The sequence below is a fragment of the Mesoplodon bidens genome (genome assembly GCF_964165515.1).
Source record: "Mesoplodon bidens genome assembly, chromosome: X".
In the NCBI taxonomy this organism is placed as follows: Eukaryota; Metazoa; Chordata; class Mammalia; order Artiodactyla; family Ziphiidae; genus Mesoplodon; species Mesoplodon bidens.
Window position 1 is genome coordinate 51234416 of NC_138163.1, and position 71019 is coordinate 51305434.

General features: G+C 41.9%; 4 protein-coding genes and 1 long non-coding RNA gene across 13 annotated transcripts in view; 4 read left to right on the plus strand and 1 right to left on the minus strand.

The window, feature by feature from the left end:
• The window catches only part of LOC308608464, a 20248-nt gene extending 12053 nt beyond the window's left edge, over positions 1-8195 (plus strand). For all 4 annotated transcript variants that reach the window (XR_014014167.1, XR_014014168.1, XR_014014169.1 and 1 more), the window contains 3 exons: positions 2195-2421; positions 6062-6111; positions 7885-8195. This is a non-coding gene — a long non-coding RNA (uncharacterized lncRNA). The remainder of the gene's footprint in view (positions 1-2194; positions 2422-6061; positions 6112-7884) is intronic.
• Positions 8196-14606: 6411 nt separating this feature from the next.
• On the minus strand, positions 14607-17817 carry ZCCHC18 (zinc finger CCHC-type containing 18). 4 transcript variants are annotated; one of them, XM_081221858.1, is made up of 3 exons: positions 17550-17817; positions 17153-17204; positions 14607-16418 (listed from the first exon to the last, which is right to left on the minus strand). In XM_081221858.1, the coding sequence occupies exon 3, from the start codon at positions 16292-16294 to the stop codon at positions 15086-15088; it is 1209 nt and encodes a 402-aa protein (XP_081077984.1). In that variant the 5' UTR covers positions 16295-16418; positions 17153-17204; positions 17550-17817; the 3' UTR covers positions 14607-15085. The 4 variants fall into 4 exon arrangements, with proteins under 4 accessions (XP_081077984.1, XP_081077983.1, XP_081077981.1 ...); XM_081221857.1 differs by having other exon boundaries at positions 14607-16945; XM_081221855.1 differs by having other exon boundaries at positions 14607-16974.
• A 94-nt stretch (positions 17818-17911) lies between these two features.
• SLC25A53 (solute carrier family 25 member 53) lies at positions 17912-27498 on the plus strand. Of its 2 annotated transcripts, none has more exons than XM_081222662.1 (2): positions 17912-18007; positions 24969-27498. In XM_081222662.1, the coding sequence occupies exon 2, from the start codon at positions 24980-24982 to the stop codon at positions 25898-25900; it is 921 nt and encodes a 306-aa protein (XP_081078788.1). In that variant the 5' UTR covers positions 17912-18007; positions 24969-24979; the 3' UTR covers positions 25901-27498. The 2 variants fall into 2 exon arrangements, with proteins under 2 accessions (XP_081078788.1, XP_081078787.1); XM_081222661.1 differs by lacking the exon at positions 17912-18007 and adding an exon at positions 21621-21657.
• Positions 17930-47368, plus strand: TMSB15B (thymosin beta 15B). Of its 2 annotated transcripts, none has more exons than XM_081222664.1 (3): positions 17930-18007; positions 45941-46045; positions 46972-47368. In XM_081222664.1, the coding sequence occupies exons 2-3, from the start codon at positions 45946-45948 to the stop codon at positions 47007-47009; spliced, it is 138 nt and encodes a 45-aa protein (XP_081078790.1). In that variant the 5' UTR covers positions 17930-18007; positions 45941-45945; the 3' UTR covers positions 47010-47368. The 2 variants fall into 2 exon arrangements, with proteins under 2 accessions (XP_081078790.1, XP_081078789.1); XM_081222663.1 differs by lacking the exon at positions 17930-18007 and adding an exon at positions 44421-44502.
• Positions 47369-70881: 23513 nt separating this feature from the next.
• The window catches only part of LOC308609138 (late histone H2B.L4-like), a 1258-nt gene continuing 1120 nt past the window's right edge, over positions 70882-71019 (plus strand). Inside the window, exon 1 of the mRNA XM_081222684.1 lies at positions 70882-71019. This exon is cut by the window's right edge and continues 1120 nt beyond it. Coding sequence (XP_081078810.1) covers positions 71010-71019 — 10 coding nt within the window. The 5' untranslated portion in view covers positions 70882-71009.

A 71019-nucleotide genomic window follows, 5' to 3' on the forward strand; every position in this document is an offset into this window, starting at 1 on the left:
AGTAGGACAGTGGATGAAAACTATGGGCAGCCAGTGAGATAATGTTGTTTTTTCCCCAACTAGGTTGTTTCTTTCTGTGCTCATAGGCATCTGAAAACCTGGAGATATGTTTGAGCCAAACTTCTGCAGAGATGGGCCACCAGTTCCCCTTTACTGTTCACCATATTCCCCAGAAAGTTTATTTGACTTGGACCTTTCCTTGAGAAGGAATTTGGGAGAGAATGATATTAAAAAGGGGGAAACAAACACTTACTGAATGAACCAATGAGTAGTGGGCTGGAGAGATCAGGGAAGGCTTCCTGCAGGAGGCACGGGCTTGATCTGATCCTGCAAGAATGGGTACGTGTTGGTTAGTTGAAGAAAATGTGTGGTGAGTAGGAAAGCAGTTAAATTTAATGCAACCAATTGAGATATCTGTAATTAATTCCCCTCACTGAGCCACTGTAAGAATATATCCCAGGCTTATCCCTGGGAGAAAGCCAGAGACTAGGCAATGATAAAAAAAAAAAATGGGGGAGGCAGTATATCATAATGGTCAAGAATTCAGGTTCTGATGTCAGACTGCTTAAGTTCAAATCCCAGACTTTCTGCTTATATGCTTATTAGCTGTATGATCCTGGGCAATTTAACCTCTCTGACCCTATTTATCTGTGAAATAGGGGTACCTTCCTGCCTCACAGGTTTGGTGAGAAGATTAAATGGGATAATGCATCAATAGTGCAAAATACAATGCCTTGCACAGAGTAAGTGCTCACCAATATTTTTTTTCTTCCAGTTTTGAGGCATAATTGACATACACCGCTGTATAAGTTTAAGGTATACAGTATAATGATTTGATTTACGTATATCATGAAGTGATTATCACAATAAGTTTAGTGAACATCCGTCATCTCATATAGGTACAGAATTAAAGAAATAGAAAAAACAGTGTTCTTTGTGATAAGAAGGCTTAGGATTTACTCTCTTAACAACTTTCATATATAACATACAGCAGTGTTAATTGTATTTATCATGTTGTACATTATATCCCTAAGGCAGCCAGATTTTTAATCTGAGTCCAGCCACGAATCCAGGTACCAAATGCACAAAGCTGGAAACCATGTCGGTATGGTCAGAATTGAAATTGTTTTTGAATGCTTCCTGCAATTGCTTTGTTTATTTCTGTTCAGTTCACCTTTAGAATTTGGTAGCATATTATTGAAAATGCCAGCATGTTTCCATATGTTAGGAAGAATTGTATGGAGTGTTTTTTGTTTATGTTTGAGGGACAGAACATTAAACAGGGCACTGCAATAGAGGCAGGGATCCCACAGAGAGAACCCCCAGGGCCTAGGTGAGATTCAGAGGGATGGAATCAAGTCCTTGATCAGCTTAACCTCCTGGGAGTAGATTCTACTACCTGAGCTTTTCTCTCCTTGGGTTTCAGAGGTCCAAGGTTTTTATTTATTCACTCATCAAACAGGCACTGGGGAGGGTGGAGGCACAGTGGTATTTTTTTTTTTAACTAGAGCAGGGGCTCTGGACCCAGGTCAGGCTTGAATCTGAGCCCTAACATTTCCTAGCTCTGTGACCTTGGGCAATTTGCCTAACCTTTCTGTGCCTCTGCAGGATAATATCTGTCTCATAGAATTACTGTAAGAGTTAAATGAGTTAATACATGTGTACATAAAGGACTTAGACAAGTTCCTGGCATATAGTAAATGTTCAACAAATGTTAAATGTAACTAATTTTATACTGGGTGGGAAGGTGATTATTTTAATTTTCTGTTTACATGTTTAACTCTGTTTATATGCTCAATTAAACAGAATTCAACTGTTCACTCTTGTGTCTCCCATGCCTAGTAATTTTGTTAGGTGAATGAATGTTCACTGGTAAACAATCCTTATGTAGTGAGAGGTGCTATAACAGAGCTTGAGTACAAGGCACTTTGCAGGACATGAGGGATATGATGTGTTATCCTCAACTTTGAGCAATTCAGGGAACATTTGGTTGAGAGGGGCTGTTCCCTTCTAGAATTTTCAGTGCAGTCAGATCTATGAGAGCCAACTGCATCCAGGAACTAGGTAAAGCGATGCTAGAGAGCCACCAGGTGGCAGTACTGCACAGGGATTCAAGTAGCAGAGGAAAAGAGGAGCCCTTTCCAGCCAAGAGTTCATGTTTATGTCTGACGCAGTTTTTCTCTCCTCTCCACAGAAATTCAAGCCATGATTTCTTCCCCTTTGTTCTGCTGGTTTTGGAGCACTGCTATTCCTACCCAAGGCTGCTTGGGAGTCATCTAGCGCTCAAGCTACTCTATCTTTACCAGGCAGAGGAGAGAAATGATGCTGAGTATATTTCCAGTTCTTTGCATGTTGGGCTTCTAACTCCACACCACCGACTTGTTTCTCCTGCTGTGCCCTGGATGGAATTAAAAGAGTGAAGTGAGAAGCAAAACTAACATTTTTTGAGGCAGCAGGCACTGTGTCAGAAACTTTATATAATCACGTTGTTGAATTGCCACAGAACCCTGAGAGATTAATTTTGTCATTTATTTTGTCCATCATCTTGCTTCAGCAATTATTAACATAGGCGTGGCCAGGCTTGTTTCAGCTATACCCCCCATCCAACACCACTGGATTATTTTCAGGCAAATCCCAGATAATTTTTCACTGCATAATTTTGTTTTTAAATACTTTCTTACATTCTTCTAAAAGGTAAGGACTTTTAAACACACCACAGTATCATTATAACACTTAAAAAAACCCAAGCCATAATATCCTAACATTATCAAATATATACCAAGTATTCAAATTTACCTAGTTGTCTCATTTTTAAAATTGCATTTGGTTCATTCACATCTGGATTCAAACAAAGTTCAAAGATTTAATTCATTTGATATATGAGCTGTGAGCCATTTTACATAGAGGGAAACTGAGGATCAGAGAGGATCATCAGTTCAGTATTCAAAAACAATTCTCTATTGAATCAGACCTGGTACCAGATGTTGGGGATACAAAGATTAGGAAGACCCAAGTCTCTGCTTCAAGGAACTCAGTCTTATGCTCCTGTAATGCTCTGTGAATATATCTATCACAAGACTTAATACACTATGTTATTAGTATGTGGTTGTGTATCTGTCTTCCCAGATAGGTGGCAAATTCCTTAGAAGGCAGGGGCCAGTTCATAGTCAACGTTGTAATCTGTAACACCTTACGGAGAAACCCGAACAAACTTTTTGGCCAACCCAATACTTAACGTAGTCCCTGGTACATAGTAGGTATTTAACAACTATGGGGAAAGGAATAATTTTGTCTGACTGGGCAGTGGGAACCAGTGAAGAGTTTCAGGCAGGGCAGTGGCATGATAAGGTTATCACTGTAGGTAGGTGACACATGTCATCATTTGGATTGGAGGCAGAGAAGGGGCTATTGCTGAGTTCATACTACAGAGGAGGAGTGCCAGACTAAAGCAGTGGTGGTGAGTATGGAGAGGAGAAGACAGACTGGAGAGTTACTGAGGATGTGAATTTGGCAGTGTTTGGTAATTTCTTAGATGTAGAGAATGAACGTTTCTGGCTTGGGTAATGGTAGTGCCACCAGTAGATTGAGTGCAAAGAGGAGAAGCAAGTTTGGGGTGGAAGATGAGTTCCACTTTGGACATGCGAAGGTTGTGTCCATGTGATCTTCAGGAGGATGTGTGAGACCAGAGCCCAGGTCGGAGGTCAGGAGTGAAGATCAAGGGATCACAGCGTGTAGGTGGAGCTTGAAAGCCTGAGGGTAGATGCCATCACTCGGGAGAGGACATGCAGTGAAACAGGGAGCGGACTAAGGAGGAAGCCCTGACACTTACCAAGGGAGTGGAAAATGAGAAGCCCATGAGAAAGATGAAAAAGGAACAGCCGGGGAGACTGGAAAAAAATCAGGACAGTGTGGTGCCACAGAAGCCAAAAGAGGAAAGAGTTCAGGAGAGAGGGAGTGGGAGTGGTTGACACTCTTGAGGCAGGTAAGGAAGTGGTGGTAGAGGATAGCTCAGTGCTACAGCCAGGGTGTGCTGGGTGGTGGAGGAGTGGCAGGTGGTGAGCCTAGAAAGGCCAGTTGGTCCCTCATCCAAAAAGGCCTTGGTCACCCAGCTGTGGAGTTAAGACTTCATTCTGTAGATAATGGGGAGTCATCAAGAGGTTTCAAAAAGGAGTGACCTGGTCAGATCGGGGTGCTCTAGAAAAGTCAGGCTGAGGCAGTGTGGAGAATGCTGTGGAGGAATAGGACTGGAGGCAGGGCTCCTTGGAGTGGAATAAAGTGGCACTTGGGCAGTGGAGGTATGGACTGTCTTCCAGGACTTTTAGTAGGTAAAATTGGCAGGCATTGAAAATGGTAGCTAACACTCACTGAGCTTTTATTATGTGCCAGGCGCTACTCTCAGTGCTTATGTGAATTATCTCACGTAATTCTCACAACCGATCTATGGGGTAGATAACATTATTGACCTCATTTTATGCCTGAGGAAACTGAGGTACAGAGAGATAAAGCAATTTGCAGAGGATCACAGAGCGGGTAAACGACAGAGCCTAGATTTAAGTCCAGGTGGTTGGTTCTAACCCACTCTAACCTGTTTCACTGCATGCCACTCTTAACTTCTAGATTGCTTTGCCTTGATTAGATGTGGGGAGTGAGGGTGTTAGGATTAGGTTCAGCTGTGAGCTATCAGACATCCAAAATAACAGTGGATTAAACAGGATAGAAATTCATTTCTCTTTCATTAAAGAAAGAAATTCATTAAACCCTAGAAGGCTTAATGGCCTGTCATCTCCACAGTGTGACACTTGTCCCCATGGTAGAAGACAGAGCTTTAGTCATCACGTTCATGTTCTAAGCAGCAAAATGCCATGTGGAGAGAAGGAAAGAACAGATACTGGGGACAACTGGCAGTCTCTGCTATAAGAGAAGTTCCAGAACTTTGCCATGGGTGATTGCAAGGAGGATGGGGTTACCAGGAGTTGAGGTGGAGAACACAAGAAACCTGTTAGACCTTTATTATTTTTGTTTGTTTACCCAGGGTCTTTCCCTTCCCTTGGAAACAAAACCCTATTTTTTCAGGGAGAGTGCTGCTCCTCTCCTGTCCAGCCATGGAGTTCTAGTTGGTGTTTCCAGTCCAAGTACCCTGTCATCTCCCCAGTCTCAGTTGATTTGATTGGTTGGCATATGGGCGTGTGATCTAGATCAGAACAATCAGAATCCTTCTCTTCAATTTTTTTAAACCAACTTAAATGGGGGAAAGTATTGTGTCCCACTTTCATGGCACAGCTTAGAGATGTGTGGCCAGGACCTATTGGTGGCCCTTTTACAACTACAAGGAGGAAGCTTGTCTGAGAAAATGCAGTCAGCATGCAGGATGAGCTGTAAATTCCTATTAGTGTTCAAGTCTCTGGTCTTGTCCTTGAGGCCCATCCACATCCTTGCCCTTTGTATGATTATGTGAGACTTCCAATAAATTCCCTCTTGTGTTCAAGTCAAAGTTGTGTTTCTGTCACTTGCAACCAATAAAGTCCTGATTAAAGCTGTATTCTAAAAGTTAATTCTGGAATCAATGTAGGTGTGCTTAGGGTTTGTGTGTGTGTGGGGGGGTCATAGTAAATAGTAACCAGAAGCAGAAAGATAACTTATGAGACTGTTTTAATAGTCTACATGAGAAACAATGAGAATCTGAACTAAGGGGATGTCAGTGGGTACTGTAGCTCCTGGCCAGTCTTGCCATGTCTCTTCTACACCTTGAATCAGTTGCCCATATCTACATATTGATCATCTCTACCTGGATGGAATGCAACAGGTTGCTGTTCATTTTGAGCATGTTTTCCTCTGTATCCTTGGACATAGGTATAATAGCTGCTTAAAAACTCCTCTCTGTTAATTCCAACATCTACATCATCTTGGGGGCTAGTCTTCATTGATTACCTTTTTTCTTCAGTATGGGGCACATTTTTCTGTTTCCGATATGCCCAGTCATTTGGATTTGTCAGAGGACATGTTGTAGAGAATCTGGATTCCATTGTGTCCCTCTGAAGAGTATTGATTTTTTTTGTTTTAGCAGGTAGTCAACTTGACAGAACTCAAGCTCCATACTCCATTTTCCCTGCAGTAAGTACCACCTGAAATTTCTATTCAGTTCTTTCAGTTTTATCTGAGCTATTTGGAGACTGCCCTGTGTGTGCATGGTTCAGAGGTTGGCCAGAGAGTTGGACAGAGTTTATACACAGAATCTAGGGCTCCACCTGTCAAGATCTCTCCATTCCAGTATTTTACCTCCATAGGCTCCAGCTGCTGAAATCCTGAATTCTGTCTTCCGGTAAAGACTCAGTTTTGCAACCTATCCGGTGACTGATTGGGGCCTGCTCTGTGGCTAAAAGCCTTAAAAATTGGGAATCTCACCTAGTTCTAATCCTGTCCTTTAACTGTAGTTTCTTTTCCAGTTTCTTCATGCTTCAGGTTGTTTGTCAGTACTTTCAGGTAGTTGTTTTTTAATATTTTGTCCAGAGTATATTGTTATATCTGAAGGAAAGGTGGCTTGATAGAAGCTACTCGGTCATTTATTGGAAGCCAGAACCTGCCTGGTCACTATTGTATAACCTGTGGCCAATATAGCAAGACTCTTCTAGTCAGGTAATAAGAAATTATACCCAGATTATATCCAGATGTTAGCTCTCAATGATGTGACTTGAAAAAGGCAGTTTTATAACCAGATAAGCTAAATGTGATGAAGTTTCAGGATGACAGGTTTGGAGGTATGAGAAGCTTGATAAGCCCCCACCTGGGCTTTTCCATGAGCTAAAATGAGTTCACTCTGGACAGGCAGGGTCCTGCTTCCACAAACCTGAGTGCCTTTTTCCATAAGGAGATTCACTTTTTAAATATCCCCTGTCCTGCTATCTCTTAGTCACCTCCTCTTTAAAAAAATTATCTGAGTTTATTGTAGTAAATGTAACCTCTGTATAATTCACAGATCAGAATGAGAGGCCAAGGCCCCTACCCAGTCCTCTGCCAGATCTAGTATCTGGGATGGAGAAGAGTGGATAAATTGCAAAACTTTTTAGCAGGTTGAATGGTTGGGGATTGGTGACAAAGTATATGAGGTGGAATTAGAGGGTAGAGTTAAGGATGACTTCCAGATTTCTGCCTTGGACATCTGGAAGGATGGTCAATACAAAATAGAGGATGTAAGAGAGAGAGCAAGTTTAAGGGGGAAGATGAATTCAGCTTTGGCCATGTTTGAGGTACCTGTGGGACATCCAGTCAGAGTACATCTGAGTCTGAGGACTGGAGAGAGATCTTGGATGAAGATGTATAATGGAGAATCTCCAGTGGATAAGTGATAGATGAGGCCATAGTTCTAGATGATGTAACCAAAGAGCATGTACAGGGTAAGAAGAGAACTGATAATGAAGCCCAGTAGTTAAGGGCATAAGAAATGAGTCACTTTAGGAAACTGAGAAACAGAAAAATTAAAGACAAACAAGGAAAGGTGGTATACAAAAGTCAGGGGAGGAGAATTTCATGAAGGAGTTAATGGTCAGTAGGGTCCAGTTCAGCAGAAAAAGCAAGCAAAGCAAGTACTGAAAAACAGGCATTGGATTTAACAACTAAGAGTCTTTACCTCAGAAATGGCAGTTTCGGTGGAGTGGCAAGGAGTTTTGCCACATTGCAGTTTGAGGAGTGCACGGGTGTGGTAGACTTTAACATGTGTTTTCTGTTAACCATTCCTTCCAGTAATCATACTCCTGTATAGTCCCCTAGTCTTGAATCTGGTAAAGGCTCTAAATAAGTTTAACTGATAGAATGCAGGGAAGTGATGGTGCTTGACTTATGAGAGTAGGTCATAAGAAGCCTTATAACTTTTGCCTTGGTCTTTTGGAGCTCCGAGCAATCATTTAAGAAGTCTGATCACCCTACTAGAGAGACCACATGGAGAAATTGTGCGACGACATGGAGAGAGAGAGAGAAGCCCGGCTGCACCCATGGTTCCAGAAATCCCCACCAAGACGCCAAGCATAAAGGAAACCAGAACCATCCTGGCTCCACCAGATCAACCTAGCCGCCAGCCGGATGCTGCCGAGTGGCTCCAGTAGATGCCACGTGGGGCAGAAAAACTGTCCAGTAAGCCTTGCCCAAATTTCTCACCCACCCATTCATTGCAATAATAAAATGATTATTGTTTTCAGTCCCAAGTTTGCGGGTGGTTTATTACACAGCAATGTATAACTGGAACATTGGGCATTGAAGTAATAGAGATTGTAAATGCATGTTATACTTCCAATAAGCTTGGAAAGGGAAAGATCAGATGGCAGCTGGAAGGTCTCATAAGATTGTGGTAGGATTTTTTTAAAGATAGTAGGGACTTGAGAATGTTCACAGCTAATGGGGCAGGAGCTAGGAGACAGAGAAGGTTGAAGATACAGAAGAGAGAGGTGATGAGTGAGGCATGAGATTTCTGAGAAGGGAAGGGATGAGATCCAAAACTCCAATAGAGGAGCTGATGTTAGACATAAGGGTAGTGGGGCACTATAATCTCTAAAATAGGAGACGTCTTCCCTCCTCTGGATCTTTAAAAATCTCAGGCTTTCCCATGTACTGGACATAAGAGAGTATATGAAGGTTGGTTGGACAGTAATGGATCTCCCAAGAATTGGTTGACTGTGGTACTTTCTTTCACTTACTCACTTTACCTAGACCAGGAAGTGACTAGAATTCACATCCTTAGTTCTATTTTTCCTGTTAACAAAGAGTTTATTCTGTGTACTGAGAATTTTGGGAACAGGAATAGGCATTGGGCTTGAGGATAGTGATGAAGATTTGGAAGAGCTATTGTGAGAAGTGAGAGCAGGAACTGACTAAAGTGTTGTGGGAGGATTTCCAGGTGGCATTAGATTGAAAAACCACCAAAATGAGAGTGTACTGATCACTATACTCATGATATTTTCATTATCAGTTCTTAGAACACATAGCATAAGATAGAAAAGACAATCCTTGTGTGGATTCAGAGCTGATATCTTGGGGGCAAGGTTTGATGAGAATATTGGTCAGAGAGGTAGAAGCAATTGATTATAAGATATAGAGTAAAAAACAAGTAAAATGGGAAGCCATGCTGGGAGGAAAATGGATGGATCAAGGAGGTCTTGATAAGGTTGAAGAGTTACTGCAGTGGGGATAAGAGAGAGAATGAGCTGGAGAGACAGGAGTAAACTAAAGTTCACTGTTCAAAGAATTCTAGGTGATCACAAAGTTCAGGATATGACCATGAAAGAAGGTCATTGGAGACAAGATGATCAAGGGAGTGACAGGCCAGGGTGTTGGATGAGTAAAAACATGGAACTTGAAATTACTTTAGGTAATGGAAGAACTTAGGGATGGAAAAGAAGAAATTAATTGGGATGCCATAACCCTCAATGAATATAAGGGAGTGAACAGAGTTCAGAAGCTGACACAGCAAGAAGGCTGTGATGTACCTTACAGAGAAAATGCATGCATTGGATAAGCTTCCTTCAGGCATGAGTCAGTGATGTTGACTGTGAGTTCAATTTATTGATTTAACAATATGGTACATCCAGAAAAGGGAAGAGGAAATTTGATAACCTATATGTGACGCCACTCCAGAAATCACTAAAATACCATTTGTGTGCGATGAAGCTATGGCAAAGATGGAAAAGCAGCTAAATTTGTAGGTTCATAAGATGGCAACCAAACTTTACAAAGCATATAGTAAACAACATTTTTGTGAGGCTGAGAGCCAAAGAAATTTAAGGTCATGATACCCGGGTCAGGAAAATGTTAGACCCTTCTTGGTATTATAAAGAAACAGTGCAGGGACTTCCCTGGTGACACAGTGGTTAGGAACCCACCTGCCAATGCAGGGTACACGGGCTCAAGACCTGGTCTAGGAAGATCCCACAAGCTGCGGAGCAGCTAAGCCCCTGTGCCCCAACTACTGAGCCTGTGCTGTAGAGCCCGTGAGCCACAAATACTAAGCCCATGTGCCACAACTACCGAAGCCCACGTGCCTAGAGCCCGTGCGCCACCACAAGAGAAGCCACTGCAATGAGAAGCCCGTGCACTGCGATGAAGAGTAGACCCTGCTCATCGCAACTAGAGAAAGCCCACGTGCAGCAACGAAGACCCAATGCAGCCAAAAATAAATAAATAAATTTATTTATTTAAAAAAAACAGTGCATATAATTCATTATTTTAAGAAATATAAAATAAGGTGTCTTTAAACAGAAACACAAGTGAAACAAGGTTATATGTTGATTGGTTGATGAGAATGTGACCAGGGGCTTGCAGGAACCTTACCCTGTCTGTCTGCTAGGAGCAGTGACTCAGCATTTGCTAGTTCACTGCTCAAGGTAATTTTATTGAACATGACTACCATGTACAATGAGAATTGACGTGTATATGTGTATGTGTGTGTGTTGGAGTATTTTAAGGCAAATTTCAGACATCCTAACATTTCCTTTGTAAATATTTCAGTATGTATCTCCAGCACAGTGGTTCTTCAAGTGTGGTCTAGGGACCCTGGAGACACCTGACACCTGAGATGCATTCAGAGTTCTGGGAAATCCTCCTTTTTCCCACTACATATCTCCATAAGGTTGGATTTTCTTCATACACATCAACCAAAATAACCACAATCGTATCACAATGATGAAGCAAATACGAGAGTCTAGCTGTCTTGTATTACAGGGATTTTCAAAAATATAAAATATTTCTAAATTAGTTTTTGTTTTGGAAAATAGTTATTTTAATAAGATATGTTGTTTATGTTAACATGTGGGTTTATTGTTATTTAATGAATTAATAAATGTTTTTAGATATTTTCAGTTTTGAATTTGAATATAGTAAATATTGGTAGATCTATAACCTATATAAGCAAAAGTCTTTAGGGTCTAAAAACATAGTACTGATCTTTTTTTTTTTAGTAGGATCTTTTTTTACCATGTGCATGTAATTTTATTTTAAACTGTATTATAAAACACCTGTCAGAATTTTAAAAAGAAGCACTAGTGCACTTCCTTTGAGCACATGTTTGCAAAACTTGCCAAAAGGAAAAGGAATTTTTAAACTACTCCAGCAATGCATGAAAAGGAACTAGCACAGAATGATTCTAATAATTAAAGTCACCAAGGCTACTTTTTGAAACTCTGGAAATCCCACAGTAGCTTTTTTAAAAAAAACTTTTTGTTTTTATTTATTTATTTATTTTTTAAATTTTTTTGCGGTACATGGGCCTCTCAGTGTTGTGGCCTCTCCCATCGTGGAGCACAGGCTCCGGACGCGCAGGCTCAGCAGCCATGGCCCACGGGCCCAGCCGCTCCGCGGCATGTGGGATTCTCCCAGACCGGGGCACGAACCCGTGTCCCCTATATCGGCAGGCGGACTCTCAACCACTGCGCCACCAGGGAAGCCCTGTTATTATTTGTTTTTAGAAAACATTTTAATGCTACATTTTATATACTTTTATTTATTATTATTACTTCTTGGCTGCGAGGCATGTGGGATCTTAGTTCCCTGACCAGGGATTGAATCCACACCCTCTGCATTGGAAGCCTGGAGTCTTAACCACTGGACCACCAGCGAAGTCCCCCTTTTGTTTTCAAATAATTATGGCCTCACAGGAAGTTGCAGAAGCAGTGCTGAGAGGCTCAGGTGCCTGTCACCAAGCTTCCCCCAATGACAGTATCTTATGTAATTACCATAAAATATCAAGTCCAGGAAATTGATATTGGTACAGTATTGTTAACTGGACTACAGACCATATTCAGTTGTCATCACTTTTTACACACATTCATTTTCATGAGTGTACGTAGCTCTATACAGTTTTACCCCATGTATAGATTTGTGTAACAACCACCACAGTCAAGATATAAAACTGTTCAGGGCTTCCCTGGTGGCGCAGCGGTTGAGAGTTCGCCTGCCGATGCAGGGGACACAGGTTCGTGCCCCGGTCCGGGAAGATCCCACATGCCGCGGAGCAGCTGGGCCTGTGAGCCATGGCCTCTGAGGCTGTGCTCGACAACGGGAGAGGCCACAACAGTGAAAGGCCCGCATACTACACACACACAAAAAAAGATCTTAGGGTGGGAACTGTGAGACAGGTGTCATGGAAACCAAGGGAAAATAGTATCTGGAAGGAGGGAGATAATGCAAAAGAAGGTCATTCAAAGGCTATTTTCTCGTGACAAAAGACTCATTTCATCTCTTAGCGTCTAATGAGACTGAAGGGAAAAAGGAAGGGAGAAAACCCATAATCTTAAATGAAGGCTATCAGAAACAAAATTATTTAAAAGCTTTCTTTTGGCTATAACCCTCAGACTGATCTGAATGCCCAGGTCTCCCATCTCTTCCAAATAGGGAGAACACATACTTCCCAAATAAGGAAAAGCCAGTGTCACACAAAGTGAAATAAAATATCGGGTATGCATCATTTTGGTGAAATAGAAATTGAGACAACTTCAAGTTTATATGACAGAGAAGGACTAGGGGCGGGAAGAAAAAGGAATGAATTAGAGGATTTCAAAGCAGTGGTCTATACCGAACCCCCGAGCTAACTCCAGTGAAAAGGAAGGCCCTGGTAGGTGTAGCATTTATTTATTTTTCTTTTTACTCTACCTGGTCCCAGAAAGAAATTATGACAGTATAAACTTTATTTGGGTAAATCATTCAAGAAGTGTTTATAGGGTAAAATTGAGCAAAGGTGAGCAGAAAGAGTAATATTTTAATCTAGGATAAATGAGTGGGCAGATTCCCTCCAAGGGTAGATTTAGAGAAGGATACAAAAGAGGCTACAAACCTACAAGAGTCAGAGGATGTTGGGTGCCCCTGTGGCTTTGGGGGCCTGACTGGAGCTACCTCCTGCCCAGGCGTGCGGGAGGGGTCCCCTTTGGCTCCAGAGAGATGGAGGTGGCTGCCAGGGGCCCAGAAGTGCCCCAGAGGGATGCAAGGAGTGGGCCTCTTGAGCCTTTGCTCCTGGCCAGTTCTCAGCTAAAGGGTCCAAGGCAGAGGAGCTCTCCCAGCGTCCTTCTGGCCATGAGGGTAAAGGAGCTGAGGTTTAAGGCACACCTGGACTGCTGGGGGTGGAGGAGGGGTGGAGGCAGAGCACAGGAGACTGTGCTCCACCCGCTCCACCTAGAGAGGCTGTGGCTGAGGTGGATTGTAAGGTCAGTTGTGGAGTCATGGACAGAGCAGGAGCAAGAACCAGGGAGGAGCTTAAGGGGGGCGATTCTGGAAGGAGAAGCACTTCAAGGCAGGTTCTGAGTGCGGCAGCCCAGGGAAGGCTGCAGTGGGCTTCTTGCAGTGCCTGGCTCCTAGCCCTCCCTCAGTGCCTCAGCCTGGGGGACCCCCCTTTGTTTCTATTGAACAGGCTAGCATAATTAGAGCCTCAACACCCCTCTCCTCTTGGGACCACACAGCCCAGGGTTCTGTGTGAAACCTCTGGGTCTGCAGTTCCTACCAGGCTTCCTGTCAATCTAGATGTGAGTCCCCTGCCCGACCATCATGCCCTGTCCCCCTCTCCCCGCCTCCCCTACCCACACAGCTTCCTGTTCCTCTCCTCCACACACCATCCCCCCCGCATAGCACACCCTGTCCTCTCACCCCTAGTTCCTTCCTGACAGACTCCCTCAGGTCTGCATTCATTTCACTACACACCTTGACTTAAATGAAATCATCCCCCTACCAACCTTGTCCTGTTCACAAGGATGGGAACTAATGATATATCTACAAAGAACATGGGACCCTCAAGGACTGAGGTCATTTCAGTCATTTTTAAAAATCATCTCCAATCTGAAGCCATGAGATGGGGCAGGATCAGGTGTCCAGGAAGGTGTCTCCCATATTAATGCCCTCAGTTCTGAAAGGCTATGTGGGCTTTCTGGCTTTCTAATTCCCGTGTTTTCACATGCCCTGGCATCCAGATTGCTTTTCATCTTTCCCTGGTGATTCCCATTTCTTAGGTCAGGGGGAGGTTAGCTGGGAGTCCTTGGGCTTCTGGTGTCCCCTAGCATGTAGCTAGGGTAAGGCTTGGGCCGTGCCAAGCCTCCTGGTACTGAACTCTCATAAGTAGCTGCTTTCTCTGTAACTGGGGAGGAGCCAGAGGGTAGTGTCAACCCAAAGGACAGTCTTGTTGTTGCCGCCAGGTGGCGTCCAGAAGCAGTAGTAGCAGCAATCTAGGGAATCTGCACAGGGAAGGGAGAGCCACCCCTTTCCAAAGCGAACGGGAATGGAGCCCCTGAAATACCCGCTTCTCATTTTTGCTGCCACCCCTGTCCTGTCATCAGATTTCTCAAGATGCATTAGCTAAGAAAGCATTGGGACTTTATTAACTAGTGGGTGCAAATTTGACTCTGTGATATAGGAGAAAGGTCAGTTGTGATAAGGGACTCTTTGGGAGATAGCTCCTTTCAGCTTCTCTTTTCCTCATCTTAAATGAGGTTGATAAACGACCACTTCACAGTATGAGCTCCCCTCATTTATAGTTTCTATATCTAGTTTTCTTATTATTTTCCTTCTATGTTCCTAAAAGTAACATCACACACGGAGACAGTAAACTTGATGATTATATATATTAATTGACATAAAAATCCACAACATACATTGTTTGGTGAAAAAATACACAGAATAGAAGAGCACTTACATTTGATCACATTTACCTATTATCTATCTCGGTACGCAGGAATAGGGAAATATCTAGAAGGACATTTATCCAAGGACTGACAATGGTTATACAAGGATGGAGAGTTTCAGGTAATTTTTACTTTAGTTTTGTATTTTCCTTCATTTTTTGAAGGTTTAACAATGACTTATACCCCTTTCACAAAAAGAATAAAGTCATCAAGGAAATAGACACACACACAGAATAGATCCTTAGGCAGATGGAGGGGGGAGCAGGGACAGAGGTCAGGCTGTCTCTCCATTTTGCTGGTATTCACAACCTCTTCTTCCCCAATGAAAGTCACTTTGTGGATTAATTCATGCACATAGAAGCCTCCCCCACCCCCTCCCCTGTTTTCCCCATCACCAGTTTCTGAATACAGTTAAGGGTTCACTTGGGGCAGGGTCTAGCTCCTTACTGTGGCTCAGAGAGGTCACTGTGTTCACCAGGGACCTCTTTTGACTTCTTCTCCTCTGTATGTGTCAGCTCCTGCAGGGTGATGATTACATTCTCAAACACCTGGGCCTTGTTGCTCTCATTGTCACAGGTTTCCTTTGAGTGGCCCTCCTCACCACAGTGTGAACAGCGGACTGTATATTTTCTCTTCCTGCCTCTACGTATATCTCCAGGACCATCATTCTTATATGCAGAACAACCACTGGTAGAAGGAGATTGAGCCTGGGAACTGTTTAGGGAATTGATGATCAGTAGTTGAGCCTGAAGTCTGGCCCTGACTCTGAGGGGAGGGGCACCTATGGATGTAAGTGGAGGGTTCTGAGACTCCACCAGGATCACATCCTTATCTGAGTCACTGAGGGTATCACCTACCTCTATCACGTTGCAATCAGCAGTGCTGATGGCTATTGGCTGGGGGCCCTGAAATGCCACAGGGCTTGCTGCCCTCTCCACGATTAGCTCAGATCTTTTGGGCCGCTTCCGTTTCATAAAAGTGTCATCCCAATCCTCTTCCTCCCTTATCATCTTGATTAACTCCAGGAAATTGGGAAGCTGCTCCTGCTCATTTGCATACATCCTGAGAAGATTCTTCAGCCTGAAGTGCAGGTCCCCATTCAGCTCAGCACCTAAAAGGAGCTGGTGCAGGCGAGTCTGGTTTGTACCTTTCTCAGCTATGATCCCTGCCCGAATAGCATTCTGGAGCTGCATCTCTAAACGGATCACATAAAGGGAGGTTTTCTCCCCTTGTGCCTGCAAAGTGTTAAAAAATTTACCATGGGCAGTGACACTGCTTTCAGAATCCCCAAACACCAATTTCATGGCGCGCAAGAAATCTGCCACACTTAGGTTGGGGTTGGCCGCCTGTAGCAAACGCATGACCTCCCGCGCGGGGCCCCTAAGGGTTTTCATCAAGCGCTTGAGCTTTTCCTCCTCAGACATATTCCAATCTGGCAGGGCCCCATTGACTTGGATCAGCCAGTTTTCAAAGGTTTCTTCCCCTTGGGCTGGCACCACCCTCCCCGAGAACAACTTCATGTTTCTTTCTGCCATATTGACCCTTAAAGGACCAAGACTCCTCCCTAGGGACCTCAACATGGAATGGGCCCAAGGTGGCAAGGGTGTGTTCTGCCACCGGCTATTACCCACACGTGCAATGATGCTAGCCATGACGGACGATGATCGTCTATCTGAATATAACAAAATGCTCAGGCTTTTTAGAAAAGCCTAATCCGCAGGAGAAATCCCCAAAGCAAAGTTTCTGGGCTCTGCCTTCCTTGTATCTCAGTAGGGACTGTAAAGAAAAGGGGAGGGGGAAAGGTCGGTAAGGTAGTAGACTGCAGGAAAGCAGTCTGTGGTCGCTTTCTTTACCTTCCTGAGCACCCTGAGGTACATTTTCCATTTGTCCACTGCCTTGAAAATATCCTGCGGGAAACTGGCAATTACAACCTTCAGGAGCTAATGGGTGTCCCCGTGCTAGCAGGGTGCTTTTCAGAGCTACAACCATCCCCTCCTGCCAGGCCTCCAGGTGGGAGAGCAACTGTTGCTTAGAATTCTAGGTGAAATAGTCAGTGTGTGGAGCCGATATTGGGCTCTCAAAATAGAGTGCAATGGTCTAAGTCTCACAGATTTGTGGTAGCAAGTAAGATCTCCATTAAACTCATGGTCTCACGTCTCAACCACACCCCCTTCTCAAAGTTTGCCCTGTTATTTCTCAAGATTCTTATATGAGCTCAGAAACAAGTGCGCGCCTTTATTTCACGTTCAGTCTCTGCAACAGGTGCCTCCGTGAGAGAGCTCGATTCCGAGGTAGGTCTACTTCTGTCCATATGAGGTTGCAGATCCCAGTCCTCAGGACCATCGCGGAGGGCAGGGCAGGGAAGGGAAAGGTCAGAAGCAGTCTCATCTCTCATCCTGCTCCCTCGACCCCTCCTCCGCTGTAGCCAGACGGAAAATTCCCTCTCCCACCTTGTGAATACAAGCCAAGGCGATTTCCCCACACCCCACCCCAGGAAATCGTTGGCCTACCAGCTCCACAATCAGCCGCACAGAATTCAAGTTCGGATTCGGCTTTGATGGCCTGCCACGGAGAAAGGGAATGGGAGTTGGACACGCACACCCACATATCCCTCACCAGGAAGAGACCAGGAGATGCAAAGGGGATTCAAGGCAGACAGCTTGCGATTCCCCCCACCCTTCCCGCCCCATTACTACCCCCTGAAAACGCCCTCCCGCCAATCCTGGCAAATCCTACCCATTCGGCAGCATCCAGTGGAACCCACCTCCCTCCTCAGCGCAGCGGGGCCGCGGGAGTGCTCCTTCCCCTGCCTCACAGTCCCCGATTCCCCAAATGGGGAGCCGCCTAGTCCTGATGGGGCTTTTCCCTCCTCTCTCCGGGCCTGGCAATCGCGCCCCCTTTCTTTACCTGTGTTGGGCTGGTGGATAGCCCATGCTCCGGCGTGGACAGCTATGGATGCTGCCTTCCGGTCACCGTGGCCCTGCAGGGGAAAAAGATGACGCCTCCTCAGCCGCTAAGCGACCCGGAGCCGCCAGACGGAGCCGCTTCACCCAGCTAAGGGTAGCCGAGTCTAGGCAGCGCGGTTCCCAAGGCAGCAGCGGCCGCCCCCGCCCACCCGCTGGGCCCTCCCAGCAGCCGCCGCTTCTTTTAGCCTCTGCCCATTGTGACAAAAGAGCAAGATGAGTCGGGCGGAGCGGCCAATCAACGGGGCGAGGGGGCGGCCTCCCCGCGCAGCCTCCTGCCCGAGACCATTGCTAGCAAAAGGGGGGAGACGGCCGGCTGGGGCTGCGGCACACAGGCGCGGGAGCCGGTGCGGTGTCAAGTCCAGCTCGGACTCTCGGACTGGGCCGATTTGCATTTTACCCGTGAGTTTGCTGCTTCCCCCTCGCTTCCTTTCTCCTTCTCCCCTTACACCTCTGTGGTCCTCCGCGCTTTGAGACCGGATGCCTTAAACACGAGGTGGGACAGAAACCAAGTGAACAATAAGAGTTCCTCACCTTTGTATAGGGGGAAGGGAGGAAAATCATTTACTGAGCGCTTTCTGCGTGCAAACGCGCTTGCACGGACATCTCATTTATTCATCTCAGCAGCCTTGTGAAGGAGTAGCAGTATGCCCATTTAACAGAGAGGGGACTTAAGCATCCAGTCACTATGGTTAGGAAGTGCAGAGCTACGAGCTCACACCCAAGTCGACTTGACTGATTTCAAAGGCTGCCCCTTGTAAACACTCCTCTCTACTCTCAGATTGAGGGTTAGTTGAGAAAAGCCAAAGTGGAGATGGGAAGGCCCACTTGGAACTACTGTATAGAACTGGTGAGCAAGGACTATTATCTCCATTTTTCAGATGAGGAAACAGTCATAGAAAGGTTAGGCGTCTTGCCTGACATCATACAGCAAATAAGTATCAGCATCCGGTTTTACACCCAAGTCTGTTCTCCAGATGCCAACAATTTGCCCCGCTGAGGTGCCTTGGGGACATTTTTTAAGCGGGTGGTCTTAAACCAGCTCAAAAGCAGTCTTGGTGTGCTGGTAGTGCTGAGAGAGGGCTTGGGGAGGCAGTGGGAAGAGGGCAGTGGGGAAGAGGTAGGGAACTTTCATGGTACCTATTGTACAGAAGAGGAAACTGAGGCACTTTTCTTTCTCATTTTTACACTACAACAAGCTGCCTGCTTTTTCTTTAAGTAAAAAGTTATTTTTACATCTTATGACTCCCAAAGGAGATTAGACTCAGAGAGGTGAAATGACTTGCCTGAAATTACAAGGTGAAGCCAAAACTTGTATCCCGTCTCCCTGACACCAGAATCCATGCTGTTAACCAAAGTATGGGTACAAGGCTGGCTGCCTCAGAATCATTTTGAAAAGCTTGTTAGAAATGTAGATTCCTAAGCCCTACCTCTGGGGGATTCGGATTTACTAGGACTAGGGCTGGGGAGGATAATTTATATTTTTAACCAGTGCTGTAGTTAATTCTGAGGTGTAGAGAGGTTTGTGAACAACTGCGGGAGACACCACGTTATGCTGGTGGTAATAAGTAAATGGGGCTGTGGCCAGTGTATCTGTCTATACCATATCTGCCGTGAAATGTAACTCCAGAGCAGAGTTTCCTATCTAGGGTCCTTCCTGAAATTGTTTGCAAAGAGTAGAAGTTGGACTCTCTATATTCTTCTGAGTCTTAGCTTTGTAGATTTTCAAATGAGTCTGTGGCCCAGAAATGGTTAAGGACCACTCCCCTACAATCTTTCTTCCTAACATTTTCTCTCTCAACTTGTACTTGAGGAAGAAGTGTGAGAAATGAAACACAATTTGACCTAACCCCCGAACTACAGCTCTCTGCCGCTGATATAGCTCTTTCATTTCTTGGCTTGAGGACACGTTGCTAGGTTGCCCTTCTGTGAGCTCTTGAGGGGACCTCTCCTTTGCTGGATTTGGCATCACTGGCCCCAGAGAAGGAGCAACTCCATGGAAACGGCATGCAGGGCTGTCCAGAGTGAATGGGCTGTGAAGCCAGTGGTAGAGAAATCTGTACCATTTTCCATGATTTCTGGTTCTTGAAGAACAGGTCTTACTTCCCTTAGGTAGATTGTGGTTAGGAGGCCCCTTTCAGGGCTTGTTCTTGACTCCTGATGCGTCGAAGCAAGTGAACTATCTGATGCCCTTCGACTGCTGTTGGGTTGTCTTCAACCTGCGTACTTCGCCTTCTCCTTTCTGCTTTCTTATTGACTACCTCAATACCTAGAGTTCCTTGGAGTAAACAACGCACATTTGGAGATGAAGCACCTTCCATCTGAGACTGTGGGCTTGTTCGTGGATGGAAGAGTGTGGGGAGTTGGAGGGTGGAGGGTGGAGGAAGTAAAGGCTCGCTTCACACAATCGGGGTGATGCTAGCAGCAGCTCTAGGGTTTCCTTCAGACTCTTGCTTTTGCTCCCCAATATCATGACATCTGACCCAGGGTCTCTTGCAGATTCTTGTTCTGTGTTTAAATTGGCTTCATCGCCAAGGTAGGTGATCTGCAGTTGGACCTGGTGGGTGTGGGATCAAATAGAACAAAGAATAGATCTTATAGCTCTGACAAAAAATAGTGGAAGGAAACAGATTGTGTACAGGTGCCTGGATTGGGCCATTAGAACAAAGTGAGGGTCTCTTCCTGCAAGACTGGGAGGAGGATTTGCTAAGCTAGCTCCAATTAGATATAGGGCATCCCTGATCTCTGGCCTCATGTGTGGGAGTGTGTTCCAATTCATGGCTCTAATGAGACCACATTTTCCAATTTCAACAAAGAAACCTAAAAAGCCTGAAGGTTAGAGAGGTAAAGCTATTAGTTGAAGCAACAATAGCTGCCCTTGGCTGCCTGCCTCCTCTGTGCCAGGAACTTTCCATCTGTTATCTTATTTAAGTTTCTCAGCAACGCTGTTGAGACAGGCATTGTTATCCCATTTTGCAGATAGGAAAACTGAGTTTCAGGGAGGTTAACACACCTTGTAAGTGCAGGCACTGGGACTCTAGTCCGGGGACGTCAGACCCCAAAGCCCATGAAGGACTCTTCTCTGTTGTCTTCCAAGCAAGAAATTTAAAAAAAAATCTTCCTTCATTTTATTTTTTATCAATATTTTTAATTGAAGTGTAGTTGATTCACCATGTTGTGTTAATATCTGCTGTACAGCAAAGTAATTCAGTTATACATATATATGCATTCTTTTTTTATATATTCTTTTCCATGACAGTTTATCATAGGATATTGAATATAGTTCCCTGTGCTGTACAGTAGGACCTTGCTGTTTATCCATTCTATATATAAAAGCTCACATCTGCTAACCCCAACCTCCCACACCATCCCTCTTCCAATCCCCCCCCCTTGGCAACTACCAATCTGTTCTCCATGTCCGTGATTCTGTTTCTGTTTCGTAGATAGGTTCATTTCAAACAAACAATTCAAAATGTACTCTGCAGATGACCCAGTGCATTAGACTGATTTCAGCCTTTAAAACAATGTTGTTGTAATCTTACCTATATTACTGGGATCTCATTTTTTTTAAATCAAGCTACTAATATAATTTATGGACCAACTTGTATACCGGGTAATGCACTAAGCATTTTATATACTTCGTAACATGAAACCTTCATGACAATCATTTTACAGATAAGGATACTGAGGCTCAGAGAGTGGAAGAGATTTGGCCAGGGTCATAAAGCTAGGAAGTGGCACAATGAAATTCAAACCCAGGGCTGTCTGACTCCAGAGGCTGTATCTTTATGCTATAATGCACTGCAGTGGGGAAAACAAACAAGGCCCTCATTTTACATTGGCTTGTCTCTGTCACCCACAGATCTCTCTTCTTCCCACAGCCTGTATCCAGAGCCAGGTACCACTCATGTTTTAGGCATCTGTGCCTTAGGCCTCTTCCTCAGCCTAGAACTCCTGCTGTCACTCCTCCACCTAACGAGAGCCTGCTCACTGGTTAAGGATCAAGTCAGCTGCTCCTCCTCAGAGAAAATTTTGGCTGCTCCCTATCCTAGGTGAAATAAATTGCTCTTACGTTTTGCTCTGACCTTGATTAGTGTACGCTTTATTTTACCTCCCAGTATAGTTTAGCTCATGGTTGACTTGTCTCCCCAACTAGATTCCCAAGCCCTCGAGGGCAAGTACCAAGTCCTGTTCACCTCTGGCTCCACAGTGACTTACCTACAGTGATTTCGTAGATGATCAATATGTGTTTGTGAGCTCGCCAAAGGAATGGCTGAAGGATGCCGGAATGAACAGAGAAACGTAGGGCTGGATCCTGGTGCAGTCATGCAAGCTGTGCATCTGGGCTAGACTGGCCAGGGGAGTCTGGAATCCCCTTGGCTCACTTTACTAGGTTGTAAACATAGGAGGCACATCATGGAGTCCAGGGGGTAACTGCTGTAGGCTGACTCCAGACTCATTCTGTGGCCTCTATTTGGAAATTCTTGTTTAAAGGGCCAGGCTGTCTTGGATCGTTTATATAACACCTTTGCATTCACAGAAGAGAGGTCTTCCTTGCCTCTCATGTGAACACAAGATACCACTTCATCTAGTTCTGAGTATCCTGCAGGAGTGTCTGCGGCATCCTCACAGATGATGAGGTCGGGAAGCATCTTTTTTAAAAAAATACTGTTTACTGAGGCCACCATGCCATGGATGGTCAACCACTTTATCTCATTTTATTTTGTTAATCTTTGCAACAACCTTTTGAGGGAGGTCTATTGTCCTTAGTTTGTAGCTGAAGAAACTGAGACTGAGGAAGTGTCTTGCCTAAGGTCACACAGCTAAGCAAGTGGTGGAGGGAGAATTCAGGCTCAGGTCTGTCTGCCCGAAAGGCTGGCATTTTAAGGGAAAAGCACATGGGAGTAAAGTAGGCTCCCCCTCCCCCATAAAACGGGAAGATTAGATTTATAAAATGATGACAGATATTTAAGGTAAATTGTTTCTAAATTATTGTTCAGCTTTAGTCCCTGAAAATGACTGGCAAAAATGACAGAAGGAACCATGGATGGAAAAAGCACAATTCCTCTATCAAATACTGGCCTGAATTCCCCCATGTCAGCCGCCTGCCACATGCACAGTATGAGGATGCCTAGAGAGCATTCCTCTCTGTCTGCTGATTTTACAACTGAGATGCATTACGCTCCAAGATGTCAATATATTTCTAAAGGTCACACAAGAAGTTGATAAGAGAACTGGCACTGAAAATTCTGGTCTGCCAAATTCTAGCCCAGTTTTCTTTCTGCTAAGTCAGCCCTCCCTATGCAGTCAATCAACACATGTTTACAGGTTACTCAGGAAAATGTGGGGAGGAAGTGGAACATTACTGCACTCCGAGATAGAAGAGGGGACAAACGTTTCCCTGGCCACCTGACCTTACGGAGGTGCAGGTAAAACTTGGGGAAGAAATCCTTGGTAGGAATGCTGAGTAATATCAGGCGCCCCTGTGACTTTGGGGGCCTGACTGGAGCTACCTCCTGCCCAGGCGTGCGGGAGGGGTCCCCTTTGGCTCCAGAGAGATGGAGGTGGCTGCCAGGGGCCCAGAAGTGCCCCAGAGGGATGCAAGGAGTGGGCCTCTTGAGCCTTTGCTCCTGGCCAGTTCTCAGCTAAAGGGTCCAAGGCAGAGGAGCTCTCCCAGCGTCCTTCTGGCCATGAGGGTAAAGGAGCTGAGGTTTAAGGCACACCTGGACTGCTGGGGGTGGGGGAGGGGTGGAGGCAGAGCACAGGAGACTGTGCTCCACCCGCTCCACCTAGAGAGGCTGTGGCTGAGGTGGATTGTAAGGTCAGTTGTGGAGTCATGGACAGAGCAGGAGCAAGAACCAGGGAGGAGCTTAAGGGGGGCGATTCTGGAAGGAGAAGCACTTCAAGGCAGGTTCTGAGTGCGGCAGCCCAGGGAAGGCTGCAGTGGGCTTCTTGCAGTGCCTGGCTCCTAGCCCTCCCTCAGTGCCTCAGCCTGGGGGACCCCCCTTTGTTTCTATTGAACAGGCTAGCGTAATTAGAGCCTCAACACCCCTCTCCTCTTGGGACCACACAGCCCAGGGTTCTGTGTGAAACCTCTGGGTCTGCAGTTCCTACCAGGCTTCCTGTCAATCTAGATGTGAGTCCCCTGCCCGACCATCATGCCCTGTCCCCCTCTCCCCGCCTCCCCTACCCACACAGCTTCCTGTTCCTCTCCTCCACACACCATCCCCCCCGCATAGCACACCCTGTCCTCTCACCCCTAGTTCCTTCCTGACAGACTCCCTCAGGTTCTCAGATCTGCACTGAACATTCATTTCTTCTTGATTCCAAATTTTCTTCATGGACTCTGGCTCCCCAGTTACCTTTCATACAAGTCCATCTGCTCCCAGACCATTCTGGGGTAGGAGCAATATTTTGGAAGCCTTGAACGGCCTCTTCCCTCTAGTATAGTGGTTCTGAACCAGGGGCAATTTTACCTCTTCCCTACCCCCCACCCCGGGCACATACGGCAATGTTTTTAGATATTTTTGTCTGTCAGAGCTGGGCAGGTCACAGCTTGTGCTACTGGCATCCAGTGAGTAGAGACCAGGATGCTGCTAAACATTGCACGATGCACAGGGCAGGCACCTATGACAAAGAATTATCTGGCCCCAAATGTCAGTAGCATGTACGCTGAGAACCCCTGCACTGTTATATAGCTACAGGTCTACAAGGTTAAGCTTGGAAACTGTCAGGTACGGAGCCTTTTCATGCTAAACTTCCAGGAACAGCTAATCTTTCTGTTCGTCAACTGGGAGAGGGGGGCGGGGTGTTGCCATGAAACAGCTACCACATCGTCAGGAATCTGCAGAAAGAGAGGCAAGGAGATTCCTCGCTCCCTAAATTTACTACCAACTTTTAGAGAAGGTACTGGACTCCAACTTTTGAATGCCTTTCTGTCTCTACAAGATAGTGCCACTTTTTGGAAAGAGAATAGCAACTTATTATTTTAACAGTTTATCAAATGCAGGATTTCATGTGGTGAATGCAGTAAGGTTTCGGAGCCCTCCTTTCCCAATTTTATTTTCTTCAACCTTCAACCTTCTTTGAATATGAGAGTATTTGCTGGATCAGAAAAACACTGTAGAGGTGTCTCTGTTCAGCAAAACTCACTGCCTTTGTTTTAATTTAAAGTGGATGAATTCTTTCTTAAGAGAGCGCTTGTTTCTCAGAAACTGGCCCCCCAAGTTGCTTGTTTCCTTAGAGCTGAGTTTCTTGGAACTCTGTTTCTAACTAAGCAATGAAAATGCTCACCAACAGATTTCATTGGTCAGTCTAACCTCTTTTCTTTCCACTCTTGCCAATCTCTTCCTTCTGCACCCAGTTATCTTCAGCATGGGGGAACAGAACCACTCTCCCGGGAAGGAGCTTCAGCACTGGACACGAACAGAGTCTCCGGGAAAGAGAAGCTGGCACTCCCAGGCCTACGCCCTTGGGGCCGTTTCCAACTTTATGTCTACCTTTCTGACCTTTCCTATCTATAAGGTTGTGTTCCGGCAACAGATCCATGCTGTGGCGGTGTCAGAGGCTGTGCGGCAGCTTTGGCATGAAGGCCCTCAATACTTCTACCGGGGAATCTACCCGCCTCTTCTCTCCAAGACGTTGCAAGGGACTCTGCTGTTTGGGACTTATGATAGCCTGCTGTATTGTCTCTCCCCTGTTGGGCCACACTCCCTGGGACACCGCTGGGCTGCAGGGCTCATGTCTGGTGTAGTGGAGGCTGTGGCACTCAGCCCCTTTGAAAGGGTGCAAAATGTGCTCCAGGATGGTCGCAAGCAAGCTCGCTTTCCCAGCACCTTCAGCATTCTCAAGGAATTCCACTCTTATGGGCTTTGGGGGCGGCTGTCGCTGGGTTACTATCGCGGGTTCTGGCCTGTCCTTATCAGGAACAGCCTGGGGAGTGCTCTGTATTTCTCCTTCAAGGATCCCATTCAGGATAGCTTGGCAGAGCAAGGCCTGCCCCATTGGGTTCCTGCTTTGGTGTCTGGGAGTGTCAATGGAACAATCACCTGCCTAGTTCTGTATCCTCTGATTGTGCTAGTTGCCAATATGCAGTCCCATATTGGCTGGCAGAGCATGCCAAGCCTGTGGGCCTCTGCCCAGGACGTGTGGGACACTCGGGGCCGAAAGGTGTTCTTGATCTACCGTGGAGGTTCCCTGGTCATCCTAAGGTCCAGCGTGACATGGGGCATCACTACTGCTATCCATGACTTCCTCCAGAGGAGGTATCGTTCCAGGAAAGAGCTGAAAGACTGACTAGCTGCAGGCAGTGTGGCCATGGCAACTTGTTATCCTAAGCCTTCCTGGGTTGGTTTAAATAGCTTACTTCTTTAGCTTGGTCACCTAAGAAAACTATTCTTTAGCATCTTTCAACTGTCATTGCACTCGAGAAGTTCCCAACTACCAGCCTGTTGGGCAAAGACAAAGCCAACAGTGTTCCTTGGTTAGCAAAAGAAATTCACCCCGGTCTATCCACAGCTTCAACAGGCTCAGACCCAGGAAGCCTTTAAGTAACTTGTAACCCACATGAAATGTCATTCCTTTAAGGAATTCACTGACTCTAAAAGATGTGAATAAGAGGAAACTCTAAAAGATGACCTTAATTAGGCACTGTGAGTTCCAGGACCCCTCCCGTTGTCCTCTGGACCAAACTTAGTGGAGGACCAGGAATTCCAGTTTCAGAGAACTAAGCTTGACCCTTAGGATGGGGATTCCATAGACTTTCTCAGATGGCTACATTTTCATGACATTGTTCACTACTCCTGCCACCACCACTCTCACTTCTCAAGGCTATGGGTAATAGTTTCAGGGTAGCAGTTATGGCTGGAAATCCTGAGTTAGACTTGCCTCAACGGATCATGTGCCACAAGAACTGGTGGGAGTGGGAAGAAGTGTGGTCCCTGGATGGATGGGAAGAATAGACTTTGAGGGAAGAGGTTTAGTTGCATGCAGAATAGAAAATTCTACTATAGGTTGATTGGTGTTAAATGCTGGGACATTTTTGTTAGCAAGGCAATGACATTGCCTAGAAACCACATGAGTTTCCCTAAGAAATCTGGAACTGAAATAACTATATCTCTTCATAAATAATTGCATATTTTATTGCTGTGGATAAATATAGTTACTGTGACATAAGTTAAAGATCTGAAATTATAGCCTGTCATTCAGAGCCATTCAAAATATGGTCCCCATAAAGCTTGTAGCATTTTATCACACCATTCCCACTTACACAGATCCTATATCCTAGCCAAACTGGACTATTGTTCCCTCCCCAAACATGCCACTAGCTTTCCCATGGCCATGCTTTGGCCCACACTATTTTCTCCACCTGCAATACCCATTCTCCACATGCCAGTCTGCCAAAATCCTTCCAGTTTCTCAAAGCCCAGCTCAGATGCCACCTTCTCTAAGGAGCCTTTTCTGATTATCCCTAACTGAATGTGATTGCCCCTAACTGAATGTGACATTAGTCTCATGTGATGCCCCTCTCCAATATTCATATGTGGCACTGATTCCATTATGTCACTGATTTCATGTGGTCCTGTGTTCTTGATATTCTTCAATACCTCCTACTAGACTGTAAAACTCCTTGAAAGCAGGGATTCTTGTACACATTTTTAAATCTCCTATTGTGCTTAGGTGCTCAATAATGTTGGCTGAATTATTGAATTGATTATCAAGCTGTGATATGGTCTTTATCCTCAGGGTGCTGTCCCTTGTACATGAAGATAATGTTATTGTTTCACTGTCATTAAGACCTGCCTTTGGGGTGTGGTTTTTGCTTTATTAGTGGATTTAGTTTTGTGCTAATGATAATGATGCTGCTGCTGATGATAATAATAACAATAATTAAAGATGACTTTCAACTGGGACATTTGATGAGTTTGTGTTATTGGTGACATGTTTGTTGTTGACAACACTGTAGGATCTGAAATTTCACAGAGACGTTGCCTAAGGGTCTGATTCATTTTAACTCTGGAATTTTGAGGATTTCCAAGATGACATATGTTGCAGTTTTTCCCTTATAGATGATATCATGTAATGATCTCCACTTGCACCTCCTTACCAAACCAAAATTGTCATTTATAATGATCTGACTGTAGATCCTAGCTGTGGGGATTCCTCACTGAATATCAAAGAAATTAAAGACACAGCTATAAGCAATATGAGATCAGAAAGCATTTGCCAGCAAGGTCAACAGAAAATGACTGGTCCAGAATCGCTGCAGATGAGTTCCCATGTCTGATCTCTGTGCAGACTTAGATGGGGTGGGACAGTACCCTGCTTGCAGATTCAAGTATGGGGAACACAGAGTTTGTACAAGGAAAGGAAAAGTAGAAGAGCAGCTATTTCTATTTAAAGGCTAGCTTTCAGAATGAAAAAAAAGTATTTACAAAAATCATTACTTAGCTAATGGCTTTGGTTTTTAAACTGAAAAGAAGGGGATAAACTATCGTACTCCCCCACTTTTTTATTCAACAGATGCATTTATTTCCAAGTACACTGTCCATTTCCACTTATGTCACTGTGTCAGTCCATGTGTCAGTTCTTCATTTAAACTTATTTAGAAATAATTTTGAACTTCTAGAAAAGTTGCCAGCATAAGTAGAGTTTAAAGAATACCCATAAACCCTTTACCCAAAGTCACCTACTGTTAACACTTTACACCATTTGCTTTATTATTTGAGCACTCATTCTCTGTCTACACACGCATGGTATTTTTTCCAGAACTATCTGAGTTGCAATTTTTAATATTTCTAGATTCAATATTTGTAGATTCAAATTCTTTTAAAAAGACTAAGAGCTTTGTCTCTATGACACTGGCACAGTTATTACAGAATATTAGAAAATGAAAACTCATGGCATATTTTAAAGCCACATTAGTGATAATTGTTTAAATTTACTATATTTGCCTTTCTAAATACTTTAAATTATGTGTGTTAATACTTGAAGCTATGCAATTATAAACATGAATTTACAACTAAAGCATGTTATAATTGAAATAGTTTATTTTTACAAATTGATTCATATAAAAACCTAGGTAAAATTCTAAAATTATATAGACCAATCAACTTTCCCCATTTAAATCTTCTAAGTAAAATTTAAGAGTGTAATGGTTTTCTAGTAATTTTAAATATCAATATTTAGTTTTGTGGTGTTAATATTATATTTTCTGACATTTAAAAAATGGCCTTTGAACTTGAGATCAATAAAATAAAGAGGTAATAAAAACTTACGTCTGTTTAAAACTTATAAAATATAGAAGTTAACACTAAAGCTACTTGGTACAAAAAGTTGAAAGAAAAAGAATAAAAATCCCTGAGTTCTGTGTATTTTTGTCTAAATATAAACTACATCAGCTTCCTAACGCTCAAGGTGAAATAATGAGTAACTAATGTATTACAACTATTATCATAAATATATGGTTTATGAAGACTTAATTTTGCTTTTAACATTTAGTTTTAAACATTAAACAGCATTATAATTTAAGAATGTATTTGGGATAACTGCATAAGTGTAGTATATTAAAGTTAATAAATAATGTCATATAGGAGATAAAAAGCATGATAACTCAGGAAAAAAGTGAAAAGTTTTCCTAAAAGAATAAGGTAAAAAATACTGTATTTCCCTATTCTGTTCACTCTCCAACTTCTTTGTTTCTTTCATACCATCTTCCTTTTCCTCAAATCTTCAACACCTCCTCCCCCATCCTCAGTCCCAGTTCATGACCTTACTTTCTAATTCATTAGGAAAAGAGAAGCATTCAGAAGAGAACTGCCAGTTAAAAGAACATTTATAAAGCTATTGTCCATGTAATGACCACCCAAGACAAAAAATGCAACATCTTGATAACCCCCAGCCCTAGTCCTCCTGCACTCCAGGCCCCTCACTGATGACATTCCTCCACCCATCCTAGAGATAACCCCTATCCTGACTATTTTGATATCATTTCTTTACTTTTCTTTATAGATTTATCTTCTTGTTACCGGGAGGGGGACACGTTCAAGGGCCCGAGAGTGGGCTCTTGTCTAACACTCAGAAATGAATTGTCCGAGGAGACACACATGCTGACAAAGCAAAAGCCTTTACTGGGGGGGAGCACCTGGGCAGCAGGGTAAGGAAACAGGAGAACTGCTCTGCCACATGGCTTGCAGTCTCAGGGTTTATGGTGGTGGGGTTAGTTTCCAGGTTGTCTCTGGCCAGTCATCTTGCCTGTGCCCATATTTGGTCTGACTCAGGGTCCTTCCTGGTGGCGTGTGCATCTCTCAGCCAAGATGGATTCCAGCGTGAAGGTTTCTGGGAGGTTGGCAGAACATATTATGGGCTGGCATTTCCTCCCTCCTTTTTGCCCCTCCTGAATTCTTCTGGCTGGCTGTAGCTTGCCAGTTCTATGTTCCTTATCAGGACCTCCTGTTGTGAGATAACTCATGCAAGCAGTTATTATCCTGCCTGGCCAGGGAGGGCAGTTTCAGTCAAAGGTTCCCTAACATTCCGTATAAGCATCCCTAAACAGCACAGTTTTATTTTACAGATATTTGAACTGTATATACTTGGAATTGTGACTACTTCTTTCATATTATTTGTGAGATTCATCCATATTGTTGCAGGTAGTTGTAGTTATTTCATTTTTCTAAACTGTGATAAATTTACTTTAAACAGATGTTTTTTTTTAGAGAAGTTTAAGGTTCACAGCAAATTTGAGAGGAAGGTATGGGAAAATTCCCATATACGCCCTGCTGCCACAGGTACATAGCCTCACCAATTATCAACATCCCACACCAGAGTGGTACATTTGTTACAACTGACGAATCTATATTGATACGTCATTATCACCCAAAGTCCAGTTTACCTTAGGGTTCACTCTTAGGGCTGTATATTGTATGGGTTTGGACAAATGTATGACAGGTATCCACCATTATAGTATCATACAAAGTAGTTTCATTGCCCCCCCCCAATCCTCTGTGCTCTGCCTATTCTGCCCTCCCGCCCAACCTCTGGCAAACACTGATCTTTTACTATCTCCATAGTTTTGCCTTTTCCAGAATGTCATATAGTTGGAATCATACAGTATGTAGCCTTTTCAGATTGGCATCCTTCACTTAGTAATGTGCATTTAAGGTTGCTCCATGGCTTTTAGTGGCTCATTTCATTTTAGCACTGAATAATAATTCCATCATCAGAATTTATCAGTTTATTTATCCGTTCATCTACCGAAGGACATCTGGATTGCTTCCAAGCTTTGGCAGTTATGAATAAAGCTGTTATAAACATCCGTGTGCAGGTTTCTATGTGGCTGTAAGTTTTAAACTCTTCTGGATAAATGTTAAGGAGCACAATTGCTGGATTGTATAGTAAGTATATGGTATAGTTTGGTAAGAAATTGCCAAACTGCCTTCCAAAGTGGCTGTACCATTTTGCATTCCCATCAGAAATGAATGAGCATTCCTGCTGCTCCACATCCTTGCCAGCATTTGATGTTGTCAGTGTTATGAATTTTGGCCATTCAAGTATGTGTATAGTAGTATCTCACCGTTGTTTGGTTATTTCAATTCTATTTTTGTATGTACTATTGTGTGAATATACCACAATTTATCCATGAAAACTTTTAGGGACATTCTGCTTGTTTCCAGTTTTTGACTGTTAAAAAACAGTGCTACCATGAATATTCTTAGTAGTGTGTATAACTACAGACGTCTCTAGGATATTTACCTAAGAGTGGAATTGTTGGTTTATAGGGTATGGGCACTTTCAATGTAACTAGATGATGCCTAACTTTTCCTAATGACTAACTTTTCCTAATGTTGTGTACCAATTTACACTTACTAGCAGTTCCCATTGCTCCACCTGCTGGCAACATTTGTTATTATCAGACTTTAAAATTTTTGCCAACCTGGTGGGTGTAAAATGGCCTCTCATTTGATTTTAATGATTTTTTTGGTTCTTTTTTTAAACATTTTTATTGGTGTACAACTGCTTTACAATGTTCTGTTAGTTTCTGCTGTATAACAAAGTGAATCAGCTATATATATACATATATCCCCATTATCACCTCCCTCTTGCATCTCCCTCCCACCCTCCCTATCCCACCCCTCTAGACGGTCACAAAGCACTGAGCTGATCTCCCTGTGCTATGCGGCTGCTTCCAACTATCTATTTTACATTTGGTAGTGTATATATGTCAATGCCACTCTCTCACTTCATCTCAGGTTACCCTTCCCCCTCCCCGTGTCCTCAAGTCCATTCTCCACGTCTGTCTTTATTCCTGTCCTGCCTGTATGTTCTTCAAAACCTTTTTTTTTTTTTTAGATTCCATATATATGTGTTAGCATACAGTATTTGTTTTTCTCTTTCTGACTTACTTCACTCTGTATGACAGTCTCTAGGTCCATCCACCTCACTACAAATAACTCAGTTTTGTTTCTTTTTATGGCTGAGTAATATTCCATTGTATATATGTGCCACATCTTCTTCATCCATTCATCTGTCGATGGACACTTAAGTTGCTTGCATGTCCTGGCTATTGTAAATAGAGCTGCAATGAACATTGTGGTACATGACTCTTTTTGAATTATGGTTTTCTCAGGGTATATGCCCAGTAGTGGGATTGCTGGGTTGTATGGTAGTTCTATTTTTAGTTTTTTAAGGAACCTCCATACTGTTCTCCATAGTGGCTGTATCAATTTACATTCCCACCAACAGGGCAAGAGAGTTCCCTTTTCTCCACACCCTCTCCAGCATTTACTGTTTGTAGATTTTTTGTTGATGGCTATCCTGACTGGTGTGAGGGGATACCTCATTGTAGTTTTGATTTGCATTTCTCTAATGGTTAGTGATGTTGAGCATTCTTTCATGTGTTTGTTGGCAATCTGTATATCTTCTTTGAAGAAATGTCTATTTAGGTCTTCTGCCCATTTTTGGATTGGGTTGTTTTTTTTATTGATACTGAGCTGCATGAGCTGCTTGTATATTTTGGAGATTAATCCTTTGTCAGGTGCTTCATATGCAAATATTTTCTCCCATTCTGACAGTTGTCTTTTTATCTTGTTTATGGTTTGTTTTGCTGTGCCAAAGCTTTTAAGTTTCATTAGGTCCCATTTGTTTATTTTTGTTTTTACTTCCATTTCTCTAGGAGGTGGGTCAAAAAGGATCTTGCTGTGATGTATATCATAGAGTGTTCTCTATGTTTTCCTATGTTTTTCTCTAAGAGTTTTATAGTGTCTGGCCTTACATTTAGGTCTTTAAGCTATTTTATGTTTATTTGTGTGTATGGTGTTAGGAAGTGTTCTAATTTCATTCTTTTACATGTAGCTGTCCAGTTTTCCCAGCACCATTTGTTGAACAGGTTGTCTATTCTCCATTGTATATTCTTGCCTCCTTTATCAAAGATAAGGTGACCATATGTGTGTGGTTTAACCTCTGGGCTTTCTATCCTGTTTCATTGATCTATATTTCTGTTCTTGTACCAGTACCATACAGTCTTGATTACTGTAGCTTTGTAGTATAGTCTGAAGTCAGGGATCCTGATTCCTGCAGCTCGGTTTTTCTTTCTCAAGATTGCTTTGGCTATTCGAGGTCTTTTGTGTTTCCATACAAATTGTGAATTTTTTTGTTCTAGTTCTGTGAAAAATGCCATTGGTAGTTTGATAGGTATTGAATTTAATCGGTAGATTGCTTTAGGTAGTATAGTCATTTTCACGTTGTTGATACTTCTAATCCAAGAAGATGGTATGTCTCTCCATCTGTGTGTATCATCTTTAATTTCTTTCATCAGTGGCTTATAGTTTTCTGTATACAGGTCTTTTGTCTCCTTAGGTAGGTTTATTCCTAGGTATTTTATTCTTTTTGTTGCAATGGTAAATGGGACTGTATCCTTAATTTCTCGTTCAGACTTTTTGTTGTTAGAGATAGGAATGCAAGAGATTTCTGTGCATTAATTTTGTATCCTGGTACTTTACGAAATTCATTGAATAGCTCTAGTAGTTTTCTGGTGGCGTCTTTAGGATTGTCTCTATATAGTATCATGTCATCTGCAGACAGTGACTGTTTTGCTTCTTTTCCAATTTGGATTCCTTTTATTTCTTTTTCTTCTCTTGAGCATCTTTTCATAAGCCTATCAGACGTTAAGATTTATTATTTTGTAAAGCATTTATTCAATACATCTGCCAATTTTTTTCTATTGGGTAGTGTGCCATTTAAAAATTAATTTGTAGGTGTTATTTATATATTCTAACTTTATTTCTTTGTCCTTTATATGTGTTGCATATATCTTTTCCCACTTTGTCTCTTATTTTTTGGTCATTTCCCTGATGGTTTCTTTCAACAAAGAGAAGTCCTAATTATACTATAGTCAAAGTTATCAATCTTTTTTTCTTTATCCATAGTGCTTTTTGTGTCTTTTCAAAGAAATCCTTCCCTATCCCAACATCATGAGGATATTCTCCTTTATTAACATTTGAAATTTCTATAATTTTGCCTTTTACACTTAGGTCTTTAATATACTTGAATTTAAGTTTTGTATGGAGTGTGAGAATTGACGTCCAATTTCATTATTTTTCCTTACAAATACCCAATTGCCCCATATCATTTGTTGAAAAATCTCTCCTTTCGCCACTCATTCATAATGCCAACTCTGTCAAATATCATGTTTTCATATATTCTTCGGAATATTTGTGGCCTCTCTGTTCTGTTCCATTTATCTATTTGTCTAATCTTGTGCCAATATGGCATTGCCTTAATTACTGTAATGTTGTAATGAGTCTTGCTATCTGATAGGGAAATTCTTCCCACCTCATTTTTGTTCTTCAAGAGTTTCTTAACTGTTCTTATCAATATCTACCAAAATAGTTGCTGAGATTTTATTTTCTACAAAAATTATTGTTGAGATTTTAATTTGAGCAAAAGTAACTGTTGAGTTTTAATGTAAGCAAAAATAATGGTTAAGACTAATTTTAATGTTTCTCAAAGTTTCATAATATTTTTCATAGTGTCTAACATATCTTTTGTTGGATTTTTACTAATTGCTGAATTTTAAAAAATTGCTAACAGTAAAGAGGATTCTCAGGAATGAGATTTTAATATGTGTCTTATAGGTAATGCTCTTCTGTTTTGTTTTAAGCAAGAATATACATCTTGTGTTGATAAATCAGTTTATATGTGTTGCTCCCTCATATTGACATAGTCATTATAATATAATATATATTGATTAATATAATATAGTATTATCTATAAAGATGCCAATCATTCATCAAGTTTTCAAAAAGTAAACATTTCACCTTAAACAAATTACTATGTTAATGGAGAAGAACTGTGGGATGGAGCACAAAAAAAGCTCAAGGTGTCTATATCCAACTGCTTACTTGACATTTCCACTGAGATATTTTGTAGGCATTCCAAAGTTAATATGTCAAAGATTGAACTTTCTATTTTCCCCTACCCACCTGAACCTAGTCTTCCCACTTCCAGTGGTATCATCATTTTTTGATACTTTCAACAGAAATAGTCTTAACATATAGGGACCTTGACTCTTTCATTCACCACTGTATTTCCAGTGCCCAGAAGAGTGGCTTGCATCTATTGAGTGGTACTCAATAAATATTTCTAGAATGAATGAATGGTTCCCACCCTGAAGAAATGTTTGATTCAAAATTATTCAATAATACACACAAAGTAGTATATGAAAAAAAGCTGAGAGAATTCCCTGGCAGTCCAGTAGTTAGGACTCTGTTCTCTCACTGCTGAGAGCCCGGGTTTGATCCCTGGTCCGGGAACTAAAATCCCACAAGCCGCGGAGTGTGGCCAAAAAAAAAAAAAAGAAAGAAAGAAAATGCTGAAAGATTTCTGTCCTTTCTTTTCTATTATTAGACCCACAGCCCTTGTTCAGCCCCTTTCTATTTTACACCTGAACAACTGCCACAACTCTTTTTAACAGATCTCTTTACCACCTTCCAATGTGAACAGCTTATAGATAAAATCCAAATGGTTTAACATGACATTCAAGGTTCTCCATGATCTGACACCAGTTTACTGCTTCCACTATATTTTCCCCTACTTAAACATGAATCCCGGTGTTCCAACCATACAAGACTATTGGGTATTCCCTGAGTGTGCCCTACACTTCCCTTTGTTCTTATTTTTCTCTCTTCACAGAATTCCATTCCTCCCATTTCTTCCCTCACCAAGTGATACCCGTGTATTATAACACAATTCAAATGTCATTTCCTCTCTGCAGGCATCCCCGACTCTCCCAGGTAGAATCAGGTTTAACCTCTTTTCCACTTTCCCCTGGTACTTAGTAACCTTCATGTAGCACTTACAATCATAGAAGTCATACAATCATGTTAGACTTGGAAGTAATCTTGGTGATCATGTTCCAACTTCCTCATGCTATGGAGGGCCAGAGAGAAAGTCCAGGTCTTTTAATTTGCCTTGCCTCATGATTATTTGTGTACATATTTTATATCCTTTACTTGACAGGTCACTGAGGGCAGAGGAAGGGTCTTATTCATCTTTGTGTTCTTCATTATATCGAATACAATCTATTACACATTGTGGATATACAATAAGTGTGTTTTGATTGACTTGAGAATTAATACCAGAGGGATGGATAAAATAGAGTTACCATTCATAACAGTTAATGTATACTGAGTGCATACTCTGTACCAGGTACTATACTAAAGCTTTACAAGAATTATCTAATCTATCACACAATCCTGTGAGATAAGCACTATTACTAGTTTTCATTTGCCCAAGATCTCATAGTCAGTAAGTTATAGAGCCTGGGCCCGAATCCAAATTTATCTGATTCTAAATCTTCTGCTTTTAATCAGTGTGTTACAATGTAAAGCAACAGGTGGGAACTCAAATATTATGAATTTGGGAAAGCGTTAACGGATAAGAGGCTAGTTCCTATCCCCTCGAGGACTAAACATCTGGGTTCAGAAAAATAGCATGGGCTAAATTGTGGATGACTTTGAATGCCAGGCATGGTATGAGAAGTCATCTCCCTTCCCCTGCTTTCCATCTGTACCAGTCTAGATGCTGATTACCTTGTGAGGCCCAACTCAAATACACCATATGGTATGAGAACTTCTATAATCCTCCAAATCACATTGAATTGCCCCTACTTCCATAGTACTTTGTTTATATCTCTGCTATCATGCATCATATAACTTTCTTAATGGTAATAGTCTGTGGATGTTTTGGTCTTCTTCACATTTTATAAACTCCTTGAGAGCAGGTACCCTGTTTTATTGATGGTTAAATGCCTCTCACTCCTTATTTAGCAACTGATACATAGTAGTTGTTCAATAAATGTGCATTGAACTAAATATTTCTTTGGAAGAATACAGACATAAATAAGTCATGGTTTCTGCTCTCAAGAGAAGCCAACAGTCTGTTGAGGGAAAAATACATTATTCCATATGAATAGCTACACTAATGATGTTTAAAAAGGATGTAGAATTCAACAACCAGTTAGAAAATTCACTAGAAAAAATAACCCATTCACAGTAGCCCCCAAATCTATAAGGCAGCTAAAAAGGTAGCTAACAAATATGAACAAGCCATTACACATAAAAGTATAAAACTGTACTAAAGGACATTTAAAAATATCTGAAAGTGAAGAAATATACTTGTCAAGACCTGCACAGGGTCTGGGATTTTGCCTATGTACAAGCTAAGACATTAGCCTGCCCTAGTTTCGTGGATTCTGGCATAAGACATGAGACTCTTGGGTGAGAGACAAAGGACTTTATTACTGACAACAAAAGCGGTAACCAGAGCTTCATGTTGGTTTGCATCTGTTCCTAATGCTCCGCCAAGTCTCACAAGGATGATGTAAAGGACTCATGATAGATGGCTGCACACATAGTGGATTGCATTACAGGAGAGGAACAATGAGTTTGGAAGCTCCACGGATTTTATGGAAAATAGAAACAAGCCTTCTCTTTGTCTGTGGGGAGATACTTCTTCATCATTTATTGCAAACATGACCCTGAGAAATGGCTCAGATAAACAGTCTTCAGGGACTTGCATTTTTGGCATACTCAGCAAGAAGATGCAGGGATGCTTAGGGCCCATGGTGGATTGGGTCTCCCAACAATACTGCATTTATGCATGGGAAGACTTCATGTCAATAAGTTAGCAATTCATCTCAAATTAATCCATAAGTCCAATAACGTTCCAATCAAAATATTAACAGGCCCATTTTTGTGGAACTTGACAATCCATTACAAAATTGGAAATGGCATATACAGGAAATTGATTTATGAAGGATGTGGCACTGCAAAAGAGTGGAAAAAGGATGGATAATTGATGGATAAAGGATGGTCTTGATCTGTGGGCTGTTTATATGGGTGTCTTCATTTTGTGAACATTCATCAAGATGCACACTTAAGATATGTCCATTTTTCTGTATGTATTTTATACTTAAGTAAAACATTTTCAATACCTGCCTAATAGGATACTTTCCCACCAGTAGAGTTGCATGTTCACCAAAAGTTGTTCTTTCCTTAATCAGGTTTATTCCAATTACACTTGTTGTAAACCAAATAGGAATGGTTTGTAAACCAAACCAACAAAATAGGATTGCAGAAAATAATTTTGCAAAATATGCTACAGACAAATAATTAGAATATAGAATATGTTAAGCACCCATAAGAAGCAATATTAAGAGGACAAACAAAAGAAAAATGGGTAAAAGATATCAAAAGGTAATTCACAGAAGAAGAAATGATTTTGGCCAGAAAACCTATAAAAAGTGCTCATGTCATGAAATAATCTGGGAAAGGCGGATTCAAACACTAGGGAAATGCTCATTTTCACCTGTTAGATTGGTAAAAAGAAATTTAAAAATACTTATCTGCAAGAATGTGGGGGAAATGGAGACTCTTCTATAGCTGATATGTGTGTAAATTGGTGCAATCACTATGACAAGCTATTTGGCAATGTCCAGTGAGGTTGAAGATCAACATACTCCGTCATTTAGCAATTCCACTTCTAGGAAACACACTTATAGAGTAATAGGAGGCTATAACAAGAATATGAATTGAAGCACTGTTTCTAATAGAAAAAAAGGAAGCAACCCAAATGTCCACAAGAATGGAAATGCATAAGGAAACTATTCATATAATGGAATATTATATACCAGTTAAAATGGATGTACATATGTTATAGCATGAACATGGATAAATCTAAAAAGCATAATGGGTGAAAAAAATCAAGTTGTAGATGATTACACACAGTGTGATATAATTTACCATGAAGCAAAAATCATGAGAAAACAATTCACTTAACAAATCTTCATTTTGTGCACAATTCTAGGTACTTAAAATCAGTGAACAAAACAGAGGTCTTGCCCTCATGGACTTTACATTTCAATGGGGGAAGACTGAAATAAAGCAATAAGCATAGCAAGTAAATAAGTTGTATAGTGCATTAGAGAATGATGAAAGCAGAGCAGGGTAAGACAGATAGAATAGGGATGGGCAGGTTGCAGTATTAAATAGGATAGTTCAGATAGTCTTCATTGAAATGGTGAGATTTGAGCCTTGAAGGAAGTGAGAGAATTTAAATAAATGGATAACTTGGAAAAGAGCACTCCAAAGGCCCTATGGCAACAGTGAGCTTGGCTTTTCTGTGGAACTGTAAGGAGGCCACAGATGGGACAGAGTGAATGAGGAAGAGAGCAGATGGGGAGGTTAGAGATATAATGGAGAGAGGGAAAATGTAGGGCTTTCGTAGGGACTTTGCTTCTCACTCTGAATGGAACTGGCTATCTTTTCAGGATTTTGAGCAGAGAAGTACAAGGATTTCATTTATATTGAAAAATGATCACTTAATTTCTTCGTGTAGGGAATAAACCATAGAGGATCAAGAATGAAAACAGAGAGATCTCTTAGAAGGCTATTTTAGTTATTCAGATGAGAGATGAGGGTATATTAGACCTTATATGTAGCAATGGTGATGGTAAGAAATGATTGGATTTTGGGTACACTCTGAATTAGAACCAAAATGATTTCCTGATGGGTTGGATGTACAGTGGGAGAGAAAGGGAGGAATTGAAGATAATGTCAAGATTTTTGGCCTGAGCATATGGACTGATATGACTGCCATCAATTGAGATGGGGCTGGCTGTGGGAGGAGCAGGTTTGGGGGAAAATGATTAGGAATTCAATCTGGGACATTTTGAGTTTGAGATGTCTTAGACATCTGAGTGGAGGTGCTGAGTAGGCAGCAATACAGATCTGGTCTGCAGACTTGAATTTAAGAGTTATCAGTATAGAAAGTGTTTTACAGCATAGGACTGGAAGAGATCACCAAGGTAGTGTAGATAGAAATGAGAAGAACAGGGACCAAGCCCGGGGGCACTCCCATTTTAAGAGGTTGGGAAGGAGAAGAGGAACTAGTAAAGGTCACTGAGAAGAAGCAGCCAGTGAGGTCAGAGGAAGCCAGGAGAATGTGGGGTCCTGGAAGCCAACTGAAGACAGTTGAACTGAGGAGGAGGGGCTCATCAGCTGTGCCAAATGCTGCTGATAGGTCCAGTAAGGACTAAGAATTGACCATTGGATTGATCAATGTAGAAATTAGTCATGACCTTGAGAATGGCAATTTCAGTGGAGTGGTGGAGGTGTACCTCTGATTGGAATGTGTTCAGATGAGAATAGGAAGGAGGAGAAAAATTGGAATCAGTGAATAGAGACAACTATCACAAAGGGGTGAAGGAGTAGTCCAAGTGGATATCTGAGGGAAGAACGTTCCTGACAGATGGAATGGACATTGAAAAGGCCGTAGGCAAAAGTGACTGTGACTTTTTTGAGAAACAGCAGAGAGACCATGGTTGGGGCAGAGTGAGTGAGGTGGAGAGCAGGCAGAGAGGGTAGGGGGCTATGGAAGGAAAATTGTCTGGGGCTCCCTCCTGACACCAGATTGATGTAGGTAGAAAGCCTAGGGGAATGTGGTCTTAGACCAGGAACTGGTTCAAACGATGCCTTCAAATATTCGTGTTCAAATATTGCACGTGGAGGTGTATATTACATACATCTGTAAAGAAAAATGTGCCTCAAAGGGCAGCAAAGAAATAGGATGCTAGCAGTTGCAGAAGTGGAGTTAAGAGAATATATATATATATTCCATATATAATGATGAGAATGTATTTACGTGAAGATAAGAAATAACAGCATGATGGTATCCTGACAGAAACGACCTAGTAGAGAGCACAACATTGATGGTGGTGATAAAGGGGCGAGAGATCGTAGTGATATTGTTGAACTGGTGTGAGAGAAAGAGATCTAAAGACCTTCCTCAACTTATGATGGAGCTACATCTGGATAAACCCATTGTAAATTGAAAATATTATAAGTCGAAAATGCATTAAATACAACTAACCTACCCAACATCATAGCTTAGCCTAACCTGCCTGAAACGTGCTCAGAACACTTACATTGATTAGCCTACATCTGGGCAAAATCATCTAACACAAAACCTCTTTTATAATAAAATGTTGAATATCTCATGTAATTTACTGAATATTGTACTGAAAGTGAAAAACAGAATAGTTGAATGGGTACAGAATGATTGGAAGTATATCAGTATGAGTTGTTTACCCCATAATCGTGTGGCTGACTGGGAGCTGAAGCTCTCTGCTGCTGCCCAGCATCACGAGAGAGTATCGTACCACATACTGATAGCCCGGGGAAAGTTCAAAATTCAGAAGTTTGTGGTTGTGTATTTTCCTCTAGCCAGGTTTAGCTGTGTGAGTTCAGGCTCCTTGAGGTGTATTTGGACTTAGCTAGAGTTATGATTTTGCCAGGGAAGGAAACAAAGTGAGAGAGGGGCAGGAGACTGGAGGGTATATGTCAATGAGTGATTATAAAGACTGAGCATGACATTTGAGCTAGGGAAGGAGGGGAGAGAAAACAATAAGGGACCGAGAGATGGTGAAATCTGGCAAAACCAATGGACTGGAGATTTTTGTGAGGTTAAAGGATAGTGGGTTCTGGGCTCCCCTGGTGGCGCAGTGGTTGAGAGTCCGCCTGCCGATGCAGGGGACACGGGTTCGTGCCCTGGTCCGGGAAGATCCCACATGCCGCGGAGCAGCTGGGCCCGTGAGCCATGGCCGCTGAGCCTGCGCATCTGGAGCCTGTGCTCCGCAATGGAAGAGGCCACAACAGTGAGAGTCCCACGTACCACAAAAAAAAAAAAAAAAAAAAGGATAGTGGGGTCTGGGTACCAAAGGGAATGAGCTGGAAAAAGAGGAGGTGATGGTCATAAAGAGGGATGTTTGAAATTGAGATTATGCAGGGATTGCTGTAATTGCTGTGACAAGGCCTAGGGTATGGCCATGCAAATGAGTAGCTGAGTTGGGGTTAAGGTCAATGTCATGAAGGAGAAATGAAGGAGCCAGTGTACCAGAATGATCATTCTTGAGCTCACGAGGAATTAAGACAGGACTACTACTGTTGGGAATGACATAATTCCGGGAGCTAAAATCTTTGAGAAATAAGGGAGAGGAGCACTGAGGTTTGGTAGATGATGGCAATGAAGTCTAGTTGGTGACACAAGCTGTCAAAAGCTGGAGGTTTTCAGGGATGTGGGAGAGGAATGCTCTAAAGGCAGCAGTGAGAAGCAAGGAAGACATTTACCGGAGCTTCAGGCTCTGTGGTACAAAGGTGATGGGAGAGAAAAATCATCTACTTCTCTTGAGTGGGCTTCAGGGGACACAGAGTCCTCAGGGAAGAACCTGGTTTCTGTTAAGGCAAGACAATGAAAGTCACATTCAGAGAAGAGGGTGGCGATATGGAGGAATTATTGAGGTTGCATTGTGTTTTAGGAGTAAGGAAGGGGTGTGAGAAGTGAGCTAAAGAGAGAATGGGGTCACAGCCTTATGGAAGTTAGAATGTGGGAGTTGAGGGGTATCGCGGGGATATGGGGGTTCTTGTGGTGACTGACACAAGTGGGGTTGGACATTGATGAGATGACTTCTGATGGATTTGAGGCAGATAGATTCAAGATAGACTTTGAAGTTTCGGCTAGCGGTGGGGAGGTGAGTGTCTGAGGCTTGCTGTCAACCCCGAGGGATATGGAAATTCAGTCTTACACCTGGAGCACTGGTCCACAGAATGCTCCATGTTGCTTCTGGAAACACATAAATCTGTAGTGAAAGAAAAATGGGCTAGAAACTATATATCATATTCAGGATAGGAGTAACCCTGGGGAAGTGGGAGGGGAATGGAAATGGGGTGAAGGTCAAGGAAACCTCAATTTTTCTGTAATGTTTTTATTCCTTAAAAAAAAGACAAAGTAGGGCTTCCCTGGTGGCACAGTGGTTGAGAGTCCGCCTGCCGATGCAGGGGACACGGGTTCGTGCCCCGGTCCGGGAGGATCCCACATGCTGCGGAGCGGCTGGGTCTGTGAGCCATGGCCGCTGGGCCTGCGCGTCCGGAGCCTGTGCTCCGCAATGGGAGAGGCCACAACAGTGAGAGGCCCGCATAACGCAAAAAAAAAAAAAAAAAAAAAAAAAAAAAGACAAAGTAAATATACCTAAATATAACAGCATCCAAATCTGAGTGGTGGAAATACTGGTGTTTGTTATATTTAATGCCTGGAACGTTGTAGCTACTCAATGAATATTATTTGTTGAATGAGCATGCCTTTCTGCATTAACAGTTCCTCCAATGAACATACAAAACTCTCAAGCTAGCACATCGTGCTACAAGAGCATAGGAAAGAAAATGGAGAGAGCCGGGGAAGGCCTGAGAAATGCTTCAGGAGAGAGTAATTGCTGATCTATGTAGATCTCTACCACCATACATGAGCCTTATGGAAAATATGGCATGCAAGCTAAAGACATAGTCCTATCTCCATTTTACCTTAATGCTCTAAGGTTCTGGGTGAGTATCCAGAAAATGACCTTGAATATTTAGTTTTTTCAAGTACCTACTGGAGTCTCCTTTTTGTCTCCCAACATAGACACTGGGTGGTGCTGCTGTCCAAAAATTCTGCTCTACCCTGGATTTATTACTTCAAACTAAAGACGGGTATTTATCTAAGTGTCTACTGTAGACCAAGCAAGGTGCTCGGGATTAGAGATATATAGATGAATAGCCTCAGCAGATTCTCCTCTGATTACATTGCTACCATGTTCAGTGGCTGAAAAATTAGAAAATGTGACTTTTACATAGGAGCGTACCACTGTCACAGAAATGCCCAGTTGTGGGAGTGAATGATCCTGAACTACCCACCCTTTCCATGAGCGTCCCTCCTCCAACACCTGGCCAAGGATCAGAACAGACATTGAGCATCACTCGTTGTCACCGCATACTTAGGGTCCTTTGAATATAAAAAGCCAAGAGTACCTGATTACGGCTCCTTCAGCTTGGATCTCGGAGTTTTGGACGTTCAAAGCTAACTGGGTAAAATGTGTCTGCTTATTGTAGAGGCCACTATTATCGTGGAGGAGTGAGTGTACTTGGGAGGAAGGGAAGTGGACCCTCAGGATGAAAGTAGTGGGAGAAGGAGGGCAGGTAGGCCAGCCACTGATCCCTTGGGGAATCAGTGGGCTTGGATGTGGTCTGGATAGGCGGATCTGGTATGACACTATCAACACCCAGTTGCAAGGGTGAGGTCCTGAGTAGAGAGGAGACAGTAGACTGAGGTCAGCAAGTCTAAAGAGGTGGGAGGGGCGAGGAGGCGGGTCTAGGATCCCTTGGGCAATCCGAGAGGACTGGGGCGGGGTCTGGGGGCGGAGCCTGTCACGTAGCTTATAACTGCGGGGTTTCGCATGGGAAGGCTAACCTCGTCCTGTGTACCAAGCGGTCTCAGTTCAGCGGTCTACCCTTCCCTGGTCTCCGAGCCTTCGGGTGAGGACGTGCGGCCCAGCCAGAGCCAGAGGACTGTGGGAACGGGAGGGCGTGGCGGCCTCGGGGCTGGCATATCGGGCCTGCTGGAATTGGAGGGGCGGGGGTTGGGACGGGCGATTCGTATCTGCGCCTCCTGGCGAGTCCGCGCCTTTGTTTTCACAGCGCCTCCTTCTGCGTGCAATGCGGAATCCTCCCGGGGTCTGTCCCTGGAAGGTCCGAGGGGGGAGCCCCCAGAGCGGCCAGTCCGCTGTGGCTGCAAGTCCGAGGCTGAGGGGATGAGGAGTGTGGGGCTCGGAATGGGCCCTCTGGGGCTGGCCCTTCGCTCTCTCCTTCCCGTGGCTGTTAGGTTGGACTGCGCTCCCGACAATGATGATATTTATTTTGAAATGTAAGCAGATTGCTGCTAACAAACTGGTCTATGAACCCAGCCCTGTTATTATTATTTGAAGTCCCTGTTTCCCCCCTCTGATCGCTTGTCAAAGGATGGTCTTAGGGTGACCTCGATGGAAGGGAGGCATTCTGGGGACGTCTGGCTGCTTGGGGGCCTCTCAATGCTTGTCTGGGCACTAGACGTGTCTTACCTCACCAGGGTGGGGCCAGGCACGCGCAGGAGAGCTCTGCTTTCCGGGCTCAGGGGTCTCCTATTGTCTCTTCTGGACAAACCCGGAAGGATCACAGGGCACCTCATCTCCTAGCCTCATCTACTACCCTCTCCTCTTGAGGGGAAAATATGGTAAAATAAAAATGAACTCTAGTTTATCCCATTCTGCTGAAGTTCTTGGTTTGATCATAATTAGCTGTGCCGTCTTACAGCATTTACAAACCAGTGCCATAAGGAGTTATTGTGAGACATGTAATTAGTTATGACTGGATTTAATCCCTCCTCTTATTGTAGCCCCTTAATCTACTGTCTTTGGGCAGATGAAATGGAAAGAAACTAGTCCAATTTGTGCTACCCCTTTTTGTGTGCTGCTTCCTAACCCCCAAGAAAAATGCCCCCCTCTCATAGTAATTGAATACAAAGTGAACGTGCTCAAATACTGCTATCTCCTTACAAATTAATTAGCTGGTTAAACCCAGTCCTTATTTTTTCTTCTATCCCTATCTGCTCATGTGTTTCTGTCACCTCCATTTTACTTTTGCTGTGATTTTAAAAGTCAGACATATTGGCTCCCGGTTTCTAGTACATCTTGGTTTCTAGTGCATCCTGATCCAATGGCATTTACTGTCTATCAGAAATGGGGTAATGATGTGGGGTAATAAAAAGTATTCTAATAAAAATATGACTTTTCTAAGATCTGTTGCTGTTTTCCTATTGAAAATCAGCAGGTAAAATACACATTGATATTAAATGTGAGAATTTTGGCTGTTACTACTTAGTGTGATAATAGTTCTACCAGATAAGTTTTTTTAATGGTTTTCTTTTTTGGTCTTTTAGTCAAGATGAGTGATAAGCCAGACTTGTCTGAAGTGGAGAAGTTTGACAAGTCAAAACTGAAGAAAACTAACACTAAAGAAAAAAACACTCTTCCCTCAAAGGAAAGTAAGTCATGGGGACTTTCTGAGACAAACAATGGTGAAAATTAATAGGTTCAGTAAATAAACTCTTCTAGTAAATTTTACCACAAAGGAAGCAATAGCCAGAGTACGAATTATTTAATGTATAACATTAAAAAATATCAAATAATTGCCTTTTTTACTTTGCTTATATAAGTAGTTCTCACAAAATAGGCCCCAGTAGTAATGAGGGAACTTAAAAAAGCTGGCTTTTTGTGGAAAACTACTAAAACCCACATTGAAACCAATCTTGGAATATTGGACATAGCATTAGAAACATCTTAGTTTTGTCCGATTTTTGTTATTTGGCATCTTTTTGCATCTAGCTATTTGGGTCTTTGATCTCATCCCTAATGAGTCATGCAAACTGTGGTTTTGGCCTTCTCTACCTGATGACAAGATGAGGTGAGCTAATCAGTTTAGATATAGGGTATACTCAAGTCTCCCAGGGATCAAGGGATCAATTTTGCCCTCCCCACTTACAGCCTGCAGGAGAAACCCCAAGCCAAGGGAAACGTTTTGTCATGTAGCATTATTTGAAAGTTCCAAAGTTAGTCAAAATTGTCTGAAATGGCATAACTTCCTAATCGTATAGTGATAGATAAATCTGAAGAAAGTGCTTCACTTGCCCCCCAGTCTCAGAGTGATCTATGGTAAATATGGCAACAGCATAAATCTACCTCTCAAATGGGGAAAAAGAAACACACAGTTGAGTCTAACAAATGTTCAGCTCATTAATTTGCACACACACATACCTGACTGAGGATTTGTGTGTAGTGCCTTGGCATTCTAAATTTAAAGAAGGTATGGCAGCCTCCAATGACTTGGCAAAGAGTTCTTTTGGAAGAAACTGAACTTAATCTTAGGTAAATACCCTCTTAATGATTTTTTTTGTGTTTATTTTTTCCCCAGCTATCCAGCAGGAGAAAGAGTGTGGTCAAACATCGTAAAATGGGGATCTCCTTGCAAGAGCAAATTTCAACATTGCTTGAGTGTCTTCTTTTTGGTAAAACGTTGTAGAGATTTTAGGCATCTTCTGATGTCTTCTCACCCGTAATCCCTGGCTAAGAGGTCAGGGGTAGCCTTCGTTCCCTGACATTCACTTTAAAACTTCCATTGGTGCGTAAATTCCAGCTGGCAGATGCTGTCAATAATCTAACTGTGGATGACCTTTGTGCTTATAGTCTTTGCACCCCCTACCAGATAAGCCACTTTTAACTTTCTACAATTGTTCCCTCTATTGCTTTATAATCTCATGAAGTTGCATGCTTTTGCATCTTCTCACAGTTTATTTTCATTTGTAATGGAGCCATAAAATAATAAAAATAATCAGTATGTTTATAATAGGCTCCTGTGGTTCATTCCTGGTGGTCTTCTAAGGAATGAAAGTACACAAGGGTACTTTTCAGCCAAAAAAAATGGGTGCAGGAAAGCTGCTTCAGCAGATTTGGCACATGGGAAAGGCCCTCCTCTGTCTGATCTGGACAGAGGAGGGCCTTTGGGGATTGTGTGGGTGAACCATACTGACTCCATTTTGTCGGCTCCATCTTAGTACACACTGTCCTAACTCCTCCCCTTTCCATGTGACTGAGCTTTAGCCTAATTTACAAGGAGTGAGTCCAAGCCAGATGAGTTCCCTATCAACTTTTACCCTTGCCTTCATCTGATATGAAACCTGGAAGAGTGCCTTTTGCTGACATAGATGGTTAATGGTCATGAGACCCCTGGGGAGAGGAAAAAAACTCCTATTCCAGTTGGTGCAGACATGCTTCTCTGTTGGTAGTCAGATTCTATTTTTAGCTTTGGTCCCTTTAAATTCCCCTGTACCCTTTTTGGCAGTGCAGTGTGCAGTGCAGCTGTGAATGCCTCTGAATTATCTGTCTGCCCTATCTATCATGCCTGTATGTAAGTTACCCACAGGAAACTTCATAATTGCACTTTATGGAGCTGCTCGCTTCATTTTTCAGTCTCAAAGTTCCGTCTCAGTTTGCAGGATATTATTCAGTATGTCTGCCTCCCAACAGGGATGCTAAGTGCTTTTTCCTTAGAGTTGGAATCATAGACATAGAGAACCTTGGGAGAAGTCACGTGGACTAGCTCCCTTATCTCAGAAATGAGGAAATTAAAACACAGGGTCTGATTTAATCTTCTAAGGTGTATAAGGGCTGGCATTTTAGCTGGACTCTTCTTGCTTTTTTTTTTTTTTTTTTTTTTTTTTTTTTTTTTTGCTGTACGCGGGCCTCTCACTACTGTGGCCTCTCCCGTTGCGGAGCACAGGCTCCGGACACACAGGCTCCGTGGCCATGGCTCGCGGGCCCAGCCGCCGCGCGGCATGTGGGATCTTCCGGGATAGGGGCACGAACCCGTGTCCCCTGCATCGGCAGGCGGACTCCCAACCACTGCGCCACCAGGGAAGCCCTCTTCTTGCTTTTTGGAAAGTGCTTTTCAACTAAAGTTAGGGGACACCCAAGGTTGGGGTTGGATGGGGAAAGGGGCAAGAGACACTTGCTAACCCATACTGTGCTAAGCATATCACATCTTCTATCGAGCATAAACTCAGACATTTAATAACCTCTAATGACCTACAGTACTGAACCTCTGGCTTCATTCTTGTCCTGAACAGAATTCACTGTCTTATGAACCAAGTATTTTTGGTGTTTGTGGTGAGCATAAGTGCTATGGACTGAATTGTCTCCCTTCAAAAAATTTCATATGCTGAAGCCCTAACCCCAAATGTGACTGATCTGGAGACAGTGTATTTAGGTAATTAAGGTTAATTGAGACCATAAGGGAGGGGCCATAATCAGATAGTACTGTGGCCATAAAAGAATAGGAAGAGACACCACATCACTCTCTCCCCAACATGAAGGTGTCTACTTGCAAGCCAGGAAGAGAGTTTTCACCAGAAAATGACCCTGCTGGATCTTGATTTTGGGACTTCTATCCTCCAGAACTGTGAGAAAATTAATTTCTGTCGTTTAATCCACCTGGTCTACAGTATTTTGTTATGGCAAGCCTAGCTGGCTAATATAATAAGAAATACATATAAATAGACGAGTCCAGGTCACTGCCTTAAAACAATACTTTTTTCACTTGAAATTTATAAGAACCAATCACCTGTAATCCCACAAATTACACATTAACCTTTGAGTGTATAACCATCCTGACTGTAGTCTATTAATATTCATATATTTTCTGACTAAAAGGGATTATGCTGTCCATACCTATTTGCAATCTCAAGTATTATCTTACCACTCCCTTCTAAGAGCCGACATTCTTGAATAATCGCTGGGTTTACAGTAGGTGAAAGCTATGGTCTCTGCAATAGCATAAACTTCCCTAAGCAAAACCGGGGGTGGGGGGTCACCTCTGCTCAAATGTCAGTGAGGTGACACCATCACAGGGCTTAGAGTAGCCAGAGGATTTGAGAGTTGGTAGTAACCATGTTGGTCACCAATACCTTACCTCTTGCCTGAAATAATTATCCAATAGAGTTACTCAGCCCCTTGCTACAACAGGCTGCTTACACTGTGCCCAAACCTGCCTCCATGTAATTTCTATCCAGTAGTCCTAGGACTGTACTAGAGTCCCACACCACGTAGTTAATCCCTGCTCCAATAGTAGAAATCAGCTGTTGTGTGCCTGCCTCTATACCTCTGTCTTCTCCTGATGATACCTCCCAGATCCTCTGGATCCAAATTACATGATGAGGAAACATCCTGGTTGCTGACACGCTCAAATTTGCTCATGATCAGATACCTTTGTGTCCTGATTCTGTCATCCCACACATTTGCTCTCCTTTCAACATTGCCATTTGCAAACTTGAGAAAGATACTATACATCCATGATAGATTCAGCAACCTCTGTATTTGCACGGTAATCTACCACAAGATTGGATTTTAGTGGGCCTAAAGGAAAGAATGAATGTTGTCAGGTGAGCTGGGGTTGGATAAAAACTCCCATTGTTCAGTTGCATCTGGTAATCATCCTATTCATCGACATATTGATTCCATCCTGAGCAGTGTTAAGTATTAAACTTAGTGGGAACATATGAGACATACATGGTGGCAGGTTAAAGACCAGTAGCTGGTAAGTGAGTACTCATACATATATGAGATAGGAAAAACAATTTCTCACCTAGAGTAGGTTTACTCAGCATTTCTTAAATATATGTGGGGTTACTTTTCTAGCCTGTCTAACCGGAGAAATACTTTTTCTCCAATAGCCCACTATTAGCAGCGATTGAGATTTAGGGCCCTGAGCAAACCACAGTTAAAAAAAAATACCACACCAATATTCTCCTCAGTCTCCAAGAAAACACCCAGGAAGGCACTTATTTGCTCAACTCAGGTCACCTGCTCCTACTTTGAGCCAACGGCTGTGGCTGAGGGTCTGCAGGTCCTTCACTGGCTGAGCCAGTGAAGGGTGGAGCTTGGGTTGCTCTGACTAGATGCTCTCATCATCTAGTGAAGCATATTTGCAGGTCATGAAGCTTTGCATTTTAAAAAACAAAAGTATAGACCAGAACATAATAGAATCAGATAAATCTGAATGAGTTATCCTAGTTACTTTCAGTTTCTAGGAAGTTTGGAAAAGGTACCTTTACATGAACTTTTAAAATTCTGGACTCTAATATTATTTATTATTTATTTCAATAAATTCCACAATAGGGGTCATGCTGAAAAAAGTTTGTATGGCATATTCTGTTTTATGAATGATGATCCCCTGATTTGATGCTTGTAATTTTTTTTTTCTTAACATCTTTATTGGAGTATAATTGCTTTATAATGGTGTGTTAGTTTCTGCTTTATAACAAAGTGAATCAGCTATATGTGTACATATATCCCCATATCTCCTCCCTCTTGCATCTCCCTCCCACCCTCCCTATCCCACCCCTCTAGGTGGTCACAAAGCTCCGAGCTGACCTCCCTGTGCTATGCGGCTGCTTCCCACTAGCTATCTATTTTACATTTGGTAGTGTATATATGTCCATGCCACTCTCTCACTTCATCCCAGCTTACCCTCCCCCCTCCCCGTGTCCTCAAGTCTATTCTCAAGTAGGTCTGCATCTTTATTTCTGTCCTGCCCCTAGGTTCTTCATAACCATTTTTGTTTGTTTGTTTGTAATTTCTTATTTACAGCAGTAATGCTATTTCCCTTATTTAGTCTTTTCTGTAATGTGAAACCAGATTTATTTGATAATATTTCAAGTAGGACTTTTGTATCCTCATATATATATGAGACTGCTCAGAAATTTGTTTAGCATGCTTTTTTCAATAAGTTTTATCATCATATTGTATTTCTTGAAATAAAATAGTCTTTTCATTCATAATCTCGAACTATTTTATTGGCATCAGAATTAACTCTTCCTTGAAAGTCTGACCAGATACACCCCTGGAAGCTTGGCCATTTGGCTCATTGATGATCACCATCTCTTCAGTTCTTATTTATCCTTAAATCCTTGTTTGGATCAATTTTTATAATTTGGTTCAATTTCTATACTATTTTACATTCATACATGTATAAATAACTTTGCATGTATTATCAAAGATTCTTGAAAGCATTGTGCTTTTAATTTTAAAATATTTCCCACTTTATTGATATATTTTCTCTCCCTAAGGGGGTTTCTTAGAGAATTAGGTGAGTATATATTTTTCACCCAGTAGATCTTCACCAATTCTAGCCTTTGGAATACTTTTAGAATCTAAGTATTGTGAAGAAAACAATTTTAAACTTGGTACACGGTTAAGGAGGTGGAGACATGGTCAAGACCCATACCTTCAAGGTGGGCAACCTACTAATGGGAGGATAATTGCAATTGCAGAGGTTCTCCCCAAAGAATAAGTGATCCAAGCCCCACATAAGGCTCCCCAGACTGGGGGTCCTGCACCAGGACGATGAGCCCCCAGAATGCTTGGCTTTGAAGGCTAGTGAAACTTACTTTCAGGAGAGCCTGTGGGAAATAGAGACTCCACTCTTAAAAGGCACACACAAAATCTAACAAGCTTGGGAATCTAGGGCAGAAGGAGTAATTTGAAAGGAGCCTGTGTTAGACCCACCTGCTGATCTTGGAGAGCCTCCTGGAGAGGCAGAAGGCAACTGGAGCTCACCATGGGGATATAAACAGAGGCGGTAGCCATTTGGGGGAGCTGGCTCTACCACGTGACACTGGTACTGGCAAGTGCTATTTTGGAATCCTCCTTCTAGCTTGTTAGTGTTGGAACCCAGCTCTGACCAGCAGCCTATCAGCACCAGTACTGTGACATCTCAGGCCAAGCAAAAGCCCAGGCAGAGACACAGCCCCATCCACCAGCAGGCCTGCTGCCTTGAGACCCCTGAAGCCCACACCTACCCTGGAACCCAGTCCAGTCCACCCTAGGACCTGGCCTCGATCCACTGGGCTGGAACTAGCCCCAGCACCAACCTCATCCGTCAATGGCTAGGCACCATCCCATGATACTCTGGACCCCAGTCCAGCCTACCAGTAAGCTGAAACACCAACTCCAGGACCCTCAGGGCCATGCAGCCCACATTCCCAGGACCCGGCTCCACACACCAGTGAGCCTGCACTAGTCCCGGGAATCCCTGGGCCTCACTCCTGCCCACAAGTAGGCCAAAACACAAGCTCTGGGACCCCTGGTCCCTGCAGCCAGAGACCCCAGGACCCAGCTCTGCCTACCAGGCTGGCACTAACCACCACCCACCAGTGAGGAGACACCAACCCCAGGATCATCACAGCCCTTCATCCTGCCATATCAGGACCCATCCCACACCAAAGCAGGCTGACACTTGCCCCAGGACCCCAAGGGTCCTGGCCCTAGACACCAGCTCAGGACACCTTGGGCTGCTCAGCCAGTGGCCCTGGAATTTGGTCCTACTCACCAATGGGCTGACACCAGCTTCAGGACACCGCTGGGATATGGTCCCTCCCACCAGCAAGTGGACATTAGATCTAGGACTCCCAGGCCTGCAACCACCCATTCCAGATCTCCTCATCATTGGAGTACAGATTTAGGATAAATGAATCCCCTTATCAGTATTATTATTTTTGTGGAATATTAGAAAAATCTTAAGAAAGAATGTGAAAAAAGGATATGGTTCCCAAGGATACCAGGAAAAACTTCCACCAAATCAACCGCAGTTAAATTTCTCTGGATGGGACCTCGAGATGGTCTTATACGACCAGAACATAGTTTTGGAAGTGAAAAACTCACTTCAGAACCATCACAGTTTCAAAACAGAACTGTGGACCCATAATAAAAACAATACTTTATAAAATTACATAATTTCTATTGTGTTCATTGTTGCTGCTTCAATATCCCAGTGTCTGCCCATATGATATACAAATGTTTTTCAGAACTTTTCTTGCACACTGATCATATGCATATATTATGTGTGAATTCCTGTGAAGAAACTAGGATGTTTTTATTGTGCTAGGTGTGTGTTACATTTAGTAAATCCAATAATCAAATACAGGCATTAGTAAACCAGTGTTACAACTGCAGCATATAGGCTGTGAAGGCAGAAGTGCAAGGGTGAGTGACACACATGACATCTAGGAAGGAGAGAGGGAAAATGGGGTTTGATGTTGAAGACCTGGAGGAGAAATTAGCATATGCAATTATTCACTTCAGAGGGTGATTGAGGAAAATGGATGCCTAAAGGGCAATCATGATCTAATGGTGCTGGCTACTGAAAATACAAATTAGAGCAAGGACTTTACTGCTTAAATAACAAACTATAAGTTCCAACCCTAAGAAAATAGTATTAATAGGACAAGCATACCTCATTCAAACTTTTTTCAACATTATCTGTATCACAGAATTCACTGTAAAACATAAGCAAAAATGGAAACACATTGTGGAAATAACTGAATTTGAAAGTTCAAAAAACAATTCCTGTTCCAGCCTTTCTGGTAATCTCTAAGGTCATTATTATTTTTGTAAACATTTTATTTACCTCTTTCATTCCCTAACTCCCTAAGAGATTGGGTACAATAATCCAGAAGTTTTTAAAGGTAAAGTGAAGAAACTGATAAGAAAAATCAAAGGTACTACAATCAAACTTCTTTCAACATACCCCATATTCAGAATTATTTAATATACATAAATAAGGAACCAAAAATAGTACACAAATATCTAAATTAAAATTTCTTGGCCTAATTTACTTCTCCACATCCCTGAATTCTGAATTTACTATTCCTATATGTTCAGACTTATCCAATTCTAATTTTTTACATTCTATTTCTTATGACATTTAAAAGACAAAACTTTATGACCCACAATTATGTATCATAGGATGACAGGAGTGTTCAATGAGAGTAGCTCAAGCACCAGTGTCCACTGGAGCAGCCAATAAGGTCCTACAGCCCATGAGCCACAAGCATTGTCCCAAAGTGTGTGGGGAGGTGACCTGGGATGAACCTGGGTGTGCTTCCTTGAAGCTTCTTTTCAAACATGGTTATTTAGTAATATGAATCCAGAGCTGGAAGAGGAACATCTCTCTTGACCTCTGCATTAAGTTAAGAGAAAGATGGTGAGCAGTAAAAGAACTAAGATGACTTTCTTCTTGTCCTTGCAGTGTTCCAATATTAATATTAATTATATTGTTAATATAATCTAATTTCCATTGCATTTTCCTCTTAGCCCAATGGCTTTTTGTTTGTGTTTCTGTGAGTTATTATTTAATTCAGAAGCAGTTGATGATTTTCCTGTTACTTTTATTTTTAATTGATTTGTAGTCTCCCATTTCTGTGGAGAAAGAACATGATCTGTCTTTTCTACCTTGGAAATTTATAATGATTTGCTTTAAAACTCAATTTTTGGTTAACTGTGATAAGTTTTCTATTTGTATTGTTAAATTGGTTGAAAATTCTCCTTTGGATTAAGATGTAGAAACCTGTAAAGAATGTCACTCTCAGCCAAACAATGAGACAAACACTGGATACTATACAAAAAATAACACTTTTCTTGAGCCCATCCAAAAAAGTACAAAACCCTTTTGTAGAGACCAAACACATAGAGGATTTCACCTATGGCAGAGCCCTATTAGCTTAAGAGAAAGAATGGGCCGGGGCAGGATACTAGAGGGAGATTTTCTGAATAGTGCAGGCATAAAGGGGGCAATGCCTGAGCAAGGAGAGGGCATTAAGTTCTGGTATTTCCAGCCCAATTTGGAATCAGTCTGGTGACTCATCATACATCAAGAGCTCTCCTTGGGACAAGGAGAGCCAGGACCAATGAGCCCATTATTAGGATCATGGACCTTCCCAGGACAGACCCCCTTCCTCCTTGTCTTCCACCTGCCTCTTGTTTGCAGAAAAAGATTAGCATGCTAGGCCTTCCTTGAGTTCCAAAGAATAAACTTAATCAAAGAAGTGAGAAAATACAGAAACAAAGGAAAACAGTCAAGCAAGACAAAATAATAATAGTTTAGCCATTACACAAAGTCAAGGACCTTTATTTCCTCCACAAGGGCTATAGATAATATTCTGAGCCATATACTTTGAGCTGTTTTGCAGATACTGAAACCCCCACCAGGTGAAAGAAGTTAACTCTATACTGACCACAAGCATGTAGACCCCCAAACCGGTTCAAACTAGAAGGTTGATGATGTTGATTCCCATTATACTTCACCACCAACCAATCAGAAGAATGTCCATGAGCTGGTCAAACCCCCCGCAACCCTCTCCCTCACTCTGTTTTTTAAAACCCTTCTCTTAAAGGCATTGGGGACTTCAGGCCTTTTGAGTATTAGCCATCTGTGCTCCTTGTTTTGTATCTGCAATAAACACTGCACTTTCGTTCACCACAACACGGCGTCAGTAGGTTGACTTTACTGTGTGCGGACGAGTAGACCCAAGTCTGCTTCTATAAAAATTTTTGCGACCCAGATGGGACAGCTGTCCTGATTGTGCATCTCGTCCATGGCACATCAACACCTGTTCAGTGGCAAGCACTTGGGGCTGTCTTGGAGACAAAGGTGCTCAGGCAGATGCTGGACAGGATCCAAGAGCATCCCAGATCTAGTTTTGGCCTTCTGGTGGGTGGGGCCTTCCAGATAGAGCTGGCTGCAGGTTCTAGTGTATCAAAAAAACTGGTACTGGCCTGCTGGTGAGTGGGGCTGGATTCTGGGGCAGCTGGCTGAGGAGTCCAAGGTATCTCAGAGCTGGTGTTGGCCTGCTGGTGGGTGGGGCTGGGGCCCAGGATGTCCTAGGGCTACTGCCAGCTCAGTGGTGAGCAGACCATGTCCTAGGGCTCTGGCTGCAGGACCCTGGGTGTCCCAGGTCTAGTGCCTGTACTGTCATGTGCAGGGGCAGATCCTAGGCACTCTAGTGGACAGTGATGTGTACAGTGGCACCTGTGGGCTCAGGGCATCTTAAAGCAGCCTGCCTGCTGTTGGGTGGACCCTGCCTGGCTAATTGCTTGGCCTGAAACATCCAATCTTGGTGCCTACAGGCTGGTGGTCAGAGGCAGGGCTGGGCCCTGAGGCTTATAAGCTAAGCCTCAGGAGGAGGCCAAAATGGCACTTGTCAGCAGCAGTGTTCATGTAGTAGAAAGAGCTCCCCAAAATGGCTGCCAACAGTGTCTATGTGCCCAGAGTAGGCCCCAGTTGCCTCCCACCTCTCCAGCAGACTCTCCAAGATCAGTAGGTGGGTCTGACTAGGATTCTTTCAAATTACTTCTTCTGTCCTGGGTCCTGAATCTTGTGAGATGTTGTCTGTGCCCGTTTTTTGTTTTTGTTTTTGTTTTTGTTTTTAGAGAACAGTTGTTTTACAATACTGTGTTAGTTTATACTGTACAGCAAAGTGAATCAGCTATATGTACACATATATCCCCTCTTTTTTGGATTCCCTTCCCATTTAGGTCACCACAGAGCACTGAGTAGAGTTCGCTGTGCTATACAGTAGGTTTTCATTAGTTATCTATTTTACACATAGTATCAATAGTGTATATATGTCAATCCCAATCTCCCAATTCATCCCAACCTCCCTTTCCCCCTTCCATATGTCTGTTCTCTACCTCTGTATCTCTATTTCTGCTTTGTAAGTAAGATCATCTATACCAGTTGTTCAGATTCAACATATATGTGTTAATATACAATATTTGTTTTTCTCTTTGACTTACTTCATTCTGTATAACAGTCTCTAGGACCATCCGTGTCTCTACAAATGACCCAATTTAGTTCCTTTTTATGGCTGAGTAATATTCCATTGTATATATGTACCACATCTTCTTTATCCATTCCTCTGTTGATGGACACTTCAGTTGCTTCCATGTCCTGGCTATTGTAAATAGTGCTGCAATGAATACTGGGGTACAAGTGTGTTTTTGAATTATGGTTTTCTTTGGGTTTATGCCCAGTAGTGGAATTTCTGGGTCATATGGTAGTTCTATTTTTAGTTTTTTAAGGAACCTCCATAATGTTCTCCATAGTGGCTCTATCAATTTACATTCCCACCAACAATGCAAGAGGGTTCCCTTTTCTCCACACCCTCTCCAGCATTTATTTTTTGTAGATTTTTTTTTTTTTTTTTTTTTTTGCGGTACGTGGGCCGCTCACTGTTGTGACCTCTCCCGTTGCGGAGCACAGGCTCCGGACGCACAGGCTCAGTGGCCGTGGCTCACAGGCCCAGCCGCTCTGCGGCATGTGGGATCTTCCTGGACCGGGGCACGAACCCGTGTGCCCTGCATCGGCAGGCGGACTCTCAACCACTGCGCCACCAGGGAAGCCCTATTTTTTGTAGATTTTTTGTTGATGGCCATTCTGACTGGTGTGAGGGGGATACCTCATTGTAGTTTTGATTTGCATTTCTCTAATAATTAGTGATATTGAGCATCTTTTCATGTGTTTCTTGGCCACCTGCATGCCTTCCTTGGAGAAATGTCTATTTAGGTCTTCCGCCCATTTTTTGATTGGGTTGTGGTATTTTTTTTTATATTGAGCTGCGTGAGCTCTTTTTGTATTTTAGAGATTAATCCTTTGTCAATCACTTTGTTTGCAAATATTTTCTCCCATTCTGAGGGTTGTCTTCATCTGTTTTTGGTTTCCTTTGCTGTGCAAAAGCTTTTAAGTTTCATTAGGTCCCATTTGTTTATTTTTGTTTTTATTCTCATTACTCTAGGAGGTGAGTCAAAAAAGTTCTTACTGCAATTTATGTCAAGGAGTGTTCTGCCTATGTTTTCCTGTAAGAGTTTTACACTGTCTGGCCTTGCATTTAGGTCTTTAAACCATTTGAATTTATTTTTGTGTATGTTGTTAGAAAGTGTTCTAATTTCATTCTTTTACATGTGGCTTTCTGGTTTTCCCAGCACCACTTATTGAAGAGGCTATTTTTTTTGCTGTGGCCTCTCCCATTGTGGAGCACAGGCTCTGGACGCGCAGGCTCAGTGGCCATGGCTCATAGGCCCAGCCACTCCGTGGCATGTGGGATCTTCCCGGACCGGGACATGAACCCGTGTCCCCTGCATCAGCAGGCGGACTCTCAACCACTGCGCCACCAGGGACACTCAGCTCCATTTTTGTTTCTCAAGAGTGCTTTTGCTATTTCAGGTCTTTTCTGTTTCCATACAAATTGTAAAATGTTTTGTTCTAGTTCTGTGAAAAATGCCATTGCTAATTTGATAGGGATTGCACTGAATCTGTAGATTGCTTTGGGTAGTAGAGTCATTTTCACAATATTGATCTTTCCAGTTCAGGAACATGTTATATCTCTCCATCTGTTTGTGTCATCTTTAATTTCTTTCATCAGTGTCTTATAGTTTTCTGTGTACAGGTTTTTGCCTCCTTAGGTAGGTTTATTCCTAGGTATATTATTCTTATCGTTGCAACGGTAAATGGGATTGTTTCCTTAATTTCTCTTTCTGATCTTTCATTTTTAGTGTATAGGAATGCAAGAGATTTTTGTGTATTAATTTTGTATCCTGCAACTTTACTAAATTCATTGATTAGCTCTAGTAGTTTTCAGGTGGCATCTTTAGGATTTTCTATGTATGGTATCATGTCATCTGCAAAGAGTGACAGTTTTACTTCTTCTTTTCTGATTTGGATTCCTTTTATTTCTTTTTCTTCTCTGATTGCCATGCCTAGGAATCCCAAAACTATGTTGAATAATAGTGGTGAGAGTGGGCACGCTTGTCTTGTTCCTGATTTTAGAGGAAATGCTTTCAGTTTTTCACCATTGAGAATAATATTTGCTGTGGGTTTGTCATATAGGGCCTTTACTATGTTGAGGTAGGTTCCCTCTATGCTCACTTTCCACAGAGTTTTTTTTTTTTTTTTTTTTTTTTTTTTTTTTTTTTTTTGTGGTATGCGGGCCTCTCACTGTTGTGGCCTCTCCCGTTGCGGAGCACAGGCTCCGGACGCGCAGGCTCAACAGCCATGGCTCACGGGCCCAGCCGCTCCGCGGCATGTGGGATCCTCCCAGACCGGGGCACGAACCCGTGTCCCCTGCATCGGCAGGCGGACTCTCAACCACTGCGCCACCAGGGAAGCCCTCCACAGAGTTTTTATCAAGGCTTTCCTAAATTCTGGTTAATTATCAACCGTGTCCCTGTGAATATTATTATTCTAAAATTTAACAAGGTTACCATTTCTGGCATGCCTACAAAATGCACTTAATACCTTCTTAGTCCATTTCTTAGGTCCCTTGGCCTCTCTTTAATCTTTTACTTCATTTATCTTACTATGAGCTATTCTGTGGAATTTCTTTCATCTATTTTCTAATTCACCAATTCTCCATCCAGCTGTGTCTCATCTGTTGTTTAAAATTTCTTGGAAGAAATTGACAAGAATACAATAATATTAGGGAACTTTAACACCCCACTTACAGCAATAGACAGATAATCCAGATAAAAAATCAGTAAGGAAATAGTGGCCTTAAATGACACATTAGACTAGTTGCACTTAATAGACATCTACAGGACATTCCATTCAAAAACAGCAGAATACACATTCTTTTCAAGTGCACATGAAACTTTCTCCAGGATAGATCACATGCTGTGCCACAACCCAAGTCTCAACAAATTTAAGAGGACAGAAATTGTACCAAGCATTTTTTCTAACCACACTGTATGAAACAAGAAAATGATTACATAAAGAAAAATGGGAAAACCACAAACACATGGAGACTAAACAATATGCTAGTAATAAACCAATGGGTCAGTGAGGAAATCAAAGAGGAAGTTAGAAAATACCTGGAGACAAATGAAAATAAAAATACATCTTTCCAAAACCTATGGGGCACAGCAAAAGCAGTTCTAAGAGGGAAGCTTATAGCCATACAGGCAATGAAAGGGCGGGAGGAAAACAAATGAAAACAAACAGACAAAAAAACCCAAGACAAATAGCAAAGACAAAAAAGCAAACAGCAACAACAACAATTAAGAACAAACAAACAAACAAATGAGCAGACAGACAAAACCCCAGATAGATGGTAAAAGCAGAACCAACCAAACAAACAAAGAAAAAGAAACAAAGAAGCACACATACAAATAAACAAAACAAAAACAGGGAAAACAGAAAACAAGAGAACAACTAGACAAATAAATGAACCCCAAAATGAAATCAAACAACTAAAAACAAAACTGACAAAAAAAAAACCAAAACAAAAGCAGAATGCAAACAGAAGGAAAAAGCAAACAAAACGAACACACAAAAATGATAAAAATAATTTTAAAAAAGATAAAAAGGGTAAGAAAATTAGAACAAAGGAAAAAGAGATAAAAACAAAATAGAACAAAGGAAAGAAAAAAAACAAGGAATAAACACAGAACAACAAAATAGTAACATAGAAATAAAAAATATATATTAAAAAATTAAAAAGAAATTTATGTGGGGATCTTTCTTGCCCTTTCCAGTGTCCAAGGTCTTCTGCTAGCATTCAGCTGATGTTGTGTGAGAATTGTTCCATCTGTAGATGTATTCTTGATGCATTTGTGGAGAGAGAAGAACTCCATGTCCTCCTAGTCCTCCGCTGTCTTGGTGACCTCTGTGTGTGCCCCTTAAAATGAGAGTCTTTATCTCCCACAGCCCTCTGTGTCTCCCTAAAGTAAGCCCTGCTGACCTTCAAAGCCAAACATTCTGGAGGCTCATCTTCTCAGAGCATGACCCCTAGGCTGGGGAGGCAAGTGTGGTGCTCAGACCCCTCAGTCCCTCAATATTGGGAGGACCTCTGAAATTGTACTTATTCTCCCATTTGTGAGTTGCACACATTGGGGTATGGGTCTTGATTGTAGCACACTGCATCCTTCCTACCCACCTACTTGTGGTTCCTTTTTGGTATTTTTAGTTGTAGAAGGTCTTTTCTGATAGGTTCCAGTCTTTCTCATCAATAATTTCTCTGTAAATAATTGTAATTTTGGTGTGCCCATGAAAGGAGGTGAGCTCATGATCTTCCTACTCCATCATCTTGGGAACTCTCCTCCTGTTTGTTGGGAGTTTTTTTTATTATTACTAATTCAATTTCACTACTAGTGATCAGTCTCTTCTGATTGTTTATTTCTTCCTGATTCAGTATTTGAAATTGTGTGTTTCTAAAAATTCATCCGTTTCTTCTACATCATCCAATTTTTTGGCTTATAACTGTTTGTAGTATATTTTTGATTTTTTTGTATCTCTGTGATATTGTTTATAATTTACCCTCTTTCATTTCTTATTGTGTCTGTTTGGGTCCTCTCTTTTTTTCTTAATGAGCCTGGCTAAAGGCTTATCAATTTTCTTTATTAAAAAAATCTCAGCTCTTGGTTTTATTGATCTTTTCTTTTGCTTTTTAAAAAATAAGTTCATTTATTTATTTATTTTTGTCTGAATTGGGTCTTCATTGCTGCCTTCATTGCTAGGGCTTTCTCTAGTTGTGGTGAGCTGGGGCTACTCTTCATTGCAGTGTGTGGGCTTCTAAGTGCAGTGGCTTCTCTTGTTGTGGAGCATGGGCTCTAGGCATACGGGTTTCAGTAGTTGTGGCACATGGACTCAGTAGTTGTGGCTCATGTGCTCTAGAGAGCAGGCTCAGTAGTTGTGGCACACAGGCTTAGTTGTTCCATGGCACGTGGGATGTTCCTGGACCAGGGCTCGAACCTGTGTCCCCTGCACTGGCAGGCAGATTCTTAACCACTGCTCCATCAGGGAAGCCCTTCTATTGCTTTTTATCTCTTTTTTACTTATTTTCTCTCTGATATTTATTATTTCCTTCCTTCTGCCGACCTTGAGCTTGGTTTGTTTTTTTCTTATTCTTTTAGATGTTGGGGTAGGTCGTTTATTTGAGATTTTTCTTGTGTCTTGAAGTAAGTCGGTATGGTTATAAGCTTCCCTCTTAGAACTGCTTTTGCTGTGCCCCATAGGTTTTGGAAAGATGTATTTTTATTTTCATTTGTCTCCAGGTATTTTCTAACTTCCTCTTTGATTTCCTCACTGACCCATTGGTTTATTACTAGCATATTGTTTAGTCTCCATGTGTTTGTGGTTTTCCCATTTTTCTTTATGTAATCATTTTCTTGTTTCATACAGTGTGGTTAGAAAAAATGCTTGGTACAATTTCTGTCCTCTTAAATTTGTTGAGACTTGGGTTGTGGCACAGCATGTGATCTATCCTGGAGAAAGTTTCATGTGCACTTGAAAAGAATGTGTATTCTGCTGTTTTTGAATGGAATGTCCTGTAGATGTCTATTAAGTGCAACTAGTCTAATGTGTCATTTAAGGCCACTATTTCCTTACTGATTTTTTATCTGGATTATCTGTCTATTGCTGTAAGTGGGGTGTTAAAGTTCCCTAATATTATTGTATTCTTGTCAATTTCTTCCAAGAAATTTTAAACAACAGATGAGACACAGCTGGATGGAGAATTGGTGAATTAGAAAATAGATGAAAGAAATTCCACAGAATAGCTCATAGTAAGATAAATGAAGTAAAAGATTAAAGAGAGGCCAAGGGACCTAAGAAATGGACTAAGAAGGTATTAAGTGCATTTTGTAGGCATGCCAGAAATGGTAACCTTGTTAAATTTTAGAATAATAATATTCACAGGGACACGGTTGATGATTATCCGGAATTTAGGAAAGCCTTGATTCCATAGATTCAGGGAGCATACTTGGACACATTATATTAAAGCTACAAAGTTAGCATATAGATCATAATAGCAGACAAAAAGACACATTGTATACAGAGCAATGCAAATACTGTGACAGTAAATCTCCTTTCATCAACAAATGGAAGCCGAAAGTGAGTGGTGAGAGTAAGTAACCATCCACGTAGTGTTGTACTCCTAGCCTAAGTATCATGATAAGACTTTGATAGACTTGAAGATGGACCACTCAGCACACCAAAACAAGGACAGACTTACTGCCAGTCCTTAGCCATAAGCCACTTTAGATGTTACCTCTGCTGCACATAGCTACCTTGTCCAATGTTCTGTACTTCTTGAGTTGGCCCACTTCCAAGGACTGATCAAGGAGGTGGCATAAAGATCTGGCTATGTTGGACCAATGTGAAATGACTTTAACAGGCCATTGTACCTTTAGAACTCAGCATGGGATCAGAAAGTAATTTTGGAGGGTCTGCGTTAGATGTGCACTTCTCCTTCTGCCCACACCTACCTCTCGCATCCCTTTCTTGGGCATTGAGCATGCATAAATATCCTGCACACTAAACACCATATTGATGTTTGTGTCCTTAGAACTTAATTCAGAATAAAAGAGATTGGAGACAACATGAAAAATCATGGTATCGATATTTACACCAACAGATACCATGTTAAAGGAACTTCTAAGGAATGTTTGCCACTTCTGGTATCCCTAGGAGATGTACTTTATACTTTCTTAGTCCATTTGTTAGGTTTCTTGATCTCCATTTAATCCTTTTATTCTCTTTATGAAGTATTCTGTATTATTTTTTAATCTACCTTCTAATTCACATATTCTCTCTCCAGGGGTGTCTTAGCTATTTAAAATTTCTTTACTCTTCTATTCCAGTGTTTATGATTTTCTGTACTAGAAAGCTTATTTGCATCTTTTTTTTTTTTTTTTTTTTTTTTTGCGGTACACGGGCCCCTCACTGCTGCGGCCTCTCCCGTTGTGGAGCACAGGTTCCGGACGCACAGGCCCAGCAGCCATGGCCCACCGGCCCAGCTGCCCTGCGGCTTGTGGGATCCTCCCGGACCGGGGCACGAACCTGCGTCCCCCGCATCAGCAGGTGGACTCTCAACCACTGTGCCACCAGGGAAGCCCTATTTGCATCTCTTTGATAATTAGCTATTGATTACTCATGTATTATGTATCTTATCATCTATTTAAATATGTTAATTAACATTTCTTGTACTTTGATGATAAATCTTTACAGGTTTCCATTTTGGTTTATTGTTTATGCTGATGTTGGCATTTTGGAAGGGGGGAAATCTGTGCTTGTTTTGGAGGACTTTAACTGTAGGAATATTTGTAGAAGCCTCAATTAAGGTTAAGCTCCCCTAGAAATAATTAGATTTGTATTTGCCATATATATGAGTTTACAAACAGAAATTAGTTGGGCCATGCTGATATTGTTAATTAGAACACCAAAGCTACATCAGGGCACTCTTTTGATTACAGATTCTCGAGGCAACATTTTATTCCCCAACCATAGTTAGGGACAAAATTAGAATTTTCCTTGGTTCTTTATTTCTTATGAGAAAAAAAGTCCAGTTTTTCACTATGGGTATAGTCAATTAAGCATTTATTTCATTTTTTAAAAAAATATTTATTTACTTATTTATTTGGCTGCATCGGGTCTTAGCTGCGGCACATGGGACCTTTTAGTTGGAGCATGTGGAATCTTTAGTTGCAGTATGCGGGATCTTTAGTTGCAGCATGCGAACTCATAGTTGAGGCATGTGGGGTCTAGTTCCTTGACCAGGGATTGAACCCAGGCCCCCTGTGTTGGGAGTGTTGTGTCCTTGCCACCAGGGAAGTCCCAGTCAATTAAGCATTTAGAATTATGTGTATGTCTCAGCTGTCTATTAATTTGAGCCCATTTTCAAGCACACCTGAGTATTTAAAATAATGTTTAATATAATTTTGTATATTACAATTTATAATTGGAGGATTTTCAGTTTTTCTACCCAATACCCAAACAATTTCCAAACAAGAAGTGTAAACGTCCCTTAAAAATATAAACCATACTAAGATCATTCAGTGGTAATCAGCTGATATTTAAGCTACGCTGCAAAGTTCCAAGCAACTTTCACACACATGCCTGGTGCTGCAAGGGACCTCTTTTCTTGTGGGGATGTCCAGCAGGATAGGCTGACCTTTTACATGGTAGCCATGTGTCCTCAAAAAGCAAGACAGAAGGACATTCCCTCTTAAAGCTTAACCCCATAATTGGCATAATATAATTTCCACCATATTCTATTTATTGCTCAAAATAATCACAGCCTTCATCAGCTCAAGAGGAGGGGGAAATGAACAAAACCTCTCATTGGAAGGAGTATCCAGGAATGAGCAACATTCCTGGATCTAATATCCACTAAAACCAAGCTTCTTGAGATCCTTTTGGGTGCCATACACAGGGTATGGCCAAGAAACAAGTGTTTTGTTCATTATACTAAGGTGGTTGTCTATGGATTCATTTACTCTTTACCTACCACTAGGAGAGGGACACCTATCATTTAGTGGAATCCTATACCCTACACCACAACTTTCACACTAAAGTGGAATGAAGTGTCTAAACATTATAGACACCCTCTTCCACTTGTAGGACCCTGCATGTAGACAAAGAAACACACAGGTAGGCAGCAAGGGGGATGTAAGTAGAGATTTCTTGGTGAAAGGAACTTGGACAGACAGGGTTTCAATATCTAATTTTTCTGACTTAGGGACACAGAGTTCTCCCATATTTCTCGTGGTTCCCTTCTTTCTTGGGTCCTCTAATGCCTGACACTTCAGTTGTAATCTATCCCTCTCAACTGTGCCTTGAAAAGTACATATCCACAGAGTCATAAATGGGGCAGGTTTGAGGACAAAATTTAGGGAGAGGGAAAAGCATAAGAAGCCCTGGATATATGCCCTTGCATGATGTTGGAGTGTGGTTAAGGGAAACACTTGATTATACTTTTTCACTTGAATTAATTTCCAAATGGAGATTGAGGTAATTGAAGTTTATTCTTTTATATAAAGGTATTTCCTATCAAGCAGGTTGATCAAGAGAAGCATGGTTTCTGTTATCCTCTGATAGACTCACACACTCAAAGGCAAAACCATGCCTAATGGGTCAGACACTGAAGTGAGATTTAGGGAATCACCTAGGTCCTGGTGTCAGTTCTAATTCAGTAAATATGTGACTTTGGGTAATGCCCTTCACCTACCAGGATATGGTAAAGGAATCTGGGTTTTCAGAGGGATAGATTACACAAGCCAGTCCATTTACTTCAACAAGCACAATAACCTTGCATATTATTCCTACTTACAACAAATTTCACTCAGGTGCATGACAATATACCTGCTCAAGTATCAGATCCACTGAGCTATATGGTTTCTGCTTATCTTCACTTCTCAAAGGCTGATGGATTTCACAATGCCTCTGTGTAGAATATTGCAGTTATTTCTGCAATGTGTTTCAGTTCTCGCTTATGTTTTACAATGAATTCTGTAATACAGATAATGTTGAAAAAAGTTTGAATGGGGTATGCTTGTCCTATTAATACTATTTTCTTAGGGTTGGAACTTATAGTTTGTTATTTAAGCAGTAAAGCCCTTGCTCTAATTCGTATTTTCAGTAGTCAACACCATTAGATCATGATTGCTCTTTAGGTGTCCGTTTTCTTCAATTACACTCTGAAGTGAATAATTACATATGCTCATATCTCCTCCAAGGTCTTCAACCTTGAACTCCATTTTCCATCTCTCCTTCCTAGATGCCATGTGTGTCACTTATCCTTGCGCTTCTGTCTTCACAGCGTATATGGTGCAGTTGTAACACTGGTTTACTAATGCCTGTATTTGATTATTGGATTTACTAAATGTAAAACACACCTAGCACAATAAAAATATCCTAGTAGGTTAGATTTCTTAACAGGAATTCTCACATATTATTAATGTGCAAGAAATGTTTAGAAAAACATTTGTATTTCATACGGGCAAACACTGGGATATTGAAGCAGCAACAATGAGCACAATAGGAATTAAATAATTTTGTGAAATACCATTTTATCCTATGGGTCCACAGTTCTCTTTTTGAAAATGCAATGGCTCTGAAATGAGCTTTCTGCTTCCAAAATTATATTCAGGTTCTGTAAGACCAACTTGAGGTCCCACACAGAGATATTTACTTGCCATTGATTTGGTGGAAGATTTTCCTGGTCTCCTTGGGAATCATATTCTTTAAAAAAAATTCTTTCATAAGATTCCTCTAATATTCCACAAAATAATAAATAAGATTCCTGAAAATGGGACTCATTTATCCTAAATATTTACTCCAGCGACCAAGGAGAGCTCTGGAGATATAATAGCCCATCAGAATTCTTCAATCTTGGACTGAAAAACACAGACTTTCACTGCCCATTCTTTAAAAGACACTGCCTCCTTCATACCTGAACTACTCAGGGAAGCTCTCTCTAGTATCTTGCCACGGCACCCCAATTCTTTTTCTTTATCTCACAAGGCTCTGCCAGTTAAAAAAAGTATTTTGTTTAGTTTGTCCTGTAGAGACCTGTCCCTCTTCTGAGGGGCTCAAGAAAAGTTTGATTTTGTAGATTATCAGGAATTTATCTCAGTGTTTGGCTGAGAGTGATATACTTTACAGGTTCTTATATCCTACACAATAGGAAATAATTACAACTTTTTAAAAAGAAGTACAAATGGAACACAAAAATTGAAAAATATGTAGGTGTAAAGCAACATAATACTTTCTAAAAATTGAAAATGACAGAGTATCTTCTCCCTCACAGATAAGAATAAATAAAATACTAAAATGAAATTACTGAACATTCACATAATTGTGAAAATGACTGTGGCAGGGCCACCTTGTTTCACTTAAGTGGTCACCAGTGTTCTCTTAATAAAATGGAAGAGGCAGGAGATATGTCTATATTTAGCTCAGAATACATATCTCCTATGGGTTGAATTTGTACCTCTAAAATTCATCTATCTATGCTGTAAATACTCGTACTCATATGTGATCATATTTGGAATCTTTACTGGGTAATCAAGTTAAAATATGTTCATTAGAGTAGGTCTTAATCCAAATGAGTTGCATCCATATAAAAAGGGAAAATCAGACATAGATACATACATATAGGGAGGAAAATGTGTGGAGGTGTAGGGAGATTTCAGCTATCCACAAGGCAAGGAGAGGGTCCTAGAATAGATGCCCCTTATGCATTCACACCTTGCATAAGATCCAACTCAGATGTAACCTTGATTTGGACTTAGAGCCTCCAGAAGTATGAGACAATAAATGTATGTTGTTTAAGTGACCCAATCACCAGCATTTTGTACAGAAGCTCTAGAAAACTTATATAATATTTAAATGACCTTGATTAGATTTTTTTTTTTTTTTTGCGGTACGTGGGCCTCTCACTGTGGTGGCCTCTCCCATTGCAGAGCACAGGCTCCGGACGCGCAGGCTCAGAGGCCATGGCTCACGGGCCCAGCCGCTCTGCGGCATGTGGGATCTTCCCGGACCGGGGCACGAACCCGTATCCCCTGCCTCGGCAGGCGGACTCTCAACCGCTGCGCCACCAGGGAAGCCCGACCTTGATTAGATTTATAAAACAAAGAAACAAACAGCAGATAAATAATCACACTTGTTACCCTACTGTCACCAAACCTGAACATCCCAGGAAGACTGTTACTGGTTCATTCAGGAACACCGCACTATAGAGTGAGTGGCCCAGTGACTGTGGCTACCAGTTTGGGTCCCTCATTGGCTGACTTGGTGTCGAGGTGGACTTGAATCTCTCTGACTGAATGTTCCCACCATCTCCATGATGTTGAGCTACAAGTCATGAAGGTTTTCCACTTCAAAAACAAGAGAATAAGGCCTAGAAAAGAATAGAATTAGATCATCTGAATGAGTTGGAGTAGACTTCTGATTCTAGGCAGCCTGGAATAAGTTGTTTCCTGAACTTTTTGTTGCACTTATTTCTATGCTGTACTGGAGTCCCCTTTTTAAGTGAATCCATAAACACAGTAATGGTGAAAAGGTTTCTGAATGGGCTATACTCTTCCTATCAATACTATCATCCCTGATTTGAGACTTATAACTGTTATTTAAGCAGTGAAGCCATTTCCCTCAGTTTGCCTTTACAATAAACCACAACATTACAAGGTGATTGCTCACTAGGTTCCCGTATTCCCTCAATCAACTGAAGTGAATAATTACTAGTTGTTACTCCCCTTTCCAATCTTCAACATCAGACTTTCCCTTTCCCCTCTCCATCCTAGATTTCCTATGTATCAGTCATCTCTGAGGTCCCAGTTATCACTTCAAAACCAATTATGGTATATTTTGAATATTTTGGGTTTTTTTTAACTAATGTGTCCATTTAATTTCTGAATTTATAAATGTGAAAGAAACAAAGCTCATTAAAAATATTAATGGATTCTTTTTCTTAAAACGACTTCCTACATAATACGATATGTATTATATTTAGGTCCTTAATCCATTTTGAGTTTATTTTTGTGATTGCTGTTGGAGAATTTTCTAATTTCATTTTATTACATCTAGCTATCCAGTTTTCCCAGCACCATTTATTGAAGAGACTGTCTTTTCTCCATTATATATTCTTGCCTTTTTTATTGTAGATTAATTGACCGTAAGTTCATGGGTTTATTTCTGGGCTCTCTCTTCTATTCCACTAATCTATGCGTCTGTTTTAGTGCCAGTACTATACTGATTGATTACTGTAGTTTTCTGGTATAGTCTGAAGTCAGGGAACCATATTCCTCCAGCTCTGGTCTTCTTTCTTAAGATTGTTTTGGCTATTCGTGACCTTTTGTGTTTCCACACACATTTAAAAACTATTTGTATAGTTCTGTGAAAAATGCCCCGGTATTTTCATAGGGGTTACATTGAATCTGTAGATTGCCTTGGATAGTACAGTCATTTTAACAATATTAATTCTTCCAACCAATAAACATGGAATATCTTTCCCTCTGTGATGTCTTCAATTCCTTTCATCAGTGTCTTATAGTTTTCCAAGTACAGGTCTTTTACTAACTTAAGTACATTTATTCTTAGGTATTTTATTGATTATTTTTCTCTCACACTGGCAGTTTCTCAGTACTCAGAGTAACCAGTTTTGTTAAAATAACAGCTCACATTTATTCATCAATTCCAGTATGTGTGGTGTTTTGGGGACCTAATTAATGTTAAAAGAATTTAAAATTTACTAAATGTTAAATAATTTTAGTGTTTATGTGTAAGTATTCCCATTTCTGTTTGTGTTCTGTCTTTGCAGAAAGTGGTTTTGTCATTCTCTTCATTCTGATCACTGGAGGTTTTGATAAGAATTGGAGGTAATAGCTGGTGAATTATGTCCCATGATTTTGAGGAGCACTCTGCAGACCATGTCAGAGAGTTCCTGCTCAGGCCATGGAGGCTCAGCCATGGAAAGGTAAGATTCTGTGTGGGAGTAAAATGGCTGCCAAGTGGCCAAAGTCATTCTGATGGAGGCAACGACTTCAGTTAGGGAGGTCAGACTCGTTCAGGAAGCTCAAACTGAGTTTTATTCAATGTAGGTGGCTTAGGTGACAACTTCTCAGAGTTCTCATGCATAAATAGTAGGCATAAATCAGCTGAGGTGAACTTTGCCTACATGGGGCATAGTTCAAAGATTTTCTGGTAGAGGTCACGGAAAGTTTAAAGGTCACCAGATTTCCACTGTGATTGGTTGACTGGAGGCCAAGCAGGGGGCCATCCAATCACACGTGACATGGGGTGCCTTAGTGACAGGCCTCCCTGCTTTGCATTTTATCCAATCAGATATGAACATTG

Excerpts from the sequence above, each read along its gene's own strand:
- ZCCHC18 (XM_081221858.1), bottom strand. The coding sequence starts at position 16,294 with ATGGCTAGCATCATTGCACGTGTGGGTAATAGCCGGTGGCAGAACACA.
- SLC25A53 (XM_081222662.1), top strand. The coding sequence starts at position 24,980 with ATGGGGGAACAGAACCACTCTCCCGGGAAGGAGCTTCAGCACTGGACA.
- TMSB15B (XM_081222663.1), top strand. The coding sequence starts at position 44,424 with ATGGGAAGGCTAACCTCGTCCTGTGTACCAAGCGGTCTCAGTTCAGCG. Across the intron at positions 44,503-45,940 it reads CCTGGTCTCCGAGCCTTCGG|TCAAGATGAGTGATAAGCCA; the intron begins GTGAGGACGTGC and ends TTGGTCTTTTAG. Across the intron at positions 46,046-46,971 it reads CACTCTTCCCTCAAAGGAAA|CTATCCAGCAGGAGAAAGAG; the intron begins GTAAGTCATGGG and ends TTTTTTCCCCAG.